General features: G+C 37.4%; 2 protein-coding genes and 1 pseudogene across 2 annotated transcripts; all 3 read right to left on the bottom strand.

Annotated features, from left to right (window-relative positions):
• Positions 1 to 10066: 10066 nt before the first annotated feature.
• LOC124960382 (olfactory receptor 4C46-like) lies at positions 10067 to 10996 on the bottom strand. Its single transcript, XM_047519115.1, has one exon. The coding sequence runs from the start codon at positions 10994 to 10996 to the stop codon at positions 10067 to 10069; it is 930 nt and encodes a 309-aa protein (XP_047375071.1).
• A 9223-nt stretch (positions 10997 to 20219) lies between these two features.
• Positions 20220 to 21170, bottom strand: LOC124959251 (olfactory receptor 4C46-like). The gene has a single exon (XM_047517820.1). The coding sequence runs from the start codon at positions 21168 to 21170 to the stop codon at positions 20220 to 20222; it is 951 nt and encodes a 316-aa protein (XP_047373776.1).
• A 3684-nt stretch (positions 21171 to 24854) lies between these two features.
• On the bottom strand, positions 24855 to 52202 carry LOC124959250 (olfactory receptor 4C46-like; annotated as a pseudogene).
• Between the last annotated feature and the right edge of the window lie 19887 nt (positions 52203 to 72089).

The raw sequence follows: 72089 nt of genomic DNA, 5'->3' as shown, positions 1-72089 counted from the left end.
TGCATTAATATTGTTTCCATCTTCAAGATTAATTTAGGTTATTCATTGATATGTGTCTTCACTAAATAATGGTTCCTAGTGCTAGACAGCTGGGTTTTAGAAAGTGCTTCGTCTCTGTGAGTTTCAAATCATTCAATGTTACATTAGACTAATAATGTATTATGAATGTGATTGGAAAATTTGGGATAAGGATGAGATTTTCTATGACTGTATTTTACAAATATAGAAAAGTAATGTTAACTGTATATGAAAAATAACAATATTTAATAAGCATCACAAGTGTTGAAAACCTACCTTTGCAGTTCCAAAAGATTTTTGTGGCATTTCGGTGTGTTCAGGCAAAAATTCATCTTCAAATGAGTTCCTCTTGCAATAAGTGTATTTTGATGTCAAAGATAAAATGGAATTGAGAAAAAATGTTCAGATAATACAATACCAAATCAACAACTTGTAAGGATGTGTCTTTATAAGTTTAAATCTTTCAGTCTCATATAAGCCTAATGTGACTTCACAGAAATCCTGAGGTTTGAATTCAAAATGGATTCACTTGATTCACCATGTAGAAATGATCCTCATTACCTGGTTCTGGTCCATGAGGGCAGGATGTAGGAAGTGCAGAGGAAAAGCATTTCAGTGGATTTCTGCACACATGAGGAGTCTTGCTCTGGAAACATCGACTACAACAAGGAATATTTTCATCTCACACTATCAGGATATTGAAAGTGTTCCCATAAAATTTCAGGTATCTTGCTTATAGCTGTGCATCCTCTCCCAGGAATTAGTTATCCCTTTGTTGGAAAGGCTTTGTTTTAGAAGTGGATGTTTTGACATTATGTTTGAAAAATCACCCATGCTTAAATATAGATCTTATTCCCTGCACTTAGAACATAAACAAGTGGGAGTTGCCTTTCCCTGTCTGAACATGAGTTGCTAGCTAAATGCCATGTAAACAGCATGGCGGCCTAAGTCCAGCCTGGGGACCAGTGGTGCAGGCTCCTTGATGATGCCTGTCACAGAGGGACTTCTTTCTTCTTACTGTTTTTAAACCTTTCTGAAAACCCATCTTGATTGCTTGAGAGCTGAAGCAGTGAAGACATACCTTTAATGAGAGGCATTTTAAGTAGATAACTCCAAAACTGCTTTTCCTAATTTTCATAGTGTTTTGGAAGAAGCCAGAACCCCAGAAGGCTCTAAGTTAGTTATCCATGGTCTCATGGTCTGGTCAGTGTGGAATAATAAGCAGCATGACAAATTTGGAAATATATATGAAACACAGAAAGAGAGTTTCAATCTCTCCATATTTTGTCACTTGGCATTGTTTATTATTTTCCATTCTGTCATTCTGTGAAGTACAAAAGTATAAATTGTCTTGGCTTTAAATTAAAATTTCCAGATGACTAACTGCAGGCATTGCTTTCATATTCTTATTTTTCATTAATGATAATATTTTGTGAAAATTCTATTTATATATTTGCATAATTTTAAAGTATTTGTTCTTGATTTCTTCCTATTTAGTTGAAAGTACTCTGCATATCACAGATACAGGTCTTTGTCATGTGTAAAATGTTTAAACACGCACACACACAATTTACTAAGAGCCTGAGGATCCTGTTATCATTTCTCAAATAACCCTTGTTTGAGGTGTAATTAACATGCAGAAAAATATACACATATAAAATATAAAACTTGCTGTTCGGAGATGGATATAAATATATGAACCTGTCCCTACAATCTAAATCATAAAATCATCCAATCACATATTTTATTATCTTCAGAAGGGTCCCTCACCTCTTGTTTATTAATATTGCTCTGATAATAAAACCCAACATATGATCTATTATCCTAGCAAAATGTTAAGTATGGAAGAAAGTACAGATAAGCATAAACACTAATATGTATAGACCTCTAGAACTTATTCGTGTTGTGCAGCTAAAGTTTTGTATTATTTGAATTTTTTATTTTGTTTATTGTTTCCTTTATTTCAAGGATTTCTGTTTTTTTTTTCAGAATCTCTATCTCTTCATTGAAATAATCTTTTGTTTACTGCAGTTGCTCTTTCGATTGTTTATTTCATTGCCTGCATTTGCTCTCTTATATCATCCTTTGCTTCACAAATCACTTTAATTATGAATATTCTGAGCTCCTTTTCTGACACTTCCATGCTGTCATTGGATTCTCTTAGTAAAGAATCTTGGTTTGTTTGGAACACTTTCTTCCCTTGTTTTTACATGTTGTTCCCATATCTTCCCCTCTAGCAGTGTGTACATGGGGTATTGCAGTTTCCCCCTATAGGCATATAGTAGCCCTGCAGGTTTCCAAAACCTCCTCTTTAAGAGGAAGAGCAATATTAGCAGCACCCAGTACAGACAATATGTAGCCCTAAACTGAATAGCCCCAAAGAAGATGTTAAAAATATTGTCATAATAAACAGAGAGGATGAGTTCAATTATTATTGACAGTATAACCAGTATATTTGCAATGAGGTTTACAGTTTCTAATGGAGACAAAGAGGATGGGGAGGGGTGTAGGATGTAACAGTTGATGTGTTAAGAAAAGAGTGTATTGAAGTACTAGATCATAGGAAGAGTGAGAGTGGGATCCAAAGAAGTTGGTCGTTAGCATGAGAAAAGTGAGAAAGATACTCTGAGGAACCAGGTAAACAAAAGGAAAATAGAGTGAGACAAATAAAGAAATAAAAACTTAAAAATTTTCAAAATGGAGAAAAACATAATATACACTATAACAGTCATATACTATTCAAACCTCCCAGTCTTCAGTGCCTGATGCATGAGAGGTATCTGACAACAAGCTTCCAGTCTCCAGCAGGTGTCTCAAGATGGGATTGGCCACACCTAAAGATGTCAGCTTTTGTTTCCAGGATAATCCAAGATGACTACACTGGCTTCCAAATGTTTTGGCAAATGGGGAGCTGTAGTGCAGGGTGTGGTTCCTGAGTACATATGGGTTGGTGTTGGTCAGGCCAGGGGTCCTGCAGTTCCTGGTTGTCTTCCCAAGATGGCAGTGGCCACGTGTAACCAAACTTGCAGGTAGTGTGACTTCTGAACTTCCAGGCAACAGGGGGCAGCTGCTAATCCACTAGCAGTCTGTGAGAGTTCTGCAGGCTACTGGTGGATGATCATCAGGGAGACTTCAGTGATTGGTAGGTGAAAGGCAGGAGATGGGCGGACAACAGGCAGACAAATGGGCAAACGGAGGATGAGAGGCAGCAGTCAGTGAGCAATCTGCAATCAAAAATTAGTTGATATGCTGCAGATTGCAGGTGATCAGAGGTGGACAAATGGGGTAAACAGCAAGGGATACATGAGTAGCAAAGACAGCCTCAGAGAGAAACAGATTTTCCTCTGCTTGAAACCCAAGTTATGGAGCAATAAGGAAGGCAGCCTCCCTCTAGTCCACCATCTTGGATCTCCTCAAGAAGATTTAAATTATGTCATTTGCCAGTAAGCATATAGAAATAGAGAATATTATGCTACGGGAGATAAATAAGACTCAGAAAATCCAGAGTCAAATGCTTTCTTTCTTATGTGGCACCATTTCCATGAGCAGTCCTAGGGATCTTCAGTACCTACACAGCAGAGCAACACAGAAGTCTGAAGCATGACAGTGAAGCCTAGAACACAATGGCACAAATGGCCTGTATTATTTGATTAACAACTTCTCTTTCCCCTTCCCTCAGCTCATGACCACTGATATTTCACTCTCTGAATCTGAGTCAGGCTACTATAGATTTATTCTATAAATGTCAAGTAATATTTTTCCTTTTGTGCCAGACCTTTTTTTCTTCTAAACATATTATCTTCTGCATTCATTCATTTTTGTGTAAATAGAAGAATTTTCTTCTTTTTTTAAGCCTGAATAGTATTCCATTATAAACAAATGTTGGATATTCTTTATGCAATGATCTTCCATATCTTGGCTATTGTGAACAACACATAATGGTCTCAAGTGCATATATGACTTTGAGATCCTGATTTTAATTCATTTGACTACATATCCAGAAATAGCATTGCTAGATTATGTATAGCTTGATTTTTTTTTTTTTTTGCAATAGTGTAAAGGAATGACCTCACTATTTTCCCTAGAGACAGAACCAATATTGCATTCACACTAACAATGACAATTTTTTCATTTTCACTATTTTATTGCATCTATTGTTTGGTTGATTTTTGGTCTATTTTTATAATATTCTTCCTATAAGACTGAGTTGAACGTTTTGATTTGGATTTTCATTTTTCCTAATGATTATTGAATTACTGTCTTGGATTTCTTTATTTAGCTCTTGACCATTGTTATTCTTCAGATAAGTGTTGATTCAAGGTTTTGCCCATTTGATTTTTATTTATTTAATGTTATTTAATGTTGAACTGATAAAAATTATACAAATTATATTATATACTAGTGGGTGTACTCTGTTATATTTCCATACATATTTCATAATGTATAATGTTTACATCAGGTATTTAACTTGATATAAATACCCAAGGATGGGATTCCAACCTATTCTCTTTCTTCTTTACTTCCTAGCCATGATCTAAGCAATTGTTTCTGTAGTATATGCATTTCCTATGAGGTACTGCATCATACAGGGACAAAGTAATGCAGTAAACTAAAAATAGACTGGAACCTCCAAAACCCTGAGGCAAAATTTAACTTTCCTCTATATACATTGATTATATCAGGTATTATAATATATAGATGGAAAGGAGATCCTGGCCAAGATTTGTATCTGAAAAGTGTAACAGCTACCAATGAAGGATGCCAAGAATCTGTTCAAAGTTCCTAAGGTCTTATATTGAAATTCATCTTCAGGACCCATCTATACCACTAACATTTCACTTATAATTGGATTATCTGAATAATAATATCTATGTGGCAGAAATTTGCTATTTATTATAGAGACTTCTCTTCTTCTGGGCCCCACTCAAAACTAGATTATTTTTTGGTGGGGTGGGGGAATCACAGTGTAATTAGGTTGATGTAATCCATCCCAATGAGAAATAGGTTGTCTAAAATCTAAAGTGATCCACTAGGAATTGTACCTCTTTACCTGTATGAGGGGCCAGATGCCTCAACTTATCATTCACTTTAGAAGGAATTTCTGGAGATAACTCACACCACTGAATTCCTAGATATTTAACAGAGGTATGTGGTTCATGAATTTTAGTCAGATTTATTTCTCTCTCAAACTCAAACATGTGAACAATAAGTTTAGAGTAGTTGCTTCTTCTTATGTAACAGATAGAATCATCATAAAATCATCTATCTGACAGGCCAGAATGATATGTTGAGGAAGAACAAGTCAACAAGATACCTGTGAACTAAGTTATGACATGATTCTGGAGCATGAACATACCCCTGAAATAGGCATGGCTCACCCTTTTAACTGAAACCAAACTGTTCTGGTGATCATTTATGGGAAGGTAAGAAAAAGACTTTTCCAGATCACCAGCTACATACAATGTACCAGGGGAATGGGTTAATATGTTGAAGCAACCAAGTTGCATCTGGTATAGCAGCTATAATTGGAGCTTCCACCTAATTAAGCTTATGGTAATGAATTATCATTTTCTTATAACCATCTGTTGTTTGCACAAGCCAAATAGTAGAGTTGAATTAATTTGTGGTAATAATCACTACTGGTGCATCTTTCAAGATTTGATGATACAGCAACCTCTGAAATTCTTCCAGGAATCCAATTTATATTGGATAATGCAATAGTGTATTTATTATCCTAATACAGTCCTTCTTTTGGTGGACTATTTTCCTAGATAGAGGAAGTTCTACTGGTTTCCATTTTGCCATTATCACCATAATATTCTTTACTACATAGTTTATGATGTCAGTGTGGAGATACTTCCAGTACTAAGTCCATTCAATTTTGTATTTCAAGATTGGGAAAATAGCCACCAAATGAGTTTGAATAGCCAATTGCTCCATGAAAAGAAATAACCTGAGTTATGACTTCCATTAATCACCTGAACTCCATGAGATCTTTTGACTGGTAGACCAGGTATATATGTTAATCTGTTCAAGCAATGAAACCATGTCTAGTACACAGCTATAATTGGAACCTCTATCTGATTAAGCTTGTGGTAATTTACTTCAATTTACCCATACCAACCTAACTTTTGCACAGACAAACCATAGTGATGTTTTGGGTGTCCATGAATTAGTGTTAGTGTTTAACCAGAGTAAAGTTGTCCAGCAATGTCTAAACTATTGCACTGCTCAGTTGCTGTGGAAAAGGTTTTAGGTCCTCTTGGAGAAGACTGGGAGAAAAATTTAAACATAAATTTTTGGCAGCATATTATGGTCCTACCTCAAGTAGATCCACATCACTTTCAACTCAGGGTTTCTGAATCTATAGACTGGTTCAAGGCTGGAGGTTGATTTATGGATCATGACTTTTTGTTCCTGTGATTCAATTTTGGCTTTCATATCCTTTTGCAGAATTTTTCTGCTTAAACAAAGTAAGAATAGATTACCGTTTTTATATATATCACTTCTGGCAATATTATACACAACTAGTTCTTCCTAAATCACATTATTTTGATTTCTGCTTTAACTCTGTTTTACACAATGGTAATCACATCCCCAGTACCTTTGAAAGTTGAGTACTGCCACTTAGTCACTGCAAACCTTTGATATAATTACTCACTTTGTACTTAGGTTTTTCAGTTCAGGGTCCATAGTTCCCACCATAGAATCTCACCAACAGGGAATAACATTTACAGAACTCTTTAAGGATAACAGCTTTCCTTTCACAAATTTGTTTCCCATAGTTGTGATGAAAAATATGTTTCTTGTTCTATTTCAGGGTGGGTGAGTAGATCTTAAATGGTAAATTGAGCTACATTCCAATTCCCCTAAGCTTTTGAGTCCCTTCCTCATACTAAGATACAGAATGTCTAAGGATTTCTGTTTCACTCACTGGAAAATTTCCTTTTGGTCTTCTGGTAGCTAATAGCCAAAATGAATCCTTCCTAACTCTATCAAGTGCAACAGTAAAACAATAAACTTAGATTACTGTGCCTATAAGAATAAATTTGGCCTGATCCAAATGCATGTTTGTTCTAATATTATCACACACTCTCAATATGTATTATGTCATGTGTCCCTGTGTTCCTGTATGATGAAATCATGTAAGTCTGTGGAGTGTCTGCACCTATTTGTGGGTCACACTTTATATCTCTTTTAGGGTCCTGCTGGGACTTGAATCTAGATATAAGTCTGGAAGTAAAGAAGGGAGATGGGAGACAATATTTTCCTGCAGAGCAATTTGGCCTTCATAATTTCTGCAGGCCATGTAGGATATTCCTTTGATGGCGGGTGGGGAGAAAATACCAACTGGTAGTGAGAAGGCACTCTAGTTGACATGGAGAAGCCTCTTTGACTTGGAAAGTCTCATAGTTCTGAGTTCCATCTTCTCAGTTCCCTCATCCATCTAGTGATGGAAGTCAGAACCTGGATCTCACCCATAAATACTGTTTCTTATCTTTCTAACATATCAATTCTCTTGTGAATTACCAGCAAATATTTGGGAATTGCCTCTCTCTTTCCATATCAGTGTTCAGTCTATAGATGCAGAATGTGCGGTGAGAATTTCTATGAAGGTGACATTTGGAAGCAGGGGTGGGGAAGTTGATAAGGTCAGGGGAAGTCTGGTGTCATTCTGGGACCATGATAACTCTGGAGTGTGCATTGTACTATGGTTTCACATGGAGACAGGGGACCCATCCTTTCTGTAGACCTGTGGTAGTGTTTTATTGCCCACCTCAGGGCCCTGCAGTGTGGGTCACAAGCACTGACAGAATCTTGCATTTTCTTTAGTGTAATTGTCCAGAGAGTGTCAGGGCTGTCATCTGTTGGCAGCCCAGACTCACAGTAGCTGGTTCACGGGCTCAGTAGCTGGTTCATGGGCATCCTAGCCTGATGGAGGAGATCTGAGCTGGATTTAACAGAGTTCATCATAATCCATGCCAGAGGACCAGAGTCTAAACATCTACCCTTTCACACTCAGATCTATACAATAGTCTTCTGTTCTGCTGATCTTGCCCTCTTCATTCCATTCTTCTTACTGTATTCTGAGGTAGTTAGATAAAACTCAAATCTAACTGCATCACTCACTAACTTTAAAACACTTCTGATGTTTTCCTCATGGTCCTTACCATTAAGCTGTATCAAGATTATGAGATCCTTGCAGATCTTGTCTGTTTCTGTCTTCTGTGTGTGAAGAGTTACAAGAGTTACCTTTATAGTAGCTTTGCCTGCACTTGGTGGCTGGCATGAGTGGGCTTTCAATAAAGAGATAAATAAACCCAGTCTTGTTAACTTGATTAATTTTTCCATACAGTTTTTTTTTTTTAAACTGTTTTCTATCACCTGTTCTAGGGATGCTTTGGAACAAACTCCTGCTTGTTCCCTCTACTGATACCATACCATGGGTGCCATTTTTCATATCTTTTATTCCATGAATCCTTTATTGATCCAACACCAGATTTTAGGGATCCCTTCTGTATATTTTCATAGCATCTTGTTCATCTTAACATTTATAACACTCAGCATTAATTTTCTACTTCTTTCCAGGAGCCTCTAAATGAATTTTAAATTCTATAATGGAAGAAGTAAATCATCATTTTAACCACATCAGAACCCCTCCTTCAATATGCATATACATTAGACCCAAAATTATGTGCTTATTAATTAGGTAAGGAAGATTTGAGTGAAACATACTTAATCTTAAAGTCCCTCTGTGTGTAGACAAACCTTCATATTAAAAAAAATGTTTTGAATAATGAAATATGATCACAAAGTAACAGAAAAACCATAAATAGCTCATGTTCATAGGATAATAAAATCTTTTTGAGGGAATATCAATGTAAAGTTTATTTTCATATGCTGAGCAACAAAGTTCCAAGATTTTCTCATTCCTCAGTTTATGCAATAGTAAAAACAAAATATGGTTCTTCTTTGAATTCTGTCTAGGATTTTCCACTGAGTCAGAATGAGACAAAGGTAGAAACTATTTCTCTAATCTCTATTACTGTTTTCTTACTGGAAGTTTTTTTCAATTTATATGTTACTTTATACATTTATTCATTTCTTCAGTATCCATCAGTTGCCAGACTTTGAGTTACTTATGGAAAGTATTGGCAGCCACCAGGCAAGCACTTTATGGATTATAGCTGCACCTTTAGTGAAAAGGAGTTCCTCTTTGACATTCAACTGTTTTGTTTCTGTAATTTTTCATTATTGTTTCTAATGGGTTATCAGCCTTTGGTGACATGAGGAATATCCTGGTTCTAATGACTAAAAGAAAATTTAGAAACATGGTTGAATCTTCCCTATGTCCAATAGGGTAATAAATGTCCACTTGTTCTTTGCCCAAAAGAAATTAGATACCATAATATTATTGGAAACACAAAAACCATACATTCTGATACATTAAATTATGAGAGATATGGATGAAAATGATTTAATTTTGGTTATAGATACTCAATATGAATTAAAATACACAAAGCACAATCTTTTCTAAAAAAATGCTCCCTAGTTTCAGTATTGGAACTTTTCCTCATCATTATGTGATAGTATATCATAGTAGTTAAGAGAATGATCTGATAATTAGTGATATTTTGGATACTGGATCATCAGTATACTTATATTAATAATTGTCTATTTCTGTCAGTGTCCTATACATACAAAGCCCTACAGGTAAAATAGCAGAGCTTACTTGTATTGAGAGTTATAGAGATTGTCACCAGTACATTGTGTTCTCTTTATTCTTTTTCTTAGAGGAAAGTCTTTGAATCCATACACAAAGATAAAGTTAGAAAATGAGGCTCAGAGTTAGTAAAAAGTTTCCAAACATACATGACATGGTCCTAGGTTAGGTTGACTCCATTTTTCAAATCAATTTCTACTTTCTTAATAAAAAGTTTATAAATAACAATTTTTTAGTGTTTGTCATAATTATATTTTGTTGATATGCTGTAAAACATCTTCGCATCTTTTCCTTAGCTGAATAGCTGCTGGGTTTTAGGCACAATCATTCCTCATCTGAATTAGTTTTACTGATAAATAATTTCCTAATAGCATTTTTTATCTGAGCATTTCTGAAAGTGTAGATAAAGGGATTTACCATGGGAGTTATCATGGTATAGAATACAGCAACTGCTTTATCAAAGGACAAATTAACTGGTGGCCTCATGTACACAAATATGCAGGGAACAAAGAACAGGACAACCACAGTGATGTGGGAGATACAGGTAGACAGAGCTTTGCATCTGCCCTCTAAGCTGTGGTTTCTCTGGGAGCACAGGATGACCACATAGGAGACCAGCAGGAGGAGGAAGTTTAATGAACAGATGAACCCACTGTTGGCAGCAACAAAGAGGCCCAGAGTGTGGGTATCAGTGCAGGCCAGATTGAGCAAAGGGTTCAGATCACACATAAAGTGATCGATGACATTAGGGCCACAGAAGGGTAGTTGGATGATAAAGAGGAGCTGGATGGTGGAATGGAGAAAGCCTCCCATCCAGGACTCTCCAACTAGTAGGACACACACTCTCCAGTTTATGATGGTTGCATAGTGCAAGGGTTTGCAGATGGCCACATAGCAGTCACAGGCCATCACTGTAAGTAGAATGACCTCTGCACCTGCAAAAATGTGTTCTCCAAAGACCTGGGCCATGCATTCATTGAACAGAATGGTCTTCTTTTGATGGATTGGATCTCTAATCAGCTTAGGAGTATTGACAGAGAAATAGCAAGCATCAATAAAGGAGAGATAGGCCAGGAAAAAGTACATGGGGGACCCGAAGAGTGAGCTGGCAATGATGGTTATCACAATGAGCAAATTTCCTACCACAGAGATGATGTAGATGAACAAAAACACAACAAATATAATTTTCTGCATCTTTGGGTTTTCTGTGAGTCCCAGAAGAACAAACTCTGATACATTGTTCTTTTTCTCCATAACTTCATGTGAAGGTTAATAACATAATCTGAAAATAATAACAATCCTCGGTTACTTATATTCCTCCATTCTAATAATTAATATGTGCCTGAATTCTTCCAAGTTGTGGGATCTTATGTTTTATTGTTTCTTTTCTTGCTGTATTTTTTTTTATTTCTTCAAGTGGAAAAAAGAACTCAAAATTGTTAAAGATTATTCCAATTACCTCCTCCTGTGGAGTTTTGGCAAATACCATTTGCCAGTTTCGCAGATGAAGAACTTTTGTGCACACACTAGGTGATCTACCATCTGAGTTTACTAAATTGTCTGAAATGACTCAAAACCTGGACTGACATGAGAGATTACACACATTGTGGCAGTCCAGCCCAAAAAGGGAGGTAAAGGATGGGTATAATTGATATCTCAACACAGGTAAATAATTTTGTTCTTTTTTGTTAGAAAATAGAGAATGATAAAAGGTAATTGAGAATGGTTGAAAGATGACAAGGATTTTGAGGAAGGGGAATCTTGGTTACTATTTTCACAAAGAACTTTGTGTGTCCTGGATGTAGCAGTGTGAGGTTCAGTAGTGAGTGGAAGAAAGAAACAGGAAGCACAGGTAAAGTACTTAAAATAGTTGACATGGAGAATGATGGAAATTAAAGAAAGTATAAAAGGAATACTAAATATATTCTATGATACTTACTGACTAAATCTTATAACTATACAATAGTTGATATTGAAAAATATTAATGTGTATTTTATGCATTCCAAGGTACCAAGGGCTATGTGCACATGATTCATTTTAATAGTTAGAATAACCTTTGTGGTTGGCATTATTTTATAAATTTAACAGGTAAGGAAATGATGTCAGAGACTAAGGTCTAGAGTTCTAAAAAGCAATGATAATGTTATCTAAATCTTTCTGAACATTTCCTGTCTTTGAAGTGATTTTGTAGACCCTCATTACAGATTTTCTTACTTGGGGTGAATTTCCTGCCACTTCATGTACTTGCATCATCATCTATTATCTGAGAATAACTACCACCTCATTATTTGTTACAAGAATTGACTATTATATGAACGTATCCATCATGGTGCTTGAGATACATATAGGAACTTCTGGCTACTCATATAACTGCGTACACACTCATCAGAGAAACAGTTGATAGTTCGAGGAACAGCAAAGAAACTTTTGACTCTGCAACAAACTGGGGAGGAATGATTTCCAAAATTAGGTTTAGAGAAGCCAGAGAGAACTTTATTATCCATAGTGGTTGATGCCAGAAAGACTCCCACTTGCCTGTTCTTGAACTAACAAGTGATGACTCGTGCCCATTAATATTCACATTTAGGTCTTTTGTGTGTGAGTCCCAAATTGTCTAAGGTTAAATTAGGTTAATGACTTTTTTACAACTATTTTGAAAATTTTGGGTAAGGATGAGATTTTTCTGTGACTGTATTTGACAAGTGTAGCAAAGAAAAGTAACTGTATAAGAAAAATAGCAATATTTAATAAGTATCACCACTGTTGAAAACCTACCTTTGCAGTGTCAGGTGATTTTAGTGAAATTTCAGTGTGTTCAGGCACAAATGCATCTTCAAATAAATTTTCTTAGAATAAGCATCTTTGAATATGAAAGATAAGATGGGGTCAAAATAAACTTGCTCAGATAATTCAATTTCAAATCAAACAGTTTTAAGGAAGTGTCTTTATAAGACTCCATCTTTGTGCTCACCAAAGCACAAAGTGATTTCACAGAAATCCCAAGGTTTGAATTTAGAACAAAGTCACTTCATTCACTATTATGGAGAAATGATCCTCATTACCTGGTTCTGGTTCATCAGGTCAGGATGTGGGAAGTGCAGAGGAAAAGCATTTCAGTGGGTCACTGCATAAGAGGAGTCTTTCTCTGGAAACATTAACTACAACAAGGAATATTTACATCTTACACTAACAGGATATTTAAAGATGTTCCCATAAAACCTCAGGTGCCTTGCCTGTAGCTGTGCATCCTCTCCCAAGAGTTAGTTATGCCCTTGCTGGAATGGTTTTGTTTTAGAATTGGGTGTCCTGGTGGTATGTTTGAATATCACCCATTCTTGAATATAGATCATGTTCCCTGCACATAGGACATAAACAATTGGGACTTACATTTCCCTGTCTTAACCTGAGTTGCTAGGAAAGCTGAATGTTGTGTAAATAGCATGGTGACCTAAGTTCAGCCTGGGGACCAGTGGTCCAGGCTCCCCAGTGATGCCTGTCACAGAAGGACTTCTATCTATCAGTTTTAGCCATTTCTGAAAACCCATTCTTGATTACTTGAAAGCCTAAGCAATGAATGTCTAAATGTTATGGCAGTTATTTTAAAGCACTTAGATCCAAAATCTGCTTTTCCTAATTTTCCTAGTGTTTTTGAAATAGCCAGAATCCCAGAAGGCTCTAAATTGAAGTTGTCCCTGGACTCATGAGTTGGTTAATGTGGATTAATAGTCATCATGAAGAATTTGGAAAGATATTTAAAACACAATGAGAGGGTTCCAGGCTTTCCATACTTTGTCATTTGGTATTGCTAATTATTTTTGATTTAGTAGTTCTAGAAGATACATAGTCATAAATTATTTTGATGCTTAAATTGAAATTCCCTGATCACCAAAGATGTAAATTTTTTTCATATATTTACTGACCATTTATATGCCATCTTTTGTGAAAATTCTATCTATAACTAGACTACAGTGGTTTTGACTTCCTTCTTGTATGTTTTTAAATGTTTTCAACATGTTGAAAGACATTTGTTATGTACATAATACATAAATAAATACACACATATAATTTTCTCAAAGACTGTACATTAATTTTATTTTCTCACATCTCCAGTTAACACCCCCTGTGGATTGCTTCTTCATTTCTAAAAATCACTTCTTTGAGGTATAGTTCACAGGCAATAATTGTGCATAAAATATGTGAGTGGATGTGTTGGGGGATACACATAAACATTTGAAACTGTCATCATAATCTATGCTATAAAGTTCCCCAATCACATATCTGATCTCAGTTGCAAGTGTCTTCCCAACTCCTTGTTTATGATTTTTATTGTGATAAATACACCTAACACAAGATCTACCCTCTTAGCAAACTGTAATGCATACCTACTCTATCGACAATATTAGCACTCTGGTGTGTAGACCTGTAGGACTTACTCATGTTGTGCAATCCAAGTTGAATGTGTTGACTGACATCTCCCACTTCCCCCTTCTGCAGCTAATTTCAGCCTGTGACTCTGTGACTCAGTCTACATTGCATTAATTCTGTAAGTGGTAACCTTTGCATTTTTGTCCTGGCATTTTTTTTTTAAATAATGTCCTCTGAGTTTATCCATGTTGTTGGAAATGGAAGGGTTTTCTTCTTATTTATGACGGAAGGATATTTAATTATACGCACAAATCACAGACTCTTTTCTAGTCATCTGTTGATTGAAATTTAGGTTTCTTCCAAATCTAAAATACTGTGAATAGCATGTAAGGGATTTGGGAATGCACATGACTGTGAGCTTCTGATTTTCAATTCCTTTGAGTATTGGTATTATCTTGGTAAATGGTACTTTTATATTTGAAAGTTTAAAGGAACCTCCACAGTTTTCCATAGACACTGTGATATTGACATGCAATTTCCCTAATGATTACTAACAGAGAGCACATTTTTTATATAGATATTTACCATATTTATGTCTTCTTTGGAGAAATGTCCATCCCAGGAAGCCTACATTTCATTTTTGTTTATTTGCTTATTTTTTACTTATTTATTTATTTATTTATTTTTGGCATTTTTTTATATTTTAAATTTTTAAAAATTTTTGTTTTTTCTAATTAGTTATACATGACAGCAGAATTCATTTTGATTTATTGTACACAAATGGAGCACAACTATTCATTTATCTGGATGTACATTATAGAGTCATACCTTCTGTGCGATCATACAAGTACCTAGGGTAATGATGTCTGACTCATTCCACCATCTTTCTCACTCCCTGATCCCTTGCTGCCCTCTGCTCAATCCCAAGTTCCTCCATTCCTCCCCCCACTCTCATTATGGATCATTACCTACACATCATAGAGAACATTTGGCTTTTTTGGGGGGATTGGTTTATTTTACATAGCATGATATTCTCCATCTCCATCCATTTACCTGCAAATGCTATAACTTTATTCTCCTTTAATGCTGAGCAATATTCCATTGTGCATATATACCATAGTTTCTTAATCTGTTCTTCTCTTGAAGGGCATCTAAATTGGTTCCACAGTTTACGTATTGTGAATTGAGCTGCTGTAAATATTGATGTGACTGCATCATTATAGTCTTCAGATTTTAAGTCTCCTGGGTATAGATGGAAGACTGGGAAAACTGGGTCAAATGGTGGTTCCATTACAAGTCTATTGCCACTTTGACTGGAGTGAGGTGATATCTAGAGTAGTTTTGATTTGCATTTCTCTAATTAGAGATGTTGAACATTTTTTCATATATTTGTTGATCGATTGTATGTTTTTTTCTGTGAGGTGTCTACTCAGCTTCTTAGCACAATTATTGACTGGGTTCTTTGTTTTATTAGTGTCAAGTTTTTTGAGTGTTTTATATATCCTGGAGATTAGTGCTGTATGTGATGTGCATGTGGTAATGATTTTCTCCCATTCTAGTCTCTCTCTTCACGTTATTATTTCATTGGCTGAGAAGAAACATTTAGCTTGAATCCATCCCCATTTGCTGATTCTTGATTTTATTTTTTGGACTTTAGGAGTCTCATTAAGGAAGTCAGATCCTAAGCTGACATGATGAAGATTTCTACCTGCTTTTTCTTCTATTAGGCATAGGGTCTCTGGTCTAATTCCTACATGAAATCATACATGTTGTACATGTTAATGGGACACCATGTTATGTTTTGTTGCATGTATATTCATTGCATAAACCTTAAAACCATTAATATATATTTAAGTATTAAAAAATGTACCATTTCCCTGTGGCACAAACCTTCAACATTATTTCTTCCAGCTTTGTGAAATGTGCAAAAAAATTATTGTTAATTATACTCACTCAAATGAAACACAGAGTGAGCAAGCAACAGGTTTATCACAAAAGTGACAGAGACACACTTCTCCAAGAAGTCAGAAATCTGTTGGGGTAGATTTGGTTTGTTCTTTTTATGGTCTCTAGAATTTCCTCCTTTGCTTATCTTCTCACCTGTTCGCACTCTCCTCACTATTATTGAATTGTGTCCTCTCTGTCCACTCACCTGTTTTAGTTTTTTTATTGGATCCTCACTAGGGGCAGGAGTACCAACATGTCAGTCTGATTGGATCCCCCCCTGTGCCCAGGAGCACTTTCATCAAGCAGATCCTCTCCACACTCCTTTGTTCTGACCCATCTCCTGACCTCCTTACTCACCATCTTGCCCTGGCTCTAAGCCCTTCTATCCTCCCTCACACTCTGGTAGACACAACACAAAAACCTGGGATGCGGAGTGCTGCTACTTGGCCCTTGCCTTCCAATTATTCACTTTGAAGTAAGAATTTCCAGTCCAGGGACAACAGTTTCCATGGAGGGATTCCTCTGACAGGGACAAGCACTCACAGAAGTCTTCAAGGATATCAGGGCTCCTCTCATAAACTTACTACTGACAGTTGTGATGGAGGTTAGTGTTCTGGACTCTCCTAGAATGGGTGAGTAGGTCTTAAGTGACAAATCACACTGCATTCTGATTTCTCAGTGCCTTTGGTTCCCTTTCTAGTTCACTCACTGTGAGCCAGTCAAATAAAGAGAAGCCCTTTCAATTACCTGAGCTGCAGGGCTAAAGAAGCAATCTTTGTTTAGTGGAGTCTGTATCAGGAAATTTGACCCTATTTAAATTTGTCTATTTCATTGCATATTCTTAACATGTTAACACATGTACTCCTGCCTTCATGTCTGCATAAATTAGAAAGATCATGAAGCCTTTACATGGTCACATATTGAGATTCTTTAGAATCCTGCTGGGACTTGAGTCCAACTAGAGATCTAGGAATCAAGAAGGGGTTAGGAATCAGTCCTAAAGAGAGTCAGCCTTGCCTCAGGGAAACTTCCTCAGTGGGCAGCTATTATGGTCTCTTCAGGCTCTGTTGTAGCATTCCTTAGACAGGCTGGGGAGACCTCCTATTGGTGGTTGCAGACCCCCTCTGCTGGAGATGGAGAGGCCCTTTTCACTTGCAAAGTTCTCTCTATTCTATCTTCTCAGTTCCCTCATCCATCTAGTGATGGAAGCCAGAAACTGGATCTCACCCATGACTCCTCCCTTTCTAATATTCCTCATCAATGGTTTAACATTGTCTATAACTTCTAAATATATGGGGAACTGTTTCTTTATTTCAGTTTGTGATAATGAACCTGAAGTGGGAATTTCTATGAATGTGTCATATGGAAGTAGGGACTGAAGGAGTCTGATGAGAGAGGGAGAAAAGTATGTGGTGCCATGAAGTCAGGCTTTAGCCTGGGCCTTGGCAGCACTGGAGTGCTCATTGTGTGACCTGAAGCTCAGCCCCATTCCTGATGCCGATCCGATAAGGAAGGCAAGCTTTTGAAAAAAAGGAAAAATAAGTTTGGTTGTTTGCTAGTGAAAAAAACACAGGGAACTCCTGTCTCAGAGTCTGAGATTCTCTCCATTAAGGGCAACAGAGGATTTTAAAGAGTTGATTCAAAGGAATCATGTTTTTCTCCTGAGATTAGGAGGAGGGATTATGGAGAAGAGATTAGGGAGAACAAGTGGGGAAAAGAGAAAAAAATGTCTGTTTTAAAGTAGCAACGGATATATTCAAAGCATGAAGTTGACCATGGTTAAAATTGTAGTACATATATTTTTTCTACAGGGGGCAAGGGGACACAAAACCTTTTAAACACTCTTTTGAAAGTCTTTTATTTTTCCACTTAGGGCCATAAAATAGTAAAATAATCCCTGGATAAAAATCTCCTATTTTCTTTGGTGTAGTTGCCAAGAGAAGGTTAGGGCTGTGAACTCTTAGTAGCTCAGATTCACAGCACCTGGGTCTTGTGCACAGTGACCTGGTGGAGGAATTTGAGCATTATTCAAGTATTCACCACACTCTGCTCTTCACCAGCAGGACCAGAGTTCAATCCCAGCCATTCACACTCAGATCATTATATTAATTTCTGTCCTCCTCCTGCCCATCATACACCTCTGTAGATGAATCATACTGGGCCCAGGTTATTATAATCTGAGATACAATCAAATCATTCACCATCTTAAAAATACTTTCTATATTTCATCCAAGGTTTCTGCCTTTAAACTTTAACACAACTTTGAGAACTTTTTTGATCTTGCCCATTCTTATCTCAATCTCAGGAGTACAATTTACCTTTACACTAACTTGGTGTTCAACTTGGTGCCTGGCACTGGGGTTTCAGTATACAAATGTTGAATAAAAATATAAAGTAATAACCACAACCATGTTGAATGATTTAGTTTTCCTTCACATTTTGTTTTTAACTTACCTGTCATAGGAATGCTTTCATCCAACCCCTTGACCCTTCACTCACCTTACCCAGTTTTATCCCATGAATGTCAGATTTTGTCTTTCCTCCTGGGAATCATTTTCCATCTGCACCCCCCCCCCAGGTCTTTGTTTGTTGTCCATCCAATATGTCTTCATAAGACCCTGTCCATCTTAACATGTACGTATAACACTCAGCAGTACTTTTCTACCCCCTTCTGTTGTCTCTCACTTCAGCACCATGAAAGAAGAATCTAGGCATGTTTTATTCACCTCAGAAGTCCCACCATATATTAATATTTTTGGAATCAAATCTTGGGGTGTATTAACGAGTGAAGGAGATTTTGAATGAAACAAAAATTAATCCTGAAATTGTTATTGTAAAAGATAGTGGTAGTTATTTGACAAAGTAGGTTTCACTAATGAAATGTGATCACCAAGTAATAGAAAACTCATACAGAACCCACATGCAAATGATAATGAAATCTCTCTGTGAGAATATCACAATATAATATTTGATCATATGCTGAGAAACTCAGTTCTAAGTTCTTTCTCATTCCTCAGTTTACACAAGGGTAAACACAAAGTTTGATTTCCTTTAGAGGTCAGTCTGAATCAGATGACAGAGAAAAAAATCTGTAGTCTTCAAGTCTTCGGTACTCTTTTTTTACTGTATATTTTATATAAGTTATTTATGTTATTTTAGACATTCATTTTTCATTCACTAGTTATCAGAGGCAAAATGTTGTGCTACATTTCAGAAAATATTGTTTGCTATCAGGCAAGTACTTCATGGAGCTTAGCTGTGCTTATTAAGCTAGGAGTTCCTGTCTGACATTCAAGCATGTTTTTTTTGGCTCACCCTTCATTCTCATGGATTATCATAGTAGAGCAACCTGAGTATAATGAGCCTTTCTGAAGACTACAAGTATATTTGGTTGAATCTGCATTAGTTGCTTATCAAAGGTCAATGTTGCTTCAGGTTTGTAGACCTAAAGTGCTTCAAAATATATTACTATCAATTGTATGCATATTTATATGAAAATCATTAGATATTTATGTGTAGAAATTCAACTAGTATATGCATTATTTCCAATATTCTTTTCCTCTTAAATGGTAATTAGTACAATAATATGATCTATTTATTATAATTACTTGTCCTTGTAAGATAGAAATTAAGAGTATGATTCAATAAATCTATCATATTCCAATTGTAGTATGTGTTCAGATAACGACATCTGTCAGTTTCCTGACAGATAAAATAGGGACAGTAATTGTGCTGTGCTTATTTCTTTTGAGTGTTATAATAATTTCTACTCAATACTGACATATTTATTTAATTTTTATTAGCACAGCATATGAATCCATATATGGATATGAAGATAGCAAAAGCAAGTCCTGATTTGATAAAAGTTTCCAAAAATGCAGAGTGGTTATAAAGTAGTTATTTCCCTTTCTCTGAACTAATTTTTCCTTCCTTGAAAGCAGATGTTTTTTGTTTATTTTTTTATTTTAATTGTTGGTGTTTTACATTTATGGATAATACTGGGATACATAATGTAAATTAACACACTGACACACACACACACACATACACAACCTAATTTGCTAAATCTCATGAGACTGATCAAAAGAATTTTTTAACAAAAAAATGTTTATCTTTTAGGTGCTGCTTGCTAAGATCACTTAAAGGGGACTTTCCTCAGTAAAATCAGTGTTGGTCCTCAGGCATATTTATTTGTCCAACAGAAAGAAACTTCTTAGTAAATAATTTCCTTATGGTACTTTTCATCTGGGCATTTCTCAAGGTGTAGATCAAAGGATTTAACATGGGAGTTATCATCGTGTAGAAAACAGCAACTGCTTTATCAATAGGTAAAGTAACTGCAGGTCTCAGGTAAACAAATAAGGAGGGAAAAAAGAATAAAAGGATCACTGTGATGTGGGAGACACAGGTAGACAGGGCTTTGCGCCTACCCTCCATGCTCTGTGTCCTCAGGGAGCACAGGATGACCACATAGGAGACCAGCAGGAGGAGGAAGATTAGCAGGCAGATGAACCCACTGTTGGCAATGACAAAGAGGCCCAGAGTGTGGGTATCAGTGCAGGCCAGATTGAGCAATGGGTTCAGATCACACATAAAGTGATCTATGACATTAGGACCACAGAAGGGTAGTTGGACGATGAAGAGGAGCTGGATGGTTGCATGGAGAAAGCCTCCCATCCAGGATACTCCCACTAGCAGCATACACACTCTCCAGTTCATGATGGTTGCATAGTGCAAGGGCTTGCAGATGGCCACATAGCGGTCATAGGCCATCACTGTAAGCAGGATGACCTCTACACCTCCAAAGAAATGTTCCCCAAAGACTTGGGCCATACATCCATTGAACAGAATGGTCTTCTTTTTATGGAGTGAATCCACAATCAGTTTAGGGGTATTGACGGAGGAATAGCAGGCATCAATAAAGGAGAGATAGGCCAGGAAAAAGTACATGGGTGACCCAAACAATGGACTGCCAATGATGGCTATCACGATGACCAAATTTCCTGCCATAGAGCTGATGTAGATGAGCAAAAACACAGCAAATATAATTTTCTGCATCTTTGGATTTTGTGAAAGTCCCAGAAGAACAAATTCTGTCACATTTCTGTTCATCATGTACTTCCTGTGCAGCTTTATTAACTTACCTGAAAAAAAAATTAAAATCCCTTGGATTTATTAAACTTTTCTATTGTAATAAAACATAAAAATCTGAATTCTGTTGTGCTCTGAAAGCTGTTGAGTTTTTTTCTTTATTAATAGGTTTTTTTTTTAAAGGTAAACATTCTGTGTTTTTCCAGATGAGCCAAAAGCTTCCTGAGTATTAATAATTTCACTAAAAGTCTGTGAATGAGAAACTTATAGACACACAAGCAGGAGTGCATCTGAGTACACTGAATCTTCTGTGAAGATGAGGAGACTAAATGTGAGCAACGATCTGCACAGATTGTGGCAATGAAGTCCATTAGGGAGGCAGAATATGTATGAAATGGTTTTTTTTGTATAGTAAACAATTTTCAACTTTTCTTAGGAAAAGGAAAACTGCAAAACACAACTGAGAAAATGAGTGCAAGTGTGACAAGGAACTTGAGCAAGGGGGAATCTGGGGCATTACTCTTATAAATGCCATTGTGTGTGCTGGATGAAGAAGATGGAGGTTTGGTAAATAGTGGAAGCCAGATCCAGGAACCCCAGGTAGCAGACCCTCCCTGAGAGCTGATGTAAAGAACAGCAGTGCAACAGTGAAGGAAATTTAAGTATGAAAAACAACTGTGAAATAATTCATAATGCTGGATGACTAAACCCAAGAACTTCATAACAGCCAATGCCACATTACTTTGCAATGTTTGTTCTCTATATTTCATGGTACCAAGTTCTTTGCTCACATGATTCTTTTTAATACTTAATAATCTGTGTGGTAGAGATGACTTCATTGCACAGATAAGGAAATAGTCTTGGAGATAAATGTTTGCCGTGGTTGAACAATGGCAATGTTGACCAAAACCCATTGATCTCTTCAGGAGTTCTAAGAGCTTTTGCAGATGCCTGCTGATTTAATCTTCACTGTAAACAGGATTAAATCACTGACTATCATTGCTCTACAGATTTGTGTTCTCCAAGTTCTTAACATGTATTACCCTTGAAATTCTCAGCTTTAACTAATACACCTTATATTGGATGCTGTAGAAATGTTGCATGAGTATTCCTAATTTGGCATGAACATAATTATTATAATTCACTAAATGCTACCTTTGAGACAATTTTACAGAAGTAATTTCATCAGCAGACATAGATAGTAACACATTTGAACTCTCTAATATTAAGAAAATAAATCTTTCTTCAATCTTGGAGGGGTACCTTTGTCCTCATCTTTCTCTCACAAACAGTTCTTCTCCAATACCATTATAAAGTGGGTTACACACCCTGTTGGAAAATCCCAGTTTGTCACAGTAGTTAAGCATATTGGCATGACTATCTAGGAAAACCTGATTAGAATCCTGGCTCTTCCACTTGCAAGTGTTCTTTCCTGGGCTAAGTTTTCTGGCAAAGCACATATCTACATCACCTATCTATGAAATAAAAATTAAGAATATCATCTCGTGGGTTGTTCTGATAATTCATTGTTATATGAACACATTCTGAGGACATGTTTAACTTCAACTGTATGCACTCAGCAATGTGTGGAATTAACACTCTGAGCAGTGAAGAAATTCTCTTTAATACTACTTGTGAAGAAGCCAAAGGGACCTATATTATCCATAGTCATTGATCCCAGAAAGAGTTCTCCATGTGTTCTTTTTACTCAGTTTGTAATATTTTTGCCTTCTAGTATTCATATTTAGGTCTTTTGTGTGGGAGGTACATTTACATTTTGTCTTCACCTCAGTAAATTATTTTAGTTGGCAAAAGAGTATCTCATAGTAAAGTACTGATTCTGTTTGCTGGAGAAATACTGCTTCATCTTTGTGAGTCTTGAACTGTCCACTGTTAAGTCAGGTTAATGAGATTTATCATCTCTCAAAATATTAAGGTAGGGGTGAAATATCCCAAGATTATATTTAAAAATCTTGAAAAGTTATAATTATGGTACATGAAATGTAGCAATAATGAGCACCAGCTCTGTTGAAGAACTTACCTTTGAAGTTTTAGAGGATTTTAATGATGCTGGAAGGTGTTCAGAAGCAATCTCATCTTCAGAGTGACATACACTTAGAGTAAGAATCTTTCAATATTTAAATATAAGACAGAATTGAAAGAGGTTTTTCTAATAATCCTATATCAAATCAAAAGATACTAAGGAAGTGTCTCCATAAATTCAAATCTTTCTTCCCAAGCCAAACTTTGAATGTCTTACAGAAAACTCAGGGTTTGAATTCAGAATGGATTCACTTGATTCACTACAGAAACATGATCTGGTCTTCAGTGCAGGAGATACAATGTTTGAAGGAAAAACATTCAAGTGGGTCTCTCTAGTCATGATGAATCTTGCTCTTGCAGAACTGACTACTACAGAAAATATTTCCTCTTGCCCTATCTGGATATTTAAAGATGATTCCACAAAAACTGTTGTTCCTTTCTGGTAGCTGTGCTATTTCTCCCAGGGATTAATTATTTTCTTTGATGGGAAGTTTTTGCCTTAGGAGCAGACATCCTGGAAAGAAGTTTTGAGAATCTCCCCCTCCTGAGTGGGGAATTGTATTTCCTGCATTGAGAACCTATGCTTTACTTGCAATACTGTGTTAAATGAGATAGTGCATGTGGAACACTCAGCACAGTGCCCACACAGATTATTGTCTCAATAAAGGTTAAGAGCTTCTTGAATCTGTTTCTTTTTGTATGGTTTGATTAATATAATGCCACATTTTCTATCCAAACTTCTAAACTCTTTGCAGCTTGTCTTGCACTAACTAGTGCATACATCATGCAGTATTTGAGTATTATGAATAGTGGAATCAATAACAAAGAAAATGATGAGAGATTAAGACAAAAACTTAAAAGGAGTAATAGAATGATGATGTTGATATTTAAAAAGGGAAATTCAAGAAAGCTATTTGAAACTTTGTATGACTTAAAACTCAGGCAACACAAATTATATCTTTGCAACAAAAATTCCAAAGCCAATCAAATATTTGGCATTCAGCATTTACACAAGCACTAAGATGGGGGGAGCCTGAAATTGTTATCTGTGAAAAGCAGTTGATGTCCAAGCTCTGGTGAGAAGGGTAGAAATTTTCCAATTGCACTGTCACTTGGGGCTACAACTTGTGTCACCACTGGTGGTCACAGTTTAGAGTCTTAAAGAAATAAATTCCAGAAAACTCAAGTAGAAGCATTCTGTAATTGTGTCTAACTGCATGGAATTTGATATTAACACTTGGAATGAAATATGAACCTAAGACTCAGTAATAGTAGCTGAATAATTTGGGGGAAATGGAACTCTTGATAAGGTGTAATCATTCAAATTTGAAATGTTCATCAAAAGCTTTGACTGAATGGACTACAGGGAATTGGGACCTAGTTGGAGGAAACAGGTCACTGGGGGTGTGCACTCTAAGGGTTTATCTTCTTCAGGGATCTTCCTCTGCTTCTCCTTATCCTCCTTCACTTTTACCCTCCCTCCATCCCTTTTCTCCCCTCCCCTCCTCCTCCTCTCTGTCTCTGCTTTCCAGTTGCCATGAGCTGACAGCTTTCCTCCACCATTCCCTTCCACCATGATATTCTGCCTCACTTCAGGTCCAAGGCAATGGGTTCAGTTTACATTGGACACAAATCTCTGAAATCACAAGTCAAAATAAGCTTTCCTCATCTCAAGTTGTCTATCTCAAGTGTTTCTGTAACAGCAAAGGAAAGTTGTCTAACGCAGAAGGCTTTTCCATCTCCCAATTCCATTTTGAAATCTCTAAAAACACCATAGATTTTGTGCTGAAGTTTAAAAAGTGCTTCACAATGATCTTCAATAGTAATTTGTAATGGTAGTTTCAGTTCTATATGGGAAGCTGAGAAAAAAGAATTAGGATGATTTTTAGAAGAGAAAGTTAATTACAAGGCTGAGACAAAGAACTCCAGACTTTGGGACTCTGGCTGTGCCCAGGATTTAGCACATGCCATATGGTACCTGAGAAGACATGACTACTTCACTCAATGGAAAAAAAATTGAGTTGAGGTTTTAAAGAACTGGGGAAGCAGGGAGAAAAGACCAGAAAAAAAATTAGAAGAGAATGATGAAGGGAGGAAAGGAAGGAAGAAATCATCTTACCATCATACCCTCCTGAGAACAAGGTCACATCCTAATTTCCCCCTTTCAAATACCTAGCACACAACAACATCTAGACTTTCAGATGAAAAGGCTCCTGGACACAGGCATCCTGGGTCATGTGGAGGTGATCTTAAACCTCTGTAACTTTATGGTCCTCATGACAACATTGTGTTGTGCCCAAAGGCTCGAGACCCCACAAAGACCACCAGAGACCATGATCAATGCAAGCAGCAAAGAGTCATTTATTAGCAAGCTCGAGCCTGGTCCTCTGTGTCCTTAACCGGTGACACTAAGAGAGGCCCCCAGCCCTCGTTAGCAGGGTTTTTATAATGAAAGGCAAGCAGTTTTATAGTGTTCTTTTAATTGGTTAACATTTGAACAGCTAAACATTAGTCCTCCTCTGGTTGGGTCCGGCCAATCTATTTGATTTTCATTGGGTCCTGCCAGAACTGAACCGTCCTAGTGGAAGAAGGGAGGAGGGAAGGGGTGAACTATGCAGGAGATGAGTCGGGGCTAAGCCCCGCTCCCGTCCTTGACGGATAAGGTCTCCAGGCAACTGCACATTCCTCGGACAAATATCTCTTAACAACCTTGGTAAGCACAGGGTCCCAGCAGTCCTGTTTGTCCTTGAGACAGTTAGCAGCACAGATTCCACCCTGCTCTCAACATTCCCCCCTTTCCAAGAACATTTAGAGAGCCAATCTTGGGTCTCTATTGTTCTAATTCTTGCTGCTTAATGGGCTGATATTGGCTGAAGTTGGTGGCTCCAAAAACTGGAGCTACAGCTATGGTTATGGCCAGAATGAAAGAACAAAGCAAAAGCAAGAACATAGTCACAGTCTATGGCGGCAAGGCTTGATCTTTAGCGGGTTGTTCTTAGACCTGTCCACTCTCCAGGCAGAGTCGTCTAGGGCAGGAAGCACGATGTCGGAAAGGGGTTCAGTCAACTTGGCTTGGGTGTGATGAATCCAGGAGGTGATGCCGTCGACTTTGAGAGCAGTGGGTATAGTCAAAATGACCATGTAGGGGCCCTTCCACCATGGTTCCAAGTTACTCTGTCGATGTCGCTTCACTAGGACCCAATCACCCGGGTGGAATTTGTGAGGAACAGGAGGCGGGCCTGACTCGTACAGACTTTTGAGCTTAGGCCAGACTTCTCTGTGGGCCCTCTGCAGGGCCTGGAGGGAAGATAAAAGTTCAAAATCATCTACATTTTCTTCTTTTAAAAGCCGCTCAGTCAGATCAGGGAGTATTGGAGGCGGGGTCCCAAACATGATTTCATAAGGGGTGAGTCCCATCTTATAGGGAGAATTACGCACCCGATATAGGGCATAGGGAAGGAGAGCCACCCAGTTACCGCCAGTCTCCAGGATTAATTTGGTTAAGGTCTCTTTTAAAGTTCTGTTCATTCTCTCTACCTGTCCTGAGCTTTGGGGTCGATAAGCACAATGCAGTTTCCAATTTGCCCCAAGTACTGAAGCCAGCCCCTGACTTACCTATGAAATAAACGCTGGCCCGTTGTCAGACCCTATCATCACAGGAAATCCACACCTTGGCAGGAGGTCCTCTAAAATCTTTTTAGCCACTATTTGCACCGTTTCCCGCTTGGTGGGGAATGCTTCAAGCCATCCTGAAAAAGTATCTACAAAAACTAATAGATATTTATACCCGTACCTTCCAGGTTTTACTTCAGTGAAATCAACTTCCCAATATGCCCCTGGCCTATCCCCCCTTAATCTATTTCCTGATTCCCACTTGCTATATCCTGCATTTGTTAACTTACAAACTCTGCAACTTTTGACAATCTGTTCTATCTTATTTTGCACACCTTTAATTCTAATTCCTGCTTGCAGTATCAAGTCCTGTAATTTTCTTGTCCACATGTGGGTAGTCTGGTGGAGCCTGCGCAACACTTTCTGCCCCATCAGTTCTGGAAGTATTATCCGGTTTTCAGAGTCTTTCCACCATCCATCTAAGCATTGGGCTAGTGGTTGCTGGCGAATCCATGATAAGTCCTCTTCCGTGTAGGTTGGGTCTTTTGGGAGGGTTCGTGAGCCAGAGTCTGGGAGTTGAGCAACCGTGATCAAGTCTCTCTGGAGGGCTACTTCACGTGCCACCTTGTCTGCTAAGCAGTTGCCCCTGGATACTGGATCAGATGGTTTTTGATGCCCAGGGCAATGTACGATAGCCAATTTCTTGGGTAACCAGAGGGCGTCTATCAGGGACACAATTTCTTCCTTGTTTTTAATAGATTTCCCCTCTGCAGTTAGCATTCCCCTTTCCCTGTAAATAGCCCCATGAATATGGGCAGTTGCAAAGGCATAACGACTGTCCATGTATACAGTCAATTTTTTGTCTTTTCCCATCGTTAGAGCCTTAGTCATGGCTATCAGTTCTGCCTTCTGGGCAGAGGTGCCTATTGGTAGAGGCTCAGCCCAAATTACCTTTGTCTCAGTCACTACTGCTGTACCTGCATACCTTTGACCTTGATGTAGAAAGCTGCTCCCATCTGTGAACCATACTGCATCTGCATCAAGCAGCGGATGATCTTGCAGGTCTTCTTTAAGCCCATGAACCTGGGCTAGGATTTCCGAGCAGTCATGTATGGGTGTGTCCAGGTCAGGGTCAGGAAGCAGTGTAGCAGGGTTGAGGGTTGAGGGTGCCCAAGTCCTCATGTAGAGCTTCGTCAAACAAGGTGGGAGAATTTTGAATCCCTGCGGCAATCTCGTCCGGGTAAGTTGTCCATTGATACTCTCATCAATGTCTGTCCATTCAAAGGCAAATAGCTCTTGGCTCTTTGGAGCTAGAGGCAAGCTGAAAAAGGCATCTTTTAAATCCAGCACCATATACCATTGTCTGTAAGGAAGAAGCGCACTGATTCCGACCCAGATCATGCACTCTGGAGCTCCCAAGTGGTGGTCGATTACTCGGGAGTCTGTTTCCTTCTTTTTCTGCTCTCCCTGCACTGCTACTGCTAATGCTTTGGTTATTTCCCTAGTAGCCCTAAGCTGCTTTTCTTCTGGTGCATCTCTGTTATTGAATACCCGCTGGGCTATTCTCATTAAGTTTTGAATACTTTTTCCTTCTAAATCCTCTATTTTTTGTAACTTACACCTTATGTGCGGTGCTGCCTGGTTAACAAAGCTCATTACTACTGCTGCCTGATTCTCTGGGGACTCTGGATTCATAGGAGTATACTGTCTAAATGCCTCCATTAATCTTTCTAAATAAGCTGAGGGTGATTCCTGTTTTTCTTGCATGACTGAATACACCTTGGCCAAATTAGTGGGTTTACGAGCTGCTGCCCAGAGACCCCCCATTAGAGTCTGGCGATAAACCCGGAGTCTCTCCCTACCTTCAGCCGTATTGTAGTCCCATTCATCTTGCGGAGGCTTGGACAAGGGTAAAGAAGCATTAATTAAGTCAGGGTTTACAGTAGGTTGTCCATCGTTTCCTGGGACCAACTTTCTGGCTTCCATCTGGATTCTTTCACGCTCCTCGGTTGTGAACACAATCCGGAGTAGCTGCTGACAGTCATCCCAAGTAGGTTGATGAGTGAACATGACACTATCTCAAAGGGAAATCAAGTCTTTAGGGTTGTCGGAAAACTTAGCATTTTGATTTTTCCAATTATATAAATCGCTTGTAGAGAAGGGCCAATATTGAAGCCGGGGATTGCCAGCATTGTCTGGCGGCCCAGTTTCTTGGAGCGGCACAGCGATTGTGGAATCTGGAGCTTCTGGTTGGGAGCGGCTGGCTGCCCGCTGGTCTTGGCTCCGCGTTCGTCTTGCCAGCCCTCCTGAGCCAGTTCTTTTTTCCTCATTTCCGGCTGCAGCTGCTTCTCTCTGTTCTGCAGCCTCCGGTCCTAGGTCCTGAGGAGGAACAGGAGTTTGCATATAAGGAGGGGGGTTAACAAAGAAGGGGGTCTGGATCTTCCTCCAGGAGAATAGGGTGGGGAGCTGTGGGATTTAACTTTAATGTCCATAACTTTACAGTCATTTACCCTTTTATTAAAGTACTACCACATACTATCTGTTTTGAAGGTGATGGCCTATTATCACAAGTTACCTAGGTTGTATGTTCTGGAAGCAGCTACTTCTGCAAAACAGTAACAGGCAACCATTTTACAAAATGAAATTAGCAAGAGTAAAAACATATTTAGCTTGTATAATAGTTATCTTGAATTTTGGCTGAGTTCTACATTATATACCCTGTTTGATATCACAGTAATCTTTACAACAAACATCAAACTTTTGAGCACAACTTTAAATGAGTTAAAGCCTGGCTTACTTTGGAGTCATTCTAACATGTAGCAGGGTGAGGCAGAGCCTTATCTCAGGTAAGGCAGGGGTCTTCACAAGTCTTAAGTAAAATGTTCTAATCCTAAAATTAATTTTTGCCCCTTTTGCCATGACCAGCATGACCAAATTTTCAAGTTCAGTGAGGGTCAAAGGAGTATTAGAAAATAAAGGTTTATAAACACAGATTTTTAAGATTAAGCTGAGATCAGATAGAGCTCTGTTCTCTGATGGAAATGCAGATCTAAAGAGTTATGTTAGCAACATTTATACATGTCTTATTATTAGGTTAAAGACTATGTAAGCATTATTCTTTGTTTTCAGGAGAGTAACAGAGACTAGAACATCTACATAACTTTTTCCCACAACTGCAAAGTGCAATGTTAGGAACTCCGTGTAGCTCTCAAAGAAGTCCACTGTCCAAAGTTACTGTAAGGTGGGCAGGAACTAGAGAAGGGAACTGATGAAACACTGGTTATCTAGCAAAACAATTTCTTTCTTCCCAAGAGCTGTGTGCCTGAGATCAATGTAAGAGCTGATAGGACTCTTACAGAGCCTCCCCAGGGAGGCTACTGCCAGAGCAGTTAGGCATCTTGTGCTCCTACACAGGAACACTCCCAGGCACCAGGCATGCTACAGTCATGAAGTCAGGGACCCCAATCTCAGTCATTGTTGTCCCATTTTTGCTATTGTGCATTATACTCTTTCTTAAATGTCATTTTAAGAAGTTTACATATATTGATTTCTGAGTCCATATGAACATTAGTTAACACAGTCTAACGTTATATCCAGAACAGGAGTCAATCAAAGAAAGGCTGAGAGAGCTTTCAACCCTTCTTTTGTGTAGCAAAATGTTTTCACCTTCTACAATATGAACCTTTAAACAAATCAGGCTGTCACTAACTCTTAGATATACATTTACATTTAAATTTTTATCTCAGTGAAATAAGTAACCAATTTTACATATACCTTACTGATAATATGTCCCATAATAGAACATTAAATGATAGAAATAAATCCCCAATAAAATGTACTCTTTAAGTTTAATATTACCAGTACAGACAAGTTTATTCTGGAGAATAGCAGCTTGACAAATTTCCTGCTTTAAAAACTTGTATACCTGGAAAATATGAATACATTTAATATACAAGGAGTGACCATTTTGCAATTACCTTGACACTTTAATCTTACTAAATTCAGTTTTTAAAGAAAAATTTAAAGACATTTTACTTTTATTAGTTACCCAATTTTAATTTTTAATTAAATCATGTGAATAAAATAAAAAAATAAAAAATAAAAAAAATAATTTTTTTTAAATCACGTGAATAAAAGTATTTGGATCCATTTTTAAATTTTAATTTTAGGAGCGCTCAGTTTTGATACAGACAAAACATGACATTAGCACGACATACAAATAATACAAAATCAAAGGCCTTGTAACTTTATAGGTGAATCTCCATTGCAATGTAACAGATGTTCAAAAACTCTAGTTGAATAAAAATAGAACTGATCACAAAGAAAAAAAAAACATTAACCTAGTTATGCAGGATCAAAATTATGAGCTCAAAAATACAGCATTAGAGAAAAACAAAATAAAACAAGAATCCTAGAGAATGAGTTAGTTCTGTGTAGCAGCCCAGGAGTTTAAAATGGACACCTTTTTTTTTTTTTTTCTTCTTATCTTCAGATTACCCCCCTTTCCCACTGAGACTGCTGCAGTTTACATTCCAATGCAGGTTTCAGCACAAAGGTTGCCCGAATGCAGCACAAAAGCTTTCCAGATGTGACAGAGTCACCAGATGCGACAAGGTCGCCCGACGGGTCAAGGGGATGTCTCCCGAGACCCTGCTGGGGTCCTATAGTGCGTCCACCAGGACTATGCCAGCCCAGAACCAGAACCTGCAGGCAATCCAGACCAGAAAACACATGGCAATGCCTTACTCACCGGCCGAAGGTGTCACTTATGACTCTATGATCAGGTGTCTGGGTGGACTTGGGGCATCCCTGATGAGCCCCCATATGTTGTGCCCAAAGGCTCGAGACCCCGCAAAGACCACCAGAGACCACGATCAATGCAAGCAGCAAAGAGTCATTTATTAGCAAGCTCGAGCCTGGTCCTCTGTGTCCTTAACAGGTGACACTAAGAGAGGCCCCCAGCCCTCGTTAGCAGGGTTTTTATAATGAAAGGCAAGCAGTTTTACAGTGTTCTTTTAATTGGTTAACATTTGAACAGCTAAACATTAGTCCTCCTCTGGTTGGGTCCGGCCAATCTATTTGATTTTCATTGGGTCCTGCCAGAACTGAGCGGTCCTAGTGGAAGAAGGGAGGAGAGAAGGGGTGAACTATGCAGGAGATGAGTCGGGGCTAAGCCCCGCTCCCGTCCTTGATGGATAAGGTCTCCAGGCAACTGCACATTCCTCGGACAAATATCTCTTAACAACCTTGGTAAGCACAGGGTCCCAGCAGTCCTGTTTGTCCTTGAGACAGTTAGCAGCACAGATACCACCCTGCTCTCAACAATTGGAAATAAAAGCAGCATCCTCTTTCTGTAGCTGCTTTCAGGTTTCATGTCACTACAGGTCAAAGTTTTAGTTTCAGGTGCTCAAAAGAAAGGTGTTCATTATTATTGACACCATCATTATCATTAATCATACACTTATGCGTACATGGGGAAATCACTCTGGGGAAACAAACTGATGAGGGTATCCAGATGAAACCCTAACTCACAGGGTTTCACACTATATTTACATTGTGTGGGAAATGCACTATTTTTCCTTTTGTCTCTGGGTCTCCAACATGCTGTGTAGCATTAGAATTATTAATTATCAGGCTGAAAACAAAGGATACCAATGATCTCTGCTTCTTGTAGGATTCAAAAGCCTATATTCAACATTTCCTTGGCTGCCAACACCCAGGGTCCTCTTAAGTGAACCTGTCTGATGCTGCTCAGATGTTGCACACCCCCGCCAGGCTCCAGACCCTCACCACTGCCTGGTTATCTCCCTTCCTTGAGGTTTAGCTATGTCTCACCTACAACAAGGGCTGCCTTCATTCTTCTGCTAATGTTATTTTGAAATCTTTAGGCTCAAAACCCTCAAGATCTATTTCTAATGTATATGCACAGGTGGAGGTGAAAGAGCAGGGTCCATGCAGTCAAATGAACCTGGGTTTAACCACTAGCTATGTGACCTTCAGCAAGCCACTCCCCTTATTGGAGATTTATGTTTCTTGCTCTTCTTCAGATTGGAGGGTGGTTAAGTGATAAGGTAAGTACAAAAGCAGATGCACAGTGTCTGACACACCACCCTCTCCCCACATTTGTTCGTCTACGCTCTTTATCAGCAGCCAGTTCTACTTAGTATCATCTCACCAGCTGTGATCCCCAAACAGGCTAAGCTTGCATTTCTATTATCCTCCTATGTAGTCCAGCACACTGGCAATGAAGGAATTAAGCAAGATGCCTTGGTTGACTATTTCCTAAAGGTAATGTAAAGAACTTTTCATTATGTCCATTTTTATTTTTCCGAGGAGCTGTTCCTAAGTCAGACTTTTAGCTGGAAGGATATCCGGCTGTGAAAAAACCAAATGCCTCTCAGTCTGTACACACTGTTAGTAGAAATGTGAATTAATACAGTCATTATGGAAAAATTATGGAGGATCCTCATAAAATTAAAATTAGAACTACTGTGTGATCCAACAATTCCACCACTGGGAATAAATCAAAAGGAAATTCAATCCATGTGTCAAAGAGACAGCTGCTCTTCCATCTTTACTGCTAAACTATTCACAATAACCCAGATATGGAATTAACTTAGGTGTCCATCAACTGAGGAATGCATGAAGAAATGTGGTATGGTTACATCAAGGACTACTACTGTGCCAAAAGCAAGATGGAGCCCTGTTATATGCATCAGCATGGAGAGACATGGAACACATTATATTATATGAAAGAACTCAGGCACAGAAAGACAAATGCCAAACTATTTCACTCCTTTGCTGAGGTTAGACAAAGCTGATCTCAGAAAAGTTAGGAACATAAAATTACTGGAGGCTGGGAGAGCAGTTGGGAGGAAGTGTGGGGGGCTGGTCAATAAGAAGAATATTACAGTCATACAGGAGGAATGGATTATGATGTTTCATTGCACAATAGGGTGAACAGGGTTGACAAGAATTCATTTTATTTCTAGAAATAGCTAAAAGAGAATTTTGAATTTACTCACCATAAAGAAATGGTGAAAGTTTAATGAAATGTATATGCACACTACCATGATGTGATCATTACACAAGGTGTGCACAAATCAAAATACCACATTATACCCCACAAATATGCACAATCATTTTGTGTCAATGAAAAGATTGAAATCATTTCAAAAATCTTTCTCTTCTATTCACAGTGGTCAGAGAACATAGAATCTCATCAGTCTACTATGATTCCAGCAAAGACAGGAGAGGCACAGAAATGCTCATTGGGGGAGGGACCAACAGACACAGGGTCTCTGCTCCAACCAGCATTGGCAGAGTACACTGGCAAAATCTTGTCTAGAAATCACTGGGTAACACTTGGGACTCATGAACTATATTATTTCCTGTGTAACTGTAAGAAGTAAGAATTAGGGCAAGAAAGTGAAGGTGTGAAAAATAGTTACCAATACAAATGATCCTTGGCAACAAGAGCATCCCTGAACAGGCTTCAAAATGTAAACTTGATATTAAAACCACATTTTTATATTCCATCCCCTTTTTTTAGTTTGTTCATTCTGTGTATATGTGTGTGTGTGTGTGTGTACATGTGCGTTAAAAAGAACGTAAGATTTTTTAATCTGTTAGTGAGAATTGTAATTTTTTTCTATAGTATTACATGTTAAATTTATAGAGTTTTTAAATACAGCATGAATCCAGAAATTCCCATAAAAGTATTTCCATTTCTTTCATGAAATTCTCAGTTACAAAAAGATTTGTGAAATTATATTCATCCATTCACTCTAAGCCCTTATCACACAATGCTGATCAGTAGAGATAATGGCCCTAATCTTAAGAAGCATACATTTAGTGGAGGGAAAATACACAAGATACAAATAAAAATACAAAATCAAGGAGATAATAAGTACTATGAGGGAAATCTTAGTACTGTTATGTAGAAAAGCAGTACTGAAGGAGGTGTTATGACTTAGTCACAAAAGGTCTATAAATTGACCTTTGAGAAGAAATATGAAGGCAAGAAGGGAGCAGGCCAGACAGACATGTGGGTGGAAAGTGTTTCAGGTATAGAGAAAGGTGCTCATTGCAATGTCCTTACCATGGATTCATAACCAGCATGTGCAGGAATTGCAAGAAAATCAAATGAATCTAGGTCTAAGTCACAGGAGATGGCATCAAAAACTCAGGAGTCATCAGTTCTTTCTGTGTCTTTCAAATATTCAAAAACTTCAGACTGTTGCTCTGAATGCAATGAAGAGCCATTGGGAGGTTTTGTGCTCAAGAATGACAGAATGCCATTTAGGTTTTGGTAAGCCTTGGTGATATTAGATAGGCCAATCAGAAAGCTATTATAATGATACAGATGAGGAATTGATGTTCAGCTTGACCAGCATGATAGAAACAGGTGTGAGACATCAAGTTCTCCTCCAACAACCCATGTTATATAAAGAGGCATGGACCATGTCAATTACATTGTAGAGACAAGATATTTGTCTAGAGTAGAAAAAACTGGGTGAGCGTTGTGTCTTTTGCCTTCCTCTAGTAGAATTAGAATTTAGGGGTTTTACAGACAATAATATGACAATATGGACAATGTTTTTATGTGCTTTCTCTGCCTGGAATTCTTTCTCTCATGGGTAATTTGGGTGAACTTCTACTTGACTTTCACATCTCTGCTTAAATATCTGTGAATTGGAAAGTATCTTGATCCTGATAATCATCTCCTCTCTCAATCTACAAACAATGTGAAAAGCTTGTTTTAGGTGCTTAAGGTTGCCGTAACATAATCCCACATATTTAGTTCATGAGCTACTCTTCAACCACCCAGCCCCACAATAATGACAATTAGGTTTGACTTGGCTTACAGCCCATACCATATCTGGGCATCTGTGGTAAACAGAAAATCTAAACATGCAATGTTTACATTGCTGATGCTTCAGCACCAGGCAACCCAGGGGGCAATCAGCATGTTTCCAATTAGGTGTGCACATCCAGAGGTTGGGCCTTGCCTGCCCAAGGCAGATTCTACCACTCTCTGTCTCCTCCAATACAGCAGTGCCATTGAATCTGCCCGCTGCACCTTCCCCTTCTTGCTTTCTGGGCATCAGTTGGCTGAGAGGAACCAGTAGTCAGGGCAGAGGGGCAACAGAAAAGCTAGCCAGCTTTCCATTTCTTGCTGCACCCTGAAGGTCAGCAACTCCACTTCTAAAATAGCATCCAACATGTCCCTACACAGTCCCTCCACCCAGGCCCTGGGTGATCACAGGGAGTGGGAAGCAGAAAACAAGTCTTCTCAGGGCACATCATCAGAAGAAAATTCCCTCTTCACTGGGAAACCCAATCATGAAACTGCAGCAGCCTGTACAAATAAAAACAGCAAGGGCTGGAAGGGGATGACTAGGAAGATTGTCACCCGTATTCTAAGAATATATGGTTGCATGTCGCCTTGGCATGCATTGGCCCAGAAGACCTGGATTCAGAAACAAAGCGACTCCTATTAAAGTGGACAGTTGAATTAAAGACAAAACCAGACAGGAGATTCCCAAGCTCCAAGGATCCTAACATTTTTGAATGAGAATCAGCCAGACATGGATTTAAACAGGTACAGGAGGGAGGAGAGCAAAGTTCATTGGGCTTCTGCATATGGATTCCAGTCACAAGTACATCTGGAGCCACCTGGGCATGAGTGAACCCCTCCACCACCACCTGGGAGAGACATCAGAGATTGTTCTTCCAGGGACACTTCCCCTTGACTGCTCTTCTCTGTCCTTTCTCCCATATTTTGGGATAGCAGTGATGATTCTTAATAAATTTCTTTCACTCCTAAATCTTATAATAAAATTGGTGCTCCAAAGATTCAGAAACTGTTTTAACATCTATTTTCTTCTTTAATAGAATAGAACATGCATGATAGGTGAAATTATACAATTATGCATCAGGCAATGGAGGAAAACACATCTTAACCATACGTACAAAGACATGTTTCATGGTATGGTAATTTTCCATTTGCTGTTTTTCAAAACTGGGGTGAGAAACCCTCAACATTCAGAATGATATACTTAATATTGATCTCAAATTAAGAAAAGGGGGGTGGTGAAACCTGGACATAGAATCCAAAAACTTGAGAAATAGTAGGAATGAAAGGGAAGGAGGGGACATAGACATGAGACCACAGTAAGAGTGGTGTCCAAGATGAAGCAGGGAAGATGTATGACATTTCTAAATATGAAGATGAAGAGAGAAAATGGAGAGAGGGTATGTGTGGATACTGTCTCCCCACCTAACTTGTAATAACAATTTTGAGTGCATGACTTCTGAGATATGCCACTATCTATCAGATTTTTTAAATCTGCTGGCTATTCTGGGACAGAGAGTGAAAAGACTGAGTCTTATTTTAAGAGCTGCAAGGCAAATGGTAATGATTATGATCCAGTAGATTGTGAAACATTTAGTGAAAGATCAAATCAATTTCTGTTCATTCTCTTGGCTTCATGAGTATTAATGTGATCAGATACAGTCAAAATGAGGACAAACTCCCAATGTAGGACTGCACACTAATGCTTGCCACAGCAGAGCACCAAGTGTTGGGGGTTGTGCCATGTGGGCTGTGCCGGGATGGCGCCTGGCGGCCAGCTGGAGGTTGCTTTGATCACATGAGCAGTGAGGAGGTTAATTAACATAAGCATACTCCGATGATTTATCATTGGTCGTATTCAATTAAGTCCATGCACACAACGAGTGCACAGGTGTTCCCGAGTGCTCCTGCTCGTGCCTGCTCACTTTAACCTTTGCCGTGATAGGTCAGCTGGCTCCTTGCCTGATCTCAACTAGTGTGGCCCCACCCTCCACCTCCAGGAGGAAATATAAGCGGGCAGAAGGCAGAAGGTAAAGAGCAGCAAATAGCAGAGAGAACAAGCAGGCAGTGGCAGGTTGCAGATTGCAGAACGGAGAAGTAAAGCCACACCTCTAGATAGCAGAAGTGAAGGATGTAGGATGCAGGATGCACCTTTAAGAAGAAGCAGCAGAATTAAGAAGATATAGATCTTTGAAAGTGTAGTTTCTCTTTCCCTAAGCAAAGTCTCTCTCTCTTAAGCAAAGTCTCTCTTTCTGTCTTATGCAAAGCCTTTCCCTCTCTCTCTCCTCTCAAAGTCTTTTCTTCCTCTATAAGCTAGGGAACAAGTGAATAAGCAAGAAAGTAGTCAACTAAAGAGAAAGATAATAGAAGTAGCTCAGTTTCCAGTCCCCCTCCAATAAACACCAGGGCAATTATTGCCGCGGGCGGCGACAACCAAGCTACACTATAACACAGTAATGCAGTGTAACCTATACCGCAGCATTTACAAGAAAAGCAAGCATAGACAGGTTTCTTTATTATCTAAGGCAAACTAAGTTATATATTCCAATACTTAAATGGTCAAAATCAGTCTCTTCCACTGGTTAACTGCTAAAAAAAATTAAAGGAGCACTATTTTACTAGACTACTAGGTAAATATTAGACTAAGTTCTATATTTTATTTTCAAAGAAAGAAATTTCAAGGTGAAACAAAACATTGTAGATTTTAAAAACCAATGAACCAAATAAACAAAATCCACCAGAGAACAACGAAAGTACAAAAACATTTTCTGAGGTCTTTAGAAAACTCTTTTCTGAATACACTGTGATCTTAGCACTTTACATGCTGATAAACCGAAGGTTGACAATACCATTTCTTGCCAAATAGACTCAGACATGTGCTCATGAATTACATTTCCCTCCATCTCACATACTCCAATAGATTAACTATTCTCACATGTATTAGTGTTGCCAGTTCCCATAAAATACTACCACTGATGAGTGGTAAATTCCATCTCCTGGACTAGTTCAATGTAGCACACATATGCCAACTGTTTCCAAAAGCAAAAGAATTGTTTTTCTTGCTGTGTTGTCTTTGCATTTCTCCAAGAGCTGTAGATATAATGCACAATAATTTTTCATCATTCTACTTAGGTACAAGGTCACCAAATATCCTCTGTCCTTACCATCTTGTGCTGCTTGTTTAGATATATATAATTTTCTTTCTTTTTTTTTTTTTTTTTTTGTGCTGCTGGGGATTGAACCCAGGGCCTTGTGCTTATGAGGCAAGCACTTTACCAACTGAGCTATCTCCCCAGCCCTTAGATATATGTAATTTTCAAGTGCCTTACTCCTCTCACTAAAGATCTGTGTGTCTCTTCATTATTATCTAAAGATGTCTCCATTGGCATGATACATGAAGTCATTCGTAAACTGATCTCATCCTAACTTTCTTAAGGGTTCTCTCAAGACAGCTTAAGTAATTAGACTGCAAACAAAATTCTCACTTAGAACATTGAATTTCACATGATTATCCACCCTCTAATTCTCTTCACCACCTATGAACTCATCCTTCAAGACCTAGTTCTGCAGAGGTTTTAGCAGATCCAGGTAAAATCAGACATTTCTCTTTCCTTGCTGTCTCAACCCTCTGCTGTTATCATCAGCCTTTAAAAAAAAAAAAAAAAGGATTGAAAATTTATTGTGTGCTGGATAGTGCATAGGTCCTTTTAAACACTGCTTATTACTTTTTAATCCCACCCCCAAATATTGTAACACAGATATTATTCCATCTGTATAAATAACAAAACTTAGACTTAAGGAAAACCAAAACTTCTCAGTTTACACAACACTTGAAGCACCAGTCACATGTCACTGAAATTACTGGTTTGCATGTAAAGTAGTGCCATCTATACTCAGAGCAGAGTATGAGCCCTGAGATTCTCATGCGTGTGTCTCTCTTAGTGCCTAGCAAAAACTTGGGGCATATTAGCTAAATGGATGGCATGTGTTGAATGACTAATGAAAGGAGAACAAATCCAAAGAACATATTTAGCTCTAATGCATTTTTTATTTTAGATCCAAAGTTTTCATCCTTCTAAAAAAATAAAACCAACATTTGGGAAATAACTTGGCTATAGTTCCACTATCTAATGTAACCTTAGTGATTCCATGATATAGAAAACAAAATACTGTAGAAGACAGTTCAACCCAGGTGACTCATCTTCCTGCCTCAGAATTCTCAACCATAGCAGGTCATCATGACATTATAATGGGTCATTAAAACAGGACAACAAATCATTATAACAACCCAGCAGGTGATTATGACATCATGGCAGGTCATTATGACATCTTGGCAGATCATTATGACATTACATCAGGTCATTATGACCTCATAACTGGTCATTATTACACCATGGCTAGTCATTATGACCACAGTAGGTCATTGTGATACCACAGCAGGTCATTATGACATCATGGCAGATTATGACTAAATAGAAAGTCATTATAACACCATGACTGGTCATTATGACGTCACAACAGGTCATTTGTGCACCATAGCAAGTAATTATGACATCAAAACATGTCCTTATGACACCATAGCAGGGCATTATGACATAAAGAGAGGTCATTTTGACACTCTAGCAGCTCATTATGACACCACAGAAGATCATTATGACATCATAGCAGACCATGTCACAGGGCTGGATCACTTTCTCCTGGGTTAGGAGAAAAAAATATTCATTGCTGGTATTTTTAGATGAAACCACAGTCCTTCTGATGGTCTTTTATCAAAAGGTATGGAGAAGCCTTTGCCAGATCAGTAGCTGCATACCAGACACCAGAGATATATGTTAATTTTTTCAAGCAAGGAAATCATATCTGGTTCAGCAGTCACACTTGGAGTCTCCTTCTGATTAACCTTATTGAATTCCACTAAGTTTGCTAAAACCATCTCTATTCTATACAGGACAAATAGTTCAGGTGAATGTGGTAAAAATCAGCCCTGGTATATCCTTCAAGGTCTTCATAGTGGCAGTAAGCTCTGAAATGCCTCCAGGAATGCAATTTATATTTTTCATGCAACAATTTTGCATGAAAAATACAATTTTGCTTTTTTCCCCCCTATTTTTCTAGATAGAGACAGTTGTAGCAGCTTCAACTTTCCCACCATAAGCTTTTCATCTCTATAGGTCAGGATGCCAGTGTGGAGATGCTTCTTAATTTTATTTCACAAAAGCATAAATAACCACCAAATGAGTCTGGGACACAGCACACAGAGAGAAAAAGCTGTATTAAAATTTCATTCACCTCCTAATCTTCATGAGACCTTCCTCTTGAGGACCATACTAATGTTGAGGTGTTCTTTAATTAGTGCCAATTAATATTTGGGGTCTAGTAGTCACAGAGGTACCTAATTATTTCTCTTTGTCTAATGAACTGTTACCCTGAAAAGGACTTTAAGGTACCTTGAATAAGGGTTGGAGAAAGGTTCACATAAATTTTAGACAGCGTTCCTGTTCCTACCTCAAGCACAACCAACTTTTCTTTCATTTTAGGGGTTCAGAATCTGCAGAGTGACTTAAGTCAGGAAGTTGATTCATGGAACATGACTTTCTGTTTTCTAAATTCAGTTTTGCTTTGATTCACTGAAAACTTTTCTACTGAAATCTAGCAAGTAAGTAATCTTTAGGATTTCTGTAATATTTCACTTTTAGGAAGCCTAAAATCAACCATCGAAGGTCATAGATTTTTTCTGGTAGAATTATTCAGATTTCTTCTTTAACTCTGTTGTTCACAGTGGTGGCCACACCACCCAGACCTTGGAGGTAGAGTGCTGCCACTTGGTTCCTACCATCTGTGGACCCAATTATTAACATTGCATCTAGGTTTCTCCACTTCAGGGACCACAGTTCCCACTGTGGGGTTCCACAAGCAGGGAAGAGCAATCACCAAAATCTTCAAGGATGTCAGGACTCTTCTCACAAACCTATTATTCATAATTGTGATAAAAGTTATATATTGGACTTATCCATGTTGGGTGAGTCTTAAATGACAAATCACAGTACATTTCAGTTTCTCTAAGCTTTCCCTATCTAATCCTAAATCCTTAAATGCTTAGCATTTTTAACTCAGTCATGAGGACTACATGCTGGTTCTTGTTGTAGCTAACTAACCATACAGAGCCTTTCCTAACTCTATGACACATGACTCTAAGAACATTTGCTTTGTGAACTTGCATCTATAAATTTGGCCTGATTCAACTTTGTTCCACCATTATCCCACACTTGATATTCATTTACACATATTTTCCTGGATTCCTCTTCTACATACATTAAAAAAATCTTGTAGTTTTCTGGAGTGTAGTGCACCTAGTCAGGGTCACACTTAGTAGTTCTTTAACTTTAGACTTGAATCTAGATATGGGTCTAGAAGCAATGAAGGAGGTGGGGTTAGTCCCAAGAAGAGTCACCACTGTCTTTCAGGGCAACTGCCTCAAGGGAGGCCATGAGAGAATCCTCAGGCAATGTTGAATAATCCTTATACAGAGGTGGAAAGACCACCTACTGGTAGCAGGAAGGCATTTCTACAGGATACAGAGAAGCTTTATTCACTTGCAAAGACTCACAGATCTCTCACTTCCCTCTTCTCAATTTCCTCATCCATCTTGTCATGGGAGGCAGAACCTGAATCTCACCTGTGACTTGTCTGTCTCCCTGTCATTTTGTGTTGCACAGACACAGAAACTGATGTGGGGATTTCTATGAAGGTAACAGACAAGCAGGGGGGACTGAGGGAAACTGACAAGTTAAGAAGTATGTTGTATCAAAGTAAATTTGGGGCCTTGACTGCTCTGGACTATTCACTCTATTCCAAACTTTTTCTGCCTGGTGGCAAGGGGACCCAACATTCTTACACTTTTGTGATAGTCTTTTACTCTTCACTTGAGGAGTCTAAGCCGGTAGAAAAGATCCATGAACCAAAGCTCCCGTTTTCTTTAGTGTAATTGTTCAGAGAATTGTAGGACTGTGAACTGTTCACAGCCCAGAGTCATGGTCACTGGGTATGGTGCACACTGGCCTTTTGGAGGGGATTGGGGCATGATTCCAGTGTCCACTGCACTCTGCCTCTTCACCAGCAGGATCAGAGTTCAATCTGTGGCTTTCACAACCTCAGAGTTCAATCTGTGGCTTTCACAACCAGATCATGACAATAGGCTTTTGCTCTTCTGCTGCTGATCTCATTCCCTGCACTCAGTTATCAAACTGTAGGTTGAGTTTTCACTGTAAATCCAATTGCTTCATTAACCTAATTATAAAATCTAATATCATCACTAGCCATCTTAAAAATACTTTCAATTTTCTCCATGATCCTTACCATTAAACTGTAACAAGATTTTGAGATCTGGCCCATTTCTGACTTTCCAGTCTCAGACTTGAAACTTGAGTTAAAAAGGGGCCAGGAATGCTGCCTCCCTCTAGTTTGCCATCTTGGATCTCTACAATTTACCTTTATACCAGCTTAGTGTGCAGTTTCACTAAACAATTGCTGAATGAATATTTAAACTAATATCCCCAACTATGTTGAATTATTTAGGTTTCCTGCATAATTATATTTTTTGCCTCCCAGCCTTTGTTAAGTATTACCTGTTATAGGGATGCTTTGATCCAATCTCTTGCCTCTTCACTTTCCTTACCCAGGAAAAATGTGCCATTTTTGTATCTTTCCTTGTAGGAATCCTTTTCCATCTACACCCCTCTCCAGGTGAGGTGTGTGTTTGTCAATCATGAACATGCTTCAATAGCCCTCTGTCCATCTTAGCATGTATGTTTAACTCTCAGCTGTACTTTCCCACTCCCTTCTGGGAGTCTCTCCATGGATCTTAATCCCTGGGAAGGAAGAAACTGCTGTGTTTTCATTCATCTCAGGGCAATCCCTCAAGTCAGTGTGTTTTTTTAATGAGCGAAGGAATTACTGAATAAAAAAAAATCCTGAAATTGCTTTTGTGTAGAGAAAGCGATATACTTTGACAAATTTGTTTCACTACTGAAATGATACCTCAAAATTAAATTAAAAAGTCATAAGTAACTCACATGCATAGGATAGTGAAATCTTGCTGAGAGAATATCAAGGTCTAATATTTTTCTCCTATGATGAGAATGTCAGTCTCAAGCTCTTTCTCATTGCTCAGGTCCTATAGGATAAAAAAAAAAAAAATGCTTTCTTTTGGCAGTCAAACTTAAATTCTACCCTGAGTCTGAATCAGATTGAGGGTAGGAAAATAAAACTTGTAGTCCTCAGTACTCATTTTACCAAATTTATTTATGTTTCTTTATAATCATTTACTGCTTATCCGGGAACATACTTGGTGCGGCTTTAGGGAAAGTACTGCTAGCTAACAGGCAAGTACTTCATGGAGTCGAGCTGTGCATTATCAAATTGGAGTTCCTGTGCAACATTCAAGTTTCTTTTGTGTGATCCATCACCTAGTGGGTTATCAACATTGATAATTTTATAATCTGAGTTTTAAAAAGTTTTCTGAAGACTATAAGGAAATTCAGAAACATGATCAAACTATGTTGTTTACTACTCAAGGTTAAATGTCCCTCAGGTTTATAACTGTAGTCTGTAATTTCATATTATCCAAAATGCATTACTGTAAAAAATGTGATATATAAATCATTACAAAAGATATTTACAAAAATTATAAGAATTTTAGGTTTGGAAAATCAATTTCTAAACAGAATGTATCCAGAGTCGTCTTTTTAAAAAATAATATTTAGCACATTTATACAATGTATTTATTTACTGTCATTGCATGGTCATGTACATGGGAAATGATAGAATGATCTAGAAAACTAGTCATACTCAGATACAATGGGGATAATAGTTCTGCTTACTTTGAGTGTTATAAAGATTTCTCATCAATACAAATGTTTGTTTATTTTGTTGTTATTAGAAGGAGAGCTTATGAATTAATGTCATAGATAAAGATAAAAAAACCAAGTCTTAATTTGGTAGATTTTTCCAACATGAAACATGGTCCTCAGTTTGTTGTTTACTTTTTATTCACACATTTGTAATTCCATCAATACAGAATTTAAAAAATATTGCTGCATTATAATTATGCATAATCAGGATATGCCATGTTCATACATGCACATAACAATTTGATAAATCTCATGAATTGATGAATGAGATTGAGCAAAGCAGAAGCTTTGAGTGAATAACAGTTTTGTCTTTAAAGTGCTGCTTGGTGAGATCATTCAAAGGGCATCTTGACACTTTTTTCAGTTTAATCAATGCTGGTCTTCAGGCATATTTATTTGTCCAACTGAAAGAAACTTCCTAGTAAATAATTTCTTTTTTTTTGTTTTTATTTATTTTTTAATTTTTTTATTATTGTATACAAATGGAATACATGTTGTTTCTCTATTTGTACATAGAGTCAAGGCATACCATATGTGTAATCATACGTTTACATAGGGCAATGAAGTTTGATATTTTTCCCTTCCCCCCCACCACTCCCACCCCTCTTTTCCCGCTATACAGTCTTTCTTTCCTTCATTCTTACCGCTCTCCTTATCCCTAACCCTAAACCTAACCCTAAGCCTAATGCTAACCCCTCCCACCCCCCATTATATGTCCTCATCCGCTTATCAGCGAGATCATTCGTCCTTTAGTTTTTTGAGATTGGCTTATCTCACTAAGCATGATATTATATAATTTCATCCATTTGCCTGGAAATGCCATAATTTTATCATTCTTCATTGCGGAGTAATATTCCATTGTATAAATATGCCACAGTTTCTTTATCCATTCATCAACTGAAGGGCATCTAGGTTGGTTCCACAATCTGGCTATGGTGAATTGAGCAGAAGTGAACATTGATGTGGCTGTATCTCTGTAGTATGCTGATTTTAAGTCCTTTGGGTATAGGCCAAGGAGTGGGATAGCTGGGTCAAATGGTGTTTCCATTCCAAGCTTTCTGAGGAATCTCCACACTGCTTTCCAGAGTGGCTGCACTAATTTGCAACCCCACCAGCAATGTATGAGTGTTCCTTTTTCACCACGTCCTCGCCAACACCTATTGATGCTTGTGTTCTTGATAATCGCCATTCTAATTGGGGTGAGATAAAATCTTAGGGTAGTTTTGATTTGCATTTCCCTTATTACTAGGGATGTTGAACATTTTTTCATATATCTGTTGATTACTTGTACATCTTCTTCTGTGAAGTGTCTGTTCATTTCCTTAGCCCATTTGTTGATTGGATTATTTGTATCCTTTGTGTAGAGTTTTTTGAGTTCTTTATAGATTCTGGAAATTAGCGCTCTATCTGAGGTATGGTTGGCAAAGATATTCTCCCACTCTGTAGGCTCTCTCTTCACATTGTTGATAGTTTCCTTTGCTGAGAGAAAGCTTTTAAGTTTGAATCTATCCCAGTTGTTGATTCTTGCTTTTATTTCTTGTGCTATGGGAGTCCTGTTGAGGAAGTCTGATCCTAAGCCAACAAGTTGAAGATTTGGACCTACTTTTTCTTCTATAAGATGCAGGGTCTCTGGTCTGATTCCGAGGTCCTTGATCCATTTTGAGTTGAGTTTTGTGTAGGGTGAGAGATAGGGGTTTAATTTCATTCTGTTGCATATGATTTTCCAGTTTTCCCAGCACAATTTGTTGAAGAGGCTATCTTTTCTCCATTGCATATTTTTGGAACCTTTGTCTAGTATGAGAAAATTGTATTTATTTGGGTTTGTGTCCATGTCCTCTATTCTGTACCATTGATCTACCTGTCTATTTTGGTACCAATACCATGCCGTTTTTGTTACTATTGCTTTGTAGTAGAGTTGAAGATCTGGTATTGCAATACCCCCTGCTTCGCTCTTGCTACTGAGGATTGCTTTAGCTATTCTAGGATTTTTATTCTTCCAGATGAATTTCATAATTGCTTGTTCTATTTCTGCAAGGTACATCATTGGGATTTTAATTGGAATTGCATTGAATCTGTATAGCACTTTAGGTAGTATAGCCATTTTGACAATATTAATTCTGCCTATCCAGGAACATAGGAGATCTGTCCATCATCTAAGGTTTTCTTTAATTTATTTCTTTAGTTTTCTGTAGTTCTCATTGTAGAGGTCTTTCACCTCTTTTGTGAGATTGATTCCCAAGTATTTTATTTTTTTCGATGCTATTGTAAATGGGATAGTTTTCCTAATTTCTCTTTCTGAAGATTCATCACTTATGTATAAAAATGCATTGGATTTATGAGCATTGATCTTGTAACCTGCTACTTTACTGAATTCACTTATGAGTTCTAAAAGTTTTCTGGTGGAATTTCTAGGTTCCTCTAAATATATAATCATGTCATCAGCAAACAGGGATAGTTTGAGTTCTTCTTTTCCTATTCGTATCCCTTTAATTTCTTTGGTTTGTCTAATTGCTCTGGCTAGAGTCTCAAGGACGATGTTGAATAGAAGTGGTGAAAGAGGGCATCCCTGCCTTGTTCCAGTTTTTAGGGGGAACGCTTTCAGTTTTTCACCATTTATAATGATATTGGCCATGGGCTTAGTGTAGATGGCCTTTATAATGTTAAGGAATGTTCCCACTACCCCAGTTTTTTCTAGTGTTTTGAGCATGAAGGGATGCTGTATTTTATTGAATGTTTTTTCTGCATCTACTGAAATAATCATGTGATTCTTAACTTTAAGTCTGTTGATATGGTGAATGACATTTATTGATTTCCAAATGTTGAACCAACCTTGCATCCCTGGGATAAAACCCACTTGATCGTGGTGCACTATCTTTTTAATATATGTTTGTATGCGATTTGCTAAAATTTTGTTGAGAATTTTTGTGTCGATGTTCACTAAGGATATTGGTCTGAAATTTTCTTTCCTCGATGTGTCTCTGTCTGGTTTAGGTATCAGGGTAATATTGGCTTCATAGAACGAGTTTGGGAGGGTTCCCTCCTCTTCTATTTCATGGAATAGTTTGAGGAGTATTGGAATGAGCTCTTCTATAAAGGTTTTGTAGAACTCGGCTGAGAACCCATCTGGTCCTGGACTTTTCTTTGTTGGTAGGCTTTTGATGACCTCTTCTATTTCATTGCTTGAAATTGGTTTATTTAAGTTGTGTATGTCCTCCTCATTCAGTTTAGGTAATTCATATGTCTCTAGGACTTTGTTGATGTCTTCGAGGTTTTCTGTTTTGTTGGAGTATAGATTTTCGAAATAGCTTCTAATTATGTTTTGTATTTCACTCGTGTCTGTTGTGATGTTTCCTTGTTCATTCCAAATTTTAGTAATTTGAGTTTTCTCCCTCTTTCTCTTTGTTAGTGTGGCTAAGAGTTTATCAATTTTATTTATTTTTTCAAAGAACCAACTATTTATTTGGTTAATTTTTCCAATTGTTTCTTTTGCTTTGATTTCGTTGATTTCGGCTCTGATTTTAACTATTTCCTGTCTTCTACTACTTTTGGTATTGGTCTGCTCTTCTTTTTCTAGTGCTTTGAGCTGTAGTGTTAAGTTGTTTATTTGTTGATTTCTACTTCTTTTTTTGAATGCGCCCCATGAAATAAATCTTCCTCTAAGTACTGCTTTCATAGTGTCCCAGAGATTTTGATATGATGTGTCTTTGTTCTCGTTTACTTCTAAGAATTTTTTTATTTCCCTCCTGTTGTCTTCTGTTATCCATTCATCATATAATAGTGTATTATTTAGTCTCCAGGTATTGGAGAAGTTTCTGTTTTTTATTCTCTCACTTATTTCTAATTTCAATCCATTATGATCTGATAGATTACAAGGTAGTAACTCTATCTTCTTGTATTTGCTAACAGTAGCTTTGTGGCATAAAATATGGTCTATATTAGAGAAGGATCCATGTGCTGCTGAGAAGAAAGTGTATTCATTCTTTGTTGGATGGTATATTCTATATATGTCTGTTAAGTCTAAATTGTTGATTGTGTTGTTGAGATCTATAGTTTCTTTATTCAATTTTTGTTTGGACGATCTATCCAGTGGTGAGAGAGGTGTGTTAAAATCGCCTAGTATGATTGTGTTGTGGTCTATTTGATTTCTGGAATTCAGAAGGATTTGTTTGACGTACGTGGATGAGCCAATGTTCGGGGCATAGATATTTATGATTGTTATGTCTTGCTGATTTATGCTTCCCTTAAGCAGCATGTAATGTCCTTCTTTATCCCTTCTGACTAGTTTTGGTTTGAAGTCCACATTATCTGAAAAGAGGATGGATACTCCAGCTTTTTTGCTGTGTCCGTGTGCATGATATGTTTTTCCCCATCCTTTCACCTTTAGTCTATGGGTGTCTCTTTCTATGAGATGAGTCTCTTGTAGGCAGCATATTGTTGGATTTTTCTTTTTAATCCAATCTGCCCGTCTGTGTCTTTTGATTGATGAGTTCAGGCCATTAATATTCAGTGTTATTATTGTGATATGATTTGTATTCCCAGTCAATTGACTCATATTTGTTTTTGACATGATTTGGTTTCTCCTTTATTTGGCTATTCCTTTAGGCTAGTGCCTCCTGTTGCTGATTTGCATCATTGTTTTTCATCTCTTCCTCATGGAATATTTTGCTGAGAATGTTCTGTAATGCTGGCTTTCTTTTTGTAAATTCCTTTAGCTTTTGTTTATCATGGAAGGATCTTATTTCATCATCAAATTTGAAGGTAAGTTTTCCTGGTATAAGATTCTTGGTTGGCATCCGTTTTCTTTCAGGGCTTGGTATATGTTGTTCCAGGCCCTTCTAGCTTTTAGGGTCTGGATTAAAAAACCTGCTGATATTCTTATTGGTTTCCCTCTGAATGTAATTTGATTCTTTTCACTCGTGGCCTTTAAAATTCTGTCTTTATTTTATATGTTAGGTATTTTCATAATAATATGCCTTGATGTGGGTCTGTTGTAATTTTGAATATTTGGAGTTCTATAAGCCTCTTGTACTTGGTTTTCCATTTCATTCTTCAGATTTGGGAAATCTTCTGATATTATTTCATTGAATAGATTGTTCATTCCTTTGGTTTGTTTCTCTAATCCTTCCTCAATCCCAATAATTCTTAAATTTGGCCTTTTCATAATATCCCATAATTCTTGTAGATTCTGTTCATGATTTCTTACCATCTTCTCTGTTTGTTCAACTTTGTTTTCAAGACTAAATATTTTGTCTTCAATGTCTGAGGTTCTGCCTTCCAGGTGTTCTATTCTATTGGTTATGCTTTCTATGGAGGTTTTAACTTGGTTTATTGATTCCTTCATTTCAAGTATTTCAGTTTGTTTTTTTTTTTTTTTCAGTATCTCTAACTCTTTATTGAAATGATCTCTTGCTTCCCATATTTGGTCTTTTAACTGTTGATTGGTGTGATCATTTAATGCCTGCATTTGCTCTTTCATCTCCTCCTTCAATGCCTGCATTTGCTCTTTCATCTCCTCATTTGCTTCCCTGATCATTTTAATTATGCACATTCTGAACTCCCTTTCTGACATTTCTTCTGCTGTGCTGTCATTGGGTTTTATTGATGTAGTATCTAGGATTGTTTGGGACATTTTCTTCCCTTGTTTTCTGATATTGGTCAGCTGTCAGTGGGACCCTGAGATATTGCAGATTTGTGCTATTGGCTTATAGTGTCCCGGTAGATTTCCAGTGTATCACCTCCCAGCCTTCAGTAGCCTGATGTCTTGGAGGAATTTGATAATGCAGTGCATCCGAAGAAGGCTGCCCCTAGCCCCCTACTGGTTCTAGGGTTTGGAGCTGGTTCTGTGTGGAAAGGCTCTCACTGTGGGCCTGCACCGTGCAGCCTGCCGTGTGGGAGGAGCCCAATGCCGGAGTGTGGAAGGCTACCTGGGGAAGACTCTAGCTGCCCTGCCCTCCTCTGATAAGCCACCCCTATCTGTGCCTGCCACCCGGGCCGAGCTTTACCCAGTGGGCAGACTCACCCGTGGCTCTATTTCATTCCGAGTCTCTCAATGTCTCCCCTTCTTAACTCCTGGGTTCTGGAGCGAATGGGCATGCAGTCACCCTCTAGGCCGCCATCTTGGATCACCCCGTGGAAAGAACCTGCGGCTGGAGTGGGCAGAGCCACCTGAAGAGGTCTCTGGCTGCCCTGCCCTGATCCCAGAGGCTGCTTGCAGATCGAAGCTCTCCGTTGGTTCGGGGACTTGTGGCTGGTTCTATGTAGAAAGCCTCTCACTGGGCAGTCTGGTCTGAGAAGCTAGCCTTGAAAGGCACCTCCCACCGCAGGGGTCCAGGCTTCTTGGGGAAGTCTCTGGCTGCCCTATCCTGGTCCCTGAAGCTGCCTGCATACCGGAGTACGCTGGGAGTATGCTGCACTGGCTCCGGGACTTGGAGCTTGTTCTGGTCAGAAAGGCTCTCACTAGAGGGTCTGCTCTGAGAACCTGGAGAAGCTGGCTGTGTGGGCGGGGCCCACCGCCGGAGTGTGCAGGGCTGCCTGTGGAAGACTCTAGCTGCCCTGCCCTGCTCCGATAAGCCACCTCTATCTGGGCCTGCCACCCGGGCCGAACTTTACCCAGTGGGCAGACTCACCCATGGCTCTATTTTAGTCCGAGTCTCTCAATGCCTCCCCTTCTTAATTCCTGGGTTCTGGAGCGACTGGGGGTGCAGTCACCCTCTAGGCCGCCATCTTGGACCACCAATAATTTCTTAATTGTACTTTTCCTCTGGGCATTTCTCAAGGTGTAGATCAAAGGATTTAACATGGGAGTTATCATTGTGTAGAAAATAGCAACTGCCTTATCAATAGGTAAAAAGTAACTGCAGGTCTCAAGTACACAAACATGGAGGGAAAAAAGAATAATACCACCACTGTGATGTGGGAGACACAGGTAGAGAGGGCTTTGTGCCTGCCCTCCATGCTCTGTGTCCTCAGGGAGCACAGGATGACCACATAGGAGACCAGCAGGAGGAGGAAGATTAGCAGACAGATGAACCCACTGTTCACAATGACAAAGAGCCCCAGAGTGTGGGTATCAGTGCAGGCCAGATTGAGCAAAGGGCTCAGGTCACACATAAAGTGATTGATGACATTAGGGCCACAGAAGGGTAGTGGGAAAATGAAGAGGAGCTGGATGGTGGCATGGAGAAAGTCTCCCATCCAGGACACTCCCACTAGTAGCATGCACACTCTCCAGTTCATGATGGTTGCATAGTGCAAGGGTTTGCAGATGGCCACATAGCAGTCATAGGCCATCACAGTGAGCAGGATGACCTCTGCACCTGAGAAGAAGTGTTCCCCAAAGACTTGGGCCATGCATCCATTGAAAAGAATGGTCTTTGTTTCATGGAGTGAATCCACAATCAGTTTAGGAGTATTGACAGAGGCATAGCAGGCATCAATAAAGGAGTGATAGGCCAGGAAAAAGTACATAGGTGAGCCCAAGAGTGAGCTGGCAATGATGGTTATCACAATGAGCAAATTTCCTATCATTGTGATGATGTAGATGAGCAAAAACACAGCAAATATAATTTTCTGCATCTTTGGGTTTTGTGAAAGTCCCAGAAGAACAAACTCTGTCACGTTGCTCCTTTTCTCCATGTACACCCTCTGCAACTTTATTACATTACCTGAAAAGCATCAGTACAACCTTGAATTTGTTAAACTTCTCTATGTAATAAAGAAAGAATGGCTGGATTGTATTGTGCTGTGAAATCTCATGCGTTCTACTACTTGTTTTATAGATTTTGTTGATTCAAAAATATTGATTCTGGGATCATATAGATAATTCAGATGCCTCCTGACTGATGATTGGGCAAGAAGCATGTGCATGAGAAACTTTTATAGACATAAAGTCAGGAGGCCTCCCTTCTGAATACATGGGCTTTCTGAGGAAAGTAGAAAACTAAACTAATATTTAGGAGACTAAATATATGTAAAAGATTGAACAAATTGTGGCAATGAAGCTCATAAATAGGGCAGAGGATGGATGCAAGAGCCATCATTGCATATCTAAAAATTTTCAACTTTATTATTAGGAAAAGGAAAACTACAAAACATAACTGAGAAAGTGAGTGCAAGTATGGCAAGGTACTTGAGGAAGGGGGAATATGGGTTGTTACTCTTATAAATGCCCCTGTGTGTCCTGGAAGAAGCTGATCAAGGTTCAGTGAATAGTGGAAACCAGATCCAGAAACCCCAGGTAGCAGACACTCCTTGGGAGCTGATGTAAAGAACAGTAGTGCAACAATGATGGAAATGTAGGCAGAAAAATCTCCTGTGAAATAATTCATAATCCTGGATGACTAAACTCAAGAACTTCATAACAGCCAATGCCACATTACTTTGCAATGTTTGCTCTCTATATTTCATGGTACAAGGTGCTTTGCTCACATGATACTTTTAATACCTAGAGTAACCTGTGTGGTACATACTACTTCATTGCACAGATAAGGAAATAGTCTTGGATATAAATGTTCACAGTGGTTTAGCAATGGCAATGCTAACCAGAACTCATTGAACTCTTCAGGCATCCCAAATGCTTTTTCAAATGTCTGTTGATTTAATTCTTATTGCAAGACTAGTCATTACTGACTACCATCACTTTATAGGTATATTTATACTCATTTAGCTTGTAATAAAACACAGAAAAATTAATAATTCTGCTCTAAAACAAGCAGCAAGTAAATGGCAGAGCTAAAAAGAGGACTCAGGTTTTTCTTATTCTATTTATTTTTTTCCTCCAAATTGTCAGCTTTTACTTATGTACCCTATATTGCCATGCTATAGAAATGTTTTACCAGGAATCCTCTTTTGACATGAACACAATTATTATAATTAATTAAATATTGCCTGAGAGACTTTACATGAAGTAATTTCTTCAGCAGACCCATAGCCATGTTGTGATTCATTTGAACCCTCAAATGTTTAGAAAATAAATCTTTCTGCATTCTTAGAAGAATCCCTTTGTCCTCATCTGTCCCTCACACCCTATTCTACCTTCCCTAATACTGTTATGATGCAAGTCAAAGATTCTGTGGAAAATTTTGGAAAACCACTATCACAGTGATTCAACATCTTGACTTGAGAATCAGTGAAACCTGCTTAGAGTGCTGGTTCTTCCACCTGGAACTCTTCTTTCCTGAGTTAAGTTTTCTGGCAAAGCACACATCTATCTCATCTATCTATGGAATGAAAATTAAGAATATCATTTCATAGGTTATATGAACACACCCACAATTTTTCTGAGGATTTAATTTATGTTAAACTATATGCATTTAGTTCTGCTTATTAACACATTGAGTGCAGAATTAACACATTGAGTGAAGAAGGAATTCTCTCCTATATTACTTCTATAGAAGCCACAGAGAACTATATTACCCATAGGCATTGATCCCAGAAAGAGTTCTCCATGTTTTACTTGTACTCAGTATCTGATATCTTTACCTTCTAGTATTCACATTAAGTCTTTTGTGTGGGAGATGCATTTACATTTTGTCTTCACCTCAGTGCATTATTTTAGTTAACAAGAGTGTCTCATGTAAAATACTGGCTTTAGTTGCTAAAGGAACTTTGCTTCATCCTTGTAAGTCTTGAACTATCCACCGTTAAATCAGGTCAATGAGATATATCATCTCTCCAAAAATTAAGGTGAAGGTGAAATACACCATGATCACATTTAAAAATGTTGAAAAGTAATAATCACAGTACATGAAATCTAACAATAATGAGCATCAGCTCTGTTGAAGAACTTACCTTGGTAGTCTTAAAGGATTTTAATGATGTTTATAGGTGTTCAGAAGCAATCCCATTTTCAGAGTGACCTACGCTTAGAGTAAGAATCTTTAAATATTAAAATATAAGACAGAATTGAAAGAGACTTTTCAGATAATCCTACATCAAATCAAAACATACTAAGGAAGTGTCCCTATAAGTCCAAATCTTTCCTTCCCACACCAACCCTTGAATATCTCACAAACAACCCAGGGTTAGAATTCAGAATGGATGCACTTGATTCATTATGGAAAAATGATTTTCATTACCCAGCTCTGGTCTTCAGGTCAGGAGATAGAACATTTGGAGAAAATATATTCAAGTGGGTGCTCTCTTCATGATGAATCATGCTTTGATGAATTGACTGCAATAGAAGGTGTTTCCTCTTGCATTATCTGGGTATTTAAGTTTTGACAAAGACTCTTGTTCCTTGCCAGTAGCTGTGCTTTCTCTCCTAGGGATTAATTACCTTCGATGAAAAGATTTTGTCTGAGGAGCAGGTATCCTGGAAAGAACTTTTGAGAATCACCCCCTCTTGAATGGGGAACTGTATTCCTGCACTTTGGACCATAAGCCCTTAGGAGTCCCCATTCCCTTTCTGAACCTGGTTTGTTTAGAAAGCATGGCAACAGGAGCCGGGTGTGGAGACCAGTGGTGCAGTGTCCCTGATGCTGCATGTCATCCAGGGACGTCCTGCTGCTGACTGATGCTTCATCATTTCTGAAACCCTTTGTTGATTTCCTGAAAGCAAAGCAGAGGAGACAAAAAATTAATGGTAGCATGTTGGAGTACTTTCCTCCAAATGCTGCTCTTCCTGTTTCTCAGAGTGTTGGGAAATAGCCTGAAGCCCAGACTGTTCTATATTATGATTATCTTTGGGTCTCATGGGCTGTTCTGTGTGGGTTAAGAGATAGCACTACAAATTTGAGGACATACTAAAAACAGAAAAGTTAAGCCATTTGGTCACTTGGTATTTTCACTTATTTCCCACTTATTTGTTCTAGGAGGTACAGAGTGACAAATTACTATAATTTTAATTCAAAATTTACTAGTGATTTATGTTACTTTGAACTTTCATAATCTCATTGGTCATTAGTACATCATCTTTTGTGAATTTTCCATTTATATCTTTGCCAAATAAAACTGAAGCTTTTGGTTTCTTCTTAGGTGGTTTTCAGTAATCTCAAAAGGTGTTTGTCACATATGTAATATGTAAATATATGTACAAAAATATATGTATATATTTTGTATAAAATATATATTTGTAAATATATACACAAAAACACAATTCAGCCCATGTCTGCCAATATCCTTTTTTTTTGTTCAAAACTGAATTTATTGAAAAAGTAATATTTTATTGGTTCTTTTAGTTATTAGTTATATATGACAGTAGGATTTATTCTGATGCAATTATAAAACCATAGAATATCTTTGGTTATTTGGTTATCATACAAAAACTATACATATATAATTTGGTGAATGTATTACTATGTGGAACTGTTACCACATTCTATGATATAAAACTATCCAGTCTCCTACAATGATGTCCTCTCATCTTTTTGTTAATTATTATCATTGTTGTGATAAGAACACCCAACACAAGACCTACTTTCTTAGCAGAATTTGGGGTGCTGCATCACACCCAAACAGCCCCTTCCCCTCTACTCATCATCCTTTGATCAACAGTTCTTCAGTCTCTGTCCTCTACTCTCTTAGCCACGGGCACCTCCATTCCACTCTCAATTTCTAGACTTTTAGATTCCATCTGTAAGTGAGATCATAAACTTGTCTTTTTACTTAACATGATAATCTCCAGCTCTACCCAGGTTGTTGCGAAAATCAGAATTTTATTCTTTCTATGGGTGAATCATCTTCCATTGTGTAGGTGTACCACAATTCATTATCCATTTATCAACTGATTGATATTGCTATTGTTTCCTATTTTGATTATTATAATTCATTCTGTATGGAACATGGGAGTGCAGATGTCTCTGGCATACTGATTTCATTTCCTTTGGATTTATACCAGGTAATAGGATGGCTGGGCTATAAAGTAGTTCTAATTTTAATCTTTTGAGTAATCTCCACATAGATTCCATAATGACTGTACTAATTTACATTCCCTCTCACATTGTGCCAGAGTTCCCCTTTCTTCATAGTTTTGCTCACACTTATTATATTTAGTCCATTTGACAGTAACCCTTCTAACTATGTTGAGGTGACATCTCATTGTGATTTTGCTTTGCAGTTTTCTCTTTTCACTTACCTGTAGGCTATTAGCATATCTTCTTTGGAACAATTGCTTCAAGACCATCTCTCATTTTTTCTTTCTTTCTTTCTTCTTTTTTTTTTCTTTGATTGAACTCAAAGGCACTAGACTACTGAGCTATATCGCCAGAGATATTTTTTGTAATTATTTAGAGAAGGGGTCTCACGGAGTTGCTTAGAGCCGCACTTTTGCCGAGGCTGGCTTTGAACTTGCAATGGACCTGTCTCTGGAATTACGAGTATCTGGAATGAACGAGTCTCTGGAATTATGTGTGAGCACTACTGCGTCCAGTTCTTTCTCTCCACTTTTTAAATTGAACTGATTTTTCTTTTCATTATTTATTTGTAAGTATTCCACATATATTTTGGATCTACTCTAACCAGATAAGTTTCACAAATATCTTTTCCCACTTTCTAGGGTGCATTTTCATTTTGGTGATTGTTTTCTTTGCAATGCATAAAAAAAAATTAATTTGTTATGGTCCCACTTTTTTTTTTTTTTTTTTTTTTTTTTGGCTTTTTTCCTGCATGGTAAGTGTCATACCTAAAAATTAACTGCCAAGAGTAATATCAAGGAAATTTACCCCTATGTTTTCTGCTATGAGTTTTAGTGTTTCAGGTCTTACATTTAAGTTTTTAATAAATATCAAGTTGATTTTTTTAAATGGTATAAGATTTTTTTTTCTTTTTTTATTATTTTTTTTATTTATTTTTTACGTTTACATAGGGTAATGATGTTTATTTTTTTCCCTTCCCCCCCACCCCTCCCACCCCTCTTTTCCCTCTATACAGTCCTTCTTTCCTTCATTCTTACCGCTCTCCTTAGCCTAACTCTAAACCTAACCCTAAACCTAATGCTAACCCCTCCCAACCCCCATTATATGTCCTCATCCGCTTATCAGCGAGATCATTCGTCCTTTAGTTTTTTGAGATTGGCTTATCTCACTTAGCATGCTATTCTCCAATTTTGTCCATTTGCCTACAAATGCCATAATTTTATCATTCTTCATTGTGGAGTAATATTCCATTGTATAAATATGCCACAGTTTCTTTATCCATTCATCAACTGAAGGGCATCTAGGTTGGTTCCACAATCTGGCTATGGTGAATTGAGCAGCAATGAACATTGATGTGGCTGTATCTCTGTAGTATGCTGATTTTAAGTCCTTTGGGTATAGGCCAAGGAGTGGGATAGCTGGGTCAAATGGTGTTTCCATTCCAAGCTTTCTGAGGAATCTCCACACTGCTTTCCAGAGTGGCTGCACTAATTTGCAACCCCACCAGCAATGTATGAGTGTTCCTTTTTCCCCACATCCTCGCCAACACCTATTGTTGCTTGTGTTCTTGATAATCGCCATTCTAATTGGGGTGAGATGAAATCTTAGGGTAGTTTGGATTTGCATTTCCCTTATTACTAGGGATGTTGAACATTTTTTCATATATCTGTTGATTACTTGTACATCTTCTTCTGTGAAGTGTCTGTTCATTTCCATAGCCCATTTGTTAATTGGATTATTTGTATTCTTCGTGTAGAGTTTTTTGAGTTCTTTATAGATTCTGGAAATTAGCGCTCTATCTGAGGTATGGTTAGCAAAAATATTCTCCCACTCAGTAGGCTCTCTCTTCACATTGTTGATAGTTTCCTTTGCTGAGAGAAAGCTTTTTACTTTGAATCTATCCCAGTTGTTGATTCTTGCTTTTATTTCTTGTGCTATGGGAATCCTGTAAGGAAGTCTGATCCTAAGCCAACAAGTTGAAGATTTGGACCTACTTTTTCTTCTATAAGATGCAGGGTCTCTGGTCTGATTCCAAGGTCCTTGATCCATTTTGAGTTGAGTTTTGTGTAGGGTGAGAGATAGGGGTTTAATTTCATTCTGTTGCATATGGTTTTCCAGTTTTCCCAGCACCATTTGTTGAAGAGGCTATCTTTTCCCATTGCATATTTTTGGAACCTTTGTCTAGTATGAGAAAATTGTATTTATTTGGGTTTGTGTCCATATCCTCTATTCTGTACCATTGATCTACCTGTCTATTTTGGTACCAATACCATGCCGTTTTTGTTACTATTGCTTTGTAGTAGAGTTGAAGATCTGGTATTGCAATACCCCCTGCTTCGCTCTTGCTACTGAGGATTGCTTTAGCTATTCTAGGTTTTTTATTCTTCCAGATGAATTTCATAATTGCTTGCTCTATTTCTGCAAGGTCCATCATTGGGATTTTAATTGGAATTGCATTGAATCTGTATAGCACTTTAGGTAGTATAGCCATTTTGACAATATTAATTCTGCCTATCAAGGAACATGGGAGATCTTTCCATCTTCTAAGGTTTTCTTTAATTTCTTTCTTTAGTGTTCTATAGTTCTCATTGTAGAGGTCTTTCACCTCTTTTGTGAGATTGATTCCCAAGTATTTTATTTTTTTCGATGCTATTGTGAATGGGGTAGTTTTCCTAATTTCTCTTTCTGAAGATTCATCACTTATGTATAAAAATGCATTGGATTTATGAGCATTGATCTTGTAACCTGCTACTTTACTGAATTCACTTATGAGTTCTAAAAGTTTTCTGGTGGAATTTCCAGGTTCCTCTAAATATATAATCATGTCATCAGCGAACAGGGATAGTTTGAGTTCTTCTTTTCCTATTCGTATCCCTTTAATTTCTTTGGTTTGTCTGATTGCTCTTGCTAGAGTCTCAAGGACGATGTTGAATAGAAGCAGTGAAAGAGGGCATCCCTGCCTTGTTCCAGTTTTTAGGGGGAACGCTTTCAGTTTTTCACCATTGAGAATGATATTAGCCATGGGCTTAGCGTAGATTGCCTTTATAATGTTTAGGAATGTTCCCACTATCCCAATTTTTTCTAGTGTTTTGAGCATGAAGGGATGCTGTATTTTATCGAATGCTTTTTCTGCATCTATTGAAATAATCATGTGATTCTTAACTTTAAGTCTGTTGATATGGTGAATGACATTTATTGATTTCCAAATGTTGAACCAACCTTGCATCCCTGGGATAAAACCCACTTGATCGTGATGCGATTTGCTAAAATTTTGTTGAGAATTTTTGCGTCGATGTTCATTAAGTATATTGGTCTGAAATTTTCTTTCCTCGATGTGTCTCTGTCTGGTTTAGGTATCAGGGTGATATTGGCTTCATAGAACGAGTTTGGGAGGGTTCCCTCCTCTTCTATTTCATGGAATAGTTTGAGAAGTATTGGAATGAGCTCTTCTTTAAAGGTTTTGTAGAACTCGGCTGAGAACCCATCTGGTCCTGGACTTTTCTTTGTTGGTAGGCTTTTGATGACCTCTTCTATTTCATTGCTTGAAATTGGTTTATTTAAGTTGTGTATGTACTCCTCGTTCAGATTAGGTAGTTCATATGTCTCTAGGACTTTGTTGATGTCTTCGAGGTTTTCTGTTTTGTTGGAGTATAGATTTTCGAAATTGCATCTAATTATGTTTTGTATTTCACTCGTGTCTGTTGTGATGGTTCCTTGTTCATTCCAAATTTTAGTAATTTGAGTTTTCTCCCTCTTTCTCTTTGTTAGTGTGGCTAAGAGTTTATCAATTTTATTTATTTTTTCAAAGAACCAACTATTTATTTTGTTAATTTTTCCACTTGTTTCTTTTGTTTTGATTTCGTTGATTTCGGCTCTGATTTTAACTATTTCCTGTCTTCTACTACTTTTGGTATTGGTCTGCTCTTCTTTTTCTAGTGCTTTGAGCTGTAGTGTTAAGTTGTTTATTTGTTGATTTCTACTTCTTTTTTTGAATGCGCCCCATGAAATAAATCTTCCTCTAAGTACTGCTTTCATAGTGTCCCAGAGATTTTGATATGATGTGTCTTTGTTCTCGTTTACTTCTAAGAATTTTTTTATTTCCCTCCTGTTGTCTTCTGTTATCCATTCATCATATAATAGTGTATTATTTAGTCTCCAGGTATTGGAGAAGTTTCTGTTTTTTATTCTCTCACTTATTTCTAATTTCAATCCATTATGATCTGATAGATTACAAGGTAGTAACTCTATCTTCTTGTATTTGCTAACAGTAGCTTTGTGGCATAAAATATGGTCTATTTTAGAGAAGGATCCATGTGCTGCTGAGAAGAAAGTGTATTCATTCTTTGTTGGATGGTATATTCTATATATGTCTGTTAAGTCTAAATTGTTGATTGTGTTGTTGAGATCTATAGTTTCTTTATTCAATTTTTGTTTGGACGATCTATCCAGTGGTGAGAGAGGTGTGTTAAAATTGCCTAGTATGATTGTGTTGTGGTTTATTTGATTTCTGGAATTCAGAAGGATTTGTTTGACGTACGTGGATGAGCCAATGTTCGGGGCATAGATATTTATGATTGTTATGTCTTGCTGATTTATGCTTCCCTTAAGCAGCATGTAATGTCCTTCTTTATCCCTTCTGACTAGTTTTGGTTTGAAGTCCACATTATCTGAAAAGAGGATGGATACTCCAGCTTTTTTGCTGTGTCCGTGTGCATGATATGTTTTTCCCCATCCTTTCACCTTTAGTCTATGGGTGTCTCTTTCTATGAGATGAGTCTCTTGTAGGCAGCATATTGTTGGATTTTTCTTTTTAATCCAATCTGCCAGTCTGTGTCTTTTGATTGATGAATTCAGGCCATTAACTTTCACGGTTATTATTGTGATATGATTTGTATTCCCAGTCAATTGACTCATATTTGTTTTTGACATGATTTGGTTTCTCCTTTATTTGGCTATTCCTTTAGGCTAGCGCCTCCTGTTGCTGATTTGCATCGTTGTTTTTCATCTCTTCCTCATGGAATATTTTGCTGAGAATGTTCTGTAATGCTGGCTTTCTTTTTGTAAATTCCTTTAGCTTTTGTTTATCATGGAAGGATCTTATTTCATTGTCAAATTTGAAGGTAAGTTTTGCTGGGTATAAGATTCTTGGTTGGCATCCATTTTCTTTCAGGGCTTGGTATATGTTGTTCCAGGCCCTTCTAGCTTTTAGGGTCTGGATTAAAAAATCTGCTGATATTCTTATTGGTTTCCCTCTGAATTAATTTGATTCTTTTCTCTCGCGGCCTTTAAAATTCTGTCTTTATTTTGTATGTTAGGTATTTTCATAATAATGTGCCTTGGTGTGGGTCTGTTGTAATTTTGTATGTTTGGGGTTCTATAAGCCTCTTGTACTTGGTTTTCCATTTCATTCTTCAGATTTGGAAAATTTTCTGATATTATTTCATTGAATAGATTGTTCATTCCTTTGGTTTGTTTCTCTAAGCCTTCCTCAATCCCAATAATTCTTAAATTTGGCCTTTTCATGATATCCCATAATTCTTGTAGATTCTGTTCATGATTTCTTACCATCTTTTCTGTTTGGCCAACTTTGCTTTCAAGATTAAATAATTTGTCTTCAATGTCTGAGGTTCTGTCTTCCAGGTGTTCTATCCTATTGGTTATGCTTTCTATGAAGTTTTTAACTTGGTTTATTGTTTCCTTCAATTCAAGGATTTCAGTTTGGTTTTTTTTCAGTATCTCTAACTCTTTATTGAAATGATCTCTTGCTTCCCATGTTTGGTCTTTTAACTGTTGATTGGTGCGATCATTTAATGCCTGCATTTGCTCTTTCATCTCCTCCTTCAATGCCTGCATTTGCTCTTTCATCTCCTCATTTGCTTCCCTGATCGTTTTAATTATGTACATTCTGAACTCCCTTTCTGACATTTCTTCTGCTGTGCTGTCATTGGGTTTTATTGATGTAGTATCTAGGATTGTTTGGGACATTTTCTTCCCTTGTTTTCTGATATTGGTCAGCTGTCAGTGGGACCCTGAGATATTGCAGATTTCCGCTATTGGCTTATAGTGTCCCGGTAGATTTCCAGTGTATCACCTCCCAGCCTTCAGTAGCCTGATGTCTTGGAGGAATCTGATAAAGCAGCGTATCTGAAGAAAACTGCCCCTAGCCCCCTACTGGTTCCACGATTTGGAACTGACTCTGTTCTGAAATGCTCTCACTGTGGGCCTGCACCGTGCAGCTGGCCTTGTGGGAGGAGCCCACTGCCGGAGTGTGGAAGGCTACCTTGGGAAGACTCTAGCTGCCCTGCCCGGCTCCAATAAGCCACCTCTATCTGGGCCTGCCACCCAGGATCATGATCCACTTTCATGTTTATGTATGAAAATCCAGTTTCACCAACAATTTAAAAGGGAATATCCTTTCTGTATTGTACATTCTTGATATCCTGGTCAAAGATTGGCTGACTGTTATATGCATGGTTATACCTGTTCTCTCTATTCTGTTTCTTTGGGCTCTGTGAATATTTTCATGACAACGTCATAATGTTTGAGTGGCATAGATTTATAGTATATTGCAAAATCAGGCAGTGCTATGCCTTCAGGTTTGTTCTTAATTCTCACAATTGTTTTTGCTTTCTGACCTCTTTTGTAGTTCTGTATGAATTTCAGCATTTGTTTTTTCTACTTCTGCACAAACATCATTGGACTTTTGATAAAGATTTCATTGAAATTCTGGATTGCTTTGGGTAATATGGCCATTTCAACAACATTATTCTTTCAATCTTTAGTACAGGGTTTCTTTTAGTTGCTTTGTACCTTTATTTTCTCTCATGAATATCTTATAGTTCTGAAAGCACAGGTCTTTTCATCAACTGGTTAAATTTATTCACATGATTTTTAATCTTTTTGCTCCTATAGTACATGGTATTTTTGCATAGAAACACAGCCCATTGTTTTGATGATTTTTTGTCTTGCAACTTCACTGAACTAACCCATTTATTATTTCTAAGAGACTTTTTTTGTATGACATCTTAGGAGATTCCTAGCTATATATGATTAAGACCTTTACAAACAGAAACTATTCCATTTCTTCCTTCTTCTCTTGCCTATCTTTTGTTTTCTTTCTTTCTTTCTTTTTCCCCTAAATTCCAAGGATTCTGTTTCATAGAAGTAGTGAGAGAGGGGCTGCTCCTTGGTCTTGTTCTTACAGAAAAACACATAGCTTTTTAAGTTTAAGACAGTATTAGCTGAGGGTTTGTCAGAGAGGATTTATTACATGGAATGTTGAGGAATATTCCTTCTATACTTAAATAATTTGAGTAATTTATCATAAAAGGAAGTTGAATTTTTGAATGATATTTTTATATTTATTAAGATGATCACATTATTTTAGCTTTCATTCTGTTGGTGTGTGCAACAATCACTGACTTGTACATCATTTGCACACCAGGGATAAACCCTTTTCATCTGGATACATGGTCATTTAATGTGCTTTTGATTCTTGATTACCAGTCTTTTTTGGAGGATTTCTGTGTCGATCTTCTCAGGGATATTGTTGTTATTTTGTTTTCATGTAGTTTTCCTAAGTCTTTGGTGATGCTGGCCTTATAAGATGAGTATGGGAATGTTCTTTCCTCTACAATTGATAGAAGCCTTTTTAGGAGTGTTGGTACTAGTCCCTCTTTAGATAGTTGGTAGGATTCTCTTTGATGTCATTTATCCTGAACTTTTCTTTGTTGGAAAGTTTTTTAGTACTACATAAATCTTTTTACTTGGTACTTATCTTTTCAGGTTTTCAATTTCTTCATTTTTCAATATTAGCAGGTTCTAAATTTCTGGGACTTTACTTCTTTTCTTCTAGGTTATACACCATAGTGTTGATGTATAAGTACTCATTATATACAACACAATTGGCCATTTTCTGTATGATACTTCACTTTGTTGTGTAATCAGTTGTAAGAGCTCCCTTTACATTTCCGATTTTATTGATTTGCGTGCTATTTTTTCTTAGTTGACTGAACTAAAAGTATGCCAATTTGATTTACCTTTCAGGAAATATTGTTTCATTGAACTTTTCATTACTATTTTGTTTCCTTCTGTTTAAAGACATCATTTTATACCAGTTATAATTGTCATTTTCAAATGGTGGAAAAATAACAAATATGATGAGGGTGTGGGGAAAAGGGAACTCATATCATGTTGGGGAGAATCTACATGAACAAAGCTATAATGGAGAACAGTATATAGGTTTCCCCAAAAGGTAAAAATAGCTACTCTATTATTCTGCTAACCCTTTTCTGGAGGTATATTCAAAGGAAATAACATGATCATATTGAAGAGATAGCTGAACACTCACACTTAATGCCACACTATTCAGAATACCTAAGAAATGGAATCTGCCCAGATGCTCATCCACACATAAATGTATATAAATATTAGTACAAATCTGCAATAGAAATGTTATTCATACATTAAAAAGATGGATGTCCTATCATATGAAGCCAAAGGGGTGGAACTGGAAGTCATTATGTTAAGTGAGATAAGTGATACACAAATATTGCATGCTTTTTATCTCTCAAAAGTTGATGCTAAGGATGGAACAAATCTATAATACTATATTTTATTTTATTCTTTCTTTATTATTTTTTTCTTTTTGGTACTGAGTATTAACTTTATCAGGGAGGACATTTTGCACTGACCTATATCACAGTCATTCTTAATTTTCATTTTGAATCAAGGTCCCACTCACTAGTTTGCTGAGGCTGGCCTCAAACTAGTCGTCCTTCTGTATCAACCTCCCTAGTCACTAGGATTATATATGTGTACCACTGCACCTGGCTATGTCTTTTCTTCTTTGTATGATTAATTTTCCATTCCCCCTATCCATTTTTTCTCTCTTGCTCTGTCTTCTGCCCTATCTGCCTTCACTATTCTAGTTTTCTAGCTATTATTGTCTTATAAGAATTCAATTTCCAATTCCCCTCCCTTCAGCTTTTGACAACTACTAATTCACTTTCTATGTGTATACATTTATTATATATATATATATATGTATATATACACATATAAAATCACACCTTATATGATTATTTTTGTGTTCCTTCACTTAGCATGTTTTCAAGGATCATTGGTACTGTAGCATATACCAACACTTTATTCCTTTACATGGCTGAATAATATGCTGTTGTGTGAACCAATCACAGTTTGGTTGCAAATTTATCTGGTGAGATCAAATTGCTTTTTTTTTTTTTGTTAGTGTGTATATAACTATGTGCATTTTAACATATTTGCTTGAACACCTGTTTTTAATTATTTAGGATGTATTTTTGAAGCAGAAGAGATTTTTTCCTGTAGCTGTACACCATCTAACATTCCCATCACCACAGTACAAGACTTGCAAATACTACACATCCTGAAAAATCTGTTTTAAATAATTTTTTATTTAGTACTGGCATCCAGCAAAAATGAATTTATATGTGGTAATTTTTAATTTCCATTCCTTTAATAATTAATGATGTTTACAATACTTTATATGGTTTTTAGTGATTTTAATCATATTTGGACAAATGTTTATAGATGTTTTCCTTGTTCTTGAGATGTATAAAGCCTTTGTATGTTCTTCAGTTTCTTTTACATTTTTTTTCTTTTCTTTTCTTTTTTCTTTCTTTCTTTTTTTTTTTTTTTTTTGTTTTTTGTTTTTTTTTGTTTTTGGTACTGGGGATTGAATTCAAGTGCATTTGACCACTGAACCACATCCCCAGCACTTTTTATGTTTTATTTAGAGACAGAGTCTTTCCTAAGTTGCTCAGGGTTTTGCTAAGTTGTTGAGGCTAGCTTTGAACTTGAAATCCTCCTGAGTCTCTGGGACTAGAGGTGTGAACCACCACACACAGCCCCTCTGTATGCTCTTGATACACCATCATTTTGATGTTTTTATTAGTGAATTATAGTTACATACCATGGTTGATATTGAAGTAATCATGCATACATGTAATATAATTTACTCCTTTTGAGTCCATACTCTACTGACCTCCCTTCTGTTTTTTTTTACACACACACACACACATTTTTTTTTTATTATCCTCACTTCAATCACCATACATTTATATTGAGAAAAACATACTTTTTTTTTTACCCCCCCAAAAGCTAATTTCTTTTTTTTTTTTGACTCTTTTGTTTTCCATTGCAAACAAATGGGATACTCTGTCATCCCAACCCCACTTTTTCACTTTATTTTTCTCTATCTCGCACATATGAGTGAAAACACTAGACCTTTGACTTTCTGACTCTGACTTATTTCACTAAGCCTCGTATTCTCCAGTTGTATCCCCTTATCTGCAAATGCCACAATTTTGTTCTTCTCTATGGCTGAGTAAAACTCAATTGTGTGTTTATACCATATTTTCTTTATCCATTCATTGTTGATTAGCACCTGGGCTGGTTCCATAACTTGGTGGTTGTAAATTGTTCTTCTGTGAACATTGGTATGAATGTATTACTATAGAATGCTGATTTTTTAGAAATGAATCCCAAGTAGTGGGATAGCTGAGTTATATTGTAATTCCATTCACAGTCTCTTGAGGAATCTCCATACAGCTTTCAAAAATGGTTCTATTAATTTGTAGTCCTACCAACAATGTATGAATGTTTGATTTTCTCAAATACCTTTGTTAACATTTATTGTTATTTGTATTCTTAATCATTGCCATTCTGACTGCAGGGAGATGAAATCTCAATGAAGTTTTGAATTGTATTTTCCTGATTGTCAGGATTGCCAGGGATGTTGAATATTTTTGCTTGCATTTGCAGGCCATATGTATTTCTTCTTTGAGAAATGTTTTTACTTCTATTTTCCATTTATTATGATAGGGTTGTTTATTTGGTGTTAATTTTTTGAGCTCCTTTTTATATTCTGGATACCAATCTCCTCAGTGAGAAATAGCTGCAAAGCTTTTTCAACCATTCTGTAGGTTCTGTCTTCATGCTCTTAATTTTTTCCTTTGCTTTGCAGAAATTTCTAATTTGATAATGTCCCACTTATTAATTCCTGGTTTTATTTCTTGTGTTTTTGAGGTCTTTTTAAGAAAGTTGCAGCCTGCACCAATATGTTGGAGTGTTAACCCTATGTTTTCTTATACAAGTTTTAAAGTTTCTGATCTAACTCCTAGGTCTTTCATTCAATTTGGTTTGACTTTTGTGCAGGCAGGGAGATAAGGATTTAGTTACAGTCTTCTATATGTGAATATTCAGTTTTCCTACAGCATTTGTGTAAAAGGCTATCATTTTACCAGCATATATTTTGGGCATTTTTGTCAAGTATCAGATGACTTTGACTATGAGGTTTGTTTCTTTGTCTTTGTAGGGCAAGCCCAAAACAGCTGTAGTCATGCTCCCTCATTGAGATTTCTGGTGGGCAGTTTTCAGGGTATAGTCAAGGTCTCAAACCCTCTAATCAATGTGTGCCCTCAAGGTCATCAACACTTCTTGTGAGCATGTGTTCACTGATGAAACTGGTTGTCAGTGTGCCTTCTTTGTCGGGCCTGAATATAATAGGCCATGTGGAAAGGGCTCAGGGGGAAAAATGGAACTGACTGGGGGCTCAAGCTGAGGCTGGGAACTGGTTACGGTCAATCGCCATCTTTGAAGAAAGCATGTCAACTATCCCAACTGCATCTTGCATCTTCTTCTACTTGCCAGGATCCTGAATCTGTTTCTTGGGTCTGAGCTGCCAAATTGAAAAAGAAAAACTTAGAGGAGGAAAAGTTTATTTTGAGCTCTGTTTTAGAGATTTCATTCTATGGTCAGCTGACTTCACTTTTCTGGGTCTGAGGTGATGGAGGAAATGTTGTGGAGAGAAGTTGCTCAGCTGGGAAGCAGAGAGAGAAATAGAGTTGAGGGTAGAGAGTGCACAAGAGAGTGATAGCAAAAAACAGGGACAAGATATAGTCTAAGACCATACTTGGACTATTGCCTCCAGTCACACCCTATTTGCCTAGTGTTACTACCTAGGATTCAATTCAGAATCAGTCATGTCAATTCAAATTATTAATCCACCATGTGGATTAATCCACAATTGAGTTTATTGCTCTGATAATCTAATAATTTCACTTCTTAACATTCCTGCAGTGTGTAACACATGAGCTCTTTGGAAAAACATTTATAGATCCAAACAACAGCATGGTTTAATACTTAATTTTTGTAAATATTATTCTATGCTAAGAACATGTATTCTTTGTTAGTTGTATAACTTTATATATACTTTTATATATTTATAAATTTTTGTTGAGATTTTTGATATTCTTTCTACTTAGTGCCAGTTTTACCCGTCAGTTTTGGAGATAGGAATATTGAAATCTTCCACTTTGAAGGCGAATTCATTTGTTTCCTCAGGTGGGTTTATCTAATATTATTCTATATATCATGAGGCTATATTATTAAACAAAAATATCAGTCAGGGTTGTATAGTGAAAGTGCTATAATTTAAGGAGAGTATAGTAAGCGATCATTTTCAAGATGTGTAAACTTATAAGAAACACCCCAGGAAGAAGTGATATCTTGGGGTTACTGAGAGTTTGATGTGCTAATTATAGTACAGTGATTATTCAGAAAGATGAGGAGATGTGAAAGCAGTGATATAAAAATTGGAAAATAAAATATGTCTGTGGAAGGACTTGCATAGACCAATGAGGTTGGTCTGCTATGAACTAACGAATGTGATTTATATAACCTGTTCCCTTAGTGTCACTGACTTTTTTCCTTTCTTACTCAAGGGGAAAGAAAGACAGGAAAAAGCAAAAGAGAAACAAATGAAAACAAGGAAAGTATTTACCATATATCGTACAAAAATACGTGTTATACATATATAACCAGTAGTCAAATATTACTATGTATTAACACATAAGAGTGAACATGCGTTCTAAACTTCCAAAGGGCATAATTAAATGTTGAGAAATTCGTTTGAAATGTTTATGTAATGGCAATGACTCTGAGTATAATATTGATGAGGATAATATTAATGCCCTTATGATAGTTTCATAGCTCATTGATATAATTAGATAAAGAATTTAGAATTCAAAATTAAATATATATTACATAACATCAGTGAGTTTGGACTTTAAGGACATTATTCTGGTTGAAAGGGGGAAATCACATTTAATTAATGCAAATCAGTCATGTCAAGACCCTAAAGAGAAATAAAAGAAAGCCTTAAAGTCATCTGTATGAGCACTTTTATGTTACTGGCTTTATTTTTACAAATATAGCTACTCATGTTTTTCTTGCAAAAAAAAAAAAAAAATTGCCTATGGGAGTTTTTTCCCTCTGGTCCATCTAAGTCTTTTAATTCAAAGTATTCCCAGTAATGCTGTCCTAAACGGTTCTTGTGCATTAAAGACCCAAAAGGGGATATAGCTACTTCCTATATTGATTTTGTTGTTTCATGGTACAGAGAAAGGTAAGAAGAATCAGTCTGAAGAACAACCTTGACATTCTAGAGAAATATGATTCACAATTAGCATAAATATTTTTCTTAAACTGGGAAAAATCTTTGAAGTTTTGGACACCTATTTACATAAAATTTGATTTTAGTAAATATTGATTTTTAATTTTAAGTTTTTCTGAAGTATTTTTAATGTTAGTTCTTTGTTTTTATTTTTAGGTGTAGATGGACACTATGCCTTTATTTTGATTATTTATTTTTGTGTGGTACTGAGGATGGAACCCAGTGCCTCACACTTGTGAGGAAAGTGCTCTACCACTGAGCTAAATCCACAGCCCCATGATAGTTTTCTTTAAGAACAGACATTCAGGAAAAGCTAAATGGTAATTTGAGAATGAATTCATTTGAGAAAAAAGTTATTAAGCCACTGAATTTGTGTATGACAATTATTCTGAAAGTATGAGATTTTGAAACATTCAAATATAGATTAGATGTAAACTTTTCTATTTGAATTCGGTTGTAATATTCCTATTTGCAAAAAGGGACAACAATACAATAACATATATCTCTTTGGGCCACGGGGAAATATAATAGATAAGTGAATGAAAAATATTTAATACCATGCCCATAACATATTAATAATTATGCCACATAAATATTTTGCATCAAATAATTATGCCTACATCTTTCCATTTTAATTTTTCATTGTTGAAAATATGATAAATAGTTAAACAGAAAAACATATAAAATTGTTTCTGATGAAGTTTCATACTATCAACATATTCTCTGGACCTCACTCATGCACCCATTTCTCAAGATTGACACTTAAATGGATTTCTCTTTTTTCTTGGCAAAGGGAAGTTGACATAACTTTGTAAACAATTTTGCACAGAAAACTTTCTCAAAGAATTTGCATAGTAAAGAAGAGACTTTTGGAAAATGCACTTTAAGTGAATGGTATGCGATCAAATGGACTCAAAATTCTTCACTCCTACTCCCTTGTATTTCTATGAGAGAGAGAGAGAGAGAGAGAGAGAGAGAGAGAGAGAGAGAGAGAGAGGGAGAGAGAGAATTTCATAGAGACGGAGACATAGACATTGAGAATTTCAGTATTGTAAGAACAGAAGTGATTTATGAACAGGATGGGACCTGGGATATTTCAACATGAGGTGGCTTTTTCAGAGGGTTCCTAGAAAAGGCTCTGGGAACTCCTTTGAAGCATCTTTGCCCCTATAGTTCTGTAGTATCCTAACTGATATTCAATCATTGTAACTAGGACAGTCCTGGATCAATGTTTAATACTGGTGCTTTTGTCAAAATCAAGGTAATATTTTGAAGGAAGATTTGTACTTTCTATGATTTTAACACTCTAGTTTTCTACAGTTCTGTACCATAATTTTAATGAGAAATTATCCAGAAATTCCTTTGTTTTTCAATTTTCCTACAAAATTGGAATCTGAAATGAGCACAGCAACACTCACGTTTTTCCATGTGCTTAATGTGTGTTTAAAATGTGTACTTCAACATTTCTCCTTTTGGCAGATACAAATCCAATAGCTGGAAACATCAAGAGAAAATATTGATATTCACTTCCTTTTACAAGAGTTTGCTCCTCTGCAAAAGATTTCAGAGGGCAGGGCTATTCTGTGGACTCGGGAAGTTGTATCATATATTATTACATGAACTCCTTTTTCTTGCTTTCAGCATACAGCAAGAAGATTGAGTAGCATCATTTCTGCTTACCAGCAGAAGGAGGCTCAGAGAGGATGATTTGCTCAGTGCCAACAACAAAGAAGTTAGCAGAGCATCTGAGAGGGCACTTACTCCATGCTCCTTTGTGGAGGGACTGCCCATGAAAACATAATGGTCTCTCACTTATTCCGCTGAAAGAATACAGAGCCTGAAACAAAAAATGGTTTGTTGGCTGACAGGGACATTGAGATCCTGGTTAAAGGTGAAAATTTCAATGTATTTGCTGTCTGTTCCCAGATGCAAAGTAGCAGAATTGCTGCACAGCCTGAAGGTGTGATTAAATAAGCAGGTTGCATGAGGTCCTTCAAACTGTCATCCGAAGACTACAAGATCCCTACAGTTTCTAGTGCATTAGCAGTAACCTCTAAAATGTGCCTTCAGAAATCTTAGGGAAAAGGTAAAGTTTGCATATAGTAATACACTGTGCTCCTCTACTTAGATGGTCAGCATTGATGCCCACGGTTCTTTATTTCCAGCCTCTCCATG

The sequence above is a fragment of the Sciurus carolinensis genome, chromosome 11 (assembly GCF_902686445.1).
Source record: "Sciurus carolinensis chromosome 11, mSciCar1.2, whole genome shotgun sequence".
In the NCBI taxonomy this organism is placed as follows: domain Eukaryota; kingdom Metazoa; phylum Chordata; class Mammalia; order Rodentia; family Sciuridae; genus Sciurus; species Sciurus carolinensis.
Note: the sequence above shows the minus strand (reverse complement) of the source record. Positions and strands in the feature narration are given on the sequence as shown.

Excerpts from the sequence above, each read along its gene's own strand:
- LOC124960382 (XM_047519115.1), bottom strand. The coding sequence starts at position 10,996 with ATGGAGAAAAAGAACAATGTATCAGAGTTTGTTCTTCTGGGACTCACA.
- LOC124959251 (XM_047517820.1), bottom strand. The coding sequence starts at position 21,170 with ATGATGAACAGAAATGTGACAGAATTTGTTCTTCTGGGACTTTCACAA.